The sequence below is a fragment of the Eucalyptus grandis genome, chromosome 7 (genome assembly GCF_016545825.1).
Source record: "Eucalyptus grandis isolate ANBG69807.140 chromosome 7, ASM1654582v1, whole genome shotgun sequence".
In the NCBI taxonomy this organism is placed as follows: domain Eukaryota; kingdom Viridiplantae; phylum Streptophyta; class Magnoliopsida; order Myrtales; family Myrtaceae; genus Eucalyptus; species Eucalyptus grandis.
The window spans coordinates 7,755,361-7,827,449 of record NC_052618.1 but is presented as its reverse complement, the minus strand read 5'-3'; the positions used below and the strand labels follow the sequence as shown (position 1 = coordinate 7,827,449).

At 38.3% G+C, this 72,089-nt stretch overlaps 4 protein-coding genes and 1 long non-coding RNA gene across 6 annotated transcripts; 1 reads left to right on the top strand and 4 right to left on the bottom strand.

Annotated features, from left to right (window-relative positions):
• Window positions 1-1,135: 1,135 nt before the first annotated feature.
• Window positions 1,136-11,666, bottom strand: LOC120295788 (phosphatidylinositol 4-kinase gamma 7-like). Its single transcript, XM_039317358.1, has 4 exons — window positions 10,996-11,666; window positions 7,663-7,668; window positions 1,328-1,755; window positions 1,136-1,230 (listed from the first exon to the last, which is right to left on the bottom strand). Exons 1-4 carry the CDS (start codon window positions 11,664-11,666, stop codon window positions 1,136-1,138), a joined length of 1,200 nt encoding a protein of 399 aa, XP_039173292.1.
• Window positions 11,667-24,115: 12,449 nt separating this feature from the next.
• On the bottom strand, window positions 24,116-25,648 carry LOC104452602 (triose phosphate/phosphate translocator, non-green plastid, chloroplastic). Its single transcript, XM_039316290.1, is given in 5 exon segments — window positions 24,116-24,237; window positions 24,501-24,630; window positions 25,188-25,265; window positions 25,357-25,476; window positions 25,579-25,648. Coding segments are annotated over 5 exon segments (471 nt in total). The 5' UTR covers window positions 25,645-25,648; the 3' UTR covers window positions 24,116-24,160.
• Window positions 25,649-37,599: 11,951 nt separating this feature from the next.
• On the bottom strand, window positions 37,600-37,908 carry LOC120295295. The gene is made up of 2 exons (XR_005552644.1): window positions 37,811-37,908; window positions 37,600-37,716 (listed from the first exon to the last, which is right to left on the bottom strand). It is a non-coding gene; the product is annotated as an uncharacterized LOC120295295 (long non-coding RNA).
• Window positions 37,909-45,759: 7,851 nt separating this feature from the next.
• LOC120295301 (vesicle-associated protein 1-1-like) lies at window positions 45,760-47,626 on the top strand. Its single transcript, XM_039316319.1, has 4 exons — window positions 45,760-45,902; window positions 46,041-46,111; window positions 47,181-47,262; window positions 47,408-47,626. The coding sequence occupies exons 1-4, from the start codon at window positions 45,851-45,853 to the stop codon at window positions 47,611-47,613; spliced, it is 411 nt and encodes a 136-aa protein (XP_039172253.1). The 5' UTR covers window positions 45,760-45,850; the 3' UTR covers window positions 47,614-47,626.
• Window positions 47,627-58,409: 10,783 nt separating this feature from the next.
• Window positions 58,410-62,226, bottom strand: LOC120286457 (disease resistance protein RUN1-like). Of its 2 annotated transcripts, XM_039316537.1 has the most exons (5): window positions 61,530-62,226; window positions 60,226-61,363; window positions 59,783-60,085; window positions 59,420-59,699; window positions 58,410-59,323 (listed from the first exon to the last, which is right to left on the bottom strand). In XM_039316537.1, the coding sequence occupies exons 1-5, from the start codon at window positions 62,024-62,026 to the stop codon at window positions 58,746-58,748; spliced, it is 2,796 nt and encodes a 931-aa protein (XP_039172471.1). In that variant the 5' UTR covers window positions 62,027-62,226; the 3' UTR covers window positions 58,410-58,745. The 2 variants fall into 2 exon arrangements, with proteins under 2 accessions (XP_039172471.1, XP_039172470.1); XM_039316536.1 differs by having other exon boundaries at window positions 58,410-59,699.
• Between the last annotated feature and the right edge of the window lie 9,863 nt (window positions 62,227-72,089).

The following is a 72,089-nucleotide window of genomic DNA, read 5'->3' as shown; positions in this document are numbered from 1 at the left end:
AACAATTTCTCTCCAGCTACAAATACAAGAGGAACCGCCTTCTACACCAACACATACTGAGGATCCTTACAATAAATAGTACCTAAAATCAGGACCAAATTAGAAAAGCTGCACAGTTTAATGCAACTTAACAAAGATACGTTGCAATGTACAATTCAAAGTGTTGGAAATATTGGATTCCCTAAAACAAATCCGATACTCAATCGAACCCCTAAAACGAACGCAGAAGACGAGCCCAGGAAACACATGTATCACCGATCAAAAATACAATACGGAATTGAGCGTACCTTGTTTTTCACAGATTAAACACCAATGTTGAAGTTCAAGGAAGAATTCTGATCCCATTCTACTGAGGAGCGTACCGTTGCTTTGAGGGGGAAAAAATTCTGAAGATACGTACGTTCTTTTTTCTGGAGCGTTGTTTCTAAGAGAGATATATTCCCTCTCTATTTAAAACACTACTTCAAACAACGTAATCCTTCACACCCAAACAACGCAACCTTTCGTATCGTAACCATTCCTCCATTGGCCCTTAACTTGCGGGCCGGGTTCTTAGGCCCAACATAGGCAGACGGGCCTACTTAGGCCCATCAACATATATAAAAAACCCATCACAAAGGACGAACAACATGTCGTCCTTCACTGGGGAATTTCACGTATCAGCAAGAATTTACAGTTGAGTGCTTTAAATAAACGTATTTGTTAATAGCATCGAGGATGAACGCAACAGCGCTGTTGTAGACCACCCAGTTCATTAACAAATATGCCTTTCATGGAAATGTTATGCTCCAGGAGGATCTTGTAACAAATATGTACAAACTCTTTAGCATCAGATGATCATCCATACCTTGACCTACAGTACAAAAGCACACATGTTAATTTTCTTAATCATGGTCGCGCTCGGTCGGCTGAATAAAAAAAAAAGCTATGACAATGCCGTAAGAACCATCATGACCAGATAATTTTCTTAATGAATCACTAGTACAAGAGCGGAGTGGACTTATGTGTAATTAGCAAGTACCTTGCGGGCTACAATTATGTCAGCAGCGATCAAACCTTTCTAGTGCATCTTCTTCTCTTGTACTTGCTCCCAAGATTCCAATTTAAGAAGACCCAAGACCCACATCCTACAGAATTAGAGTGAAACATGAATAGTAGCATCACCAAGATTTAGACTGGTGTACAGGACGTAGATTGATATATCAAGGTATTGGCAAAAATCACCAACTCCTGTCAAGGACTAGAAAGTTTTCATATCGACTCGTTATCCTTTTTCTACACAACGTTTCACCAAAAAGAAAAAAAAAAAAAAAAGGCTGGATCTTACTATATTTAAAAGGAATTGAAGCTTGGGGCCATTGAATCCACTCGAAGTATGGGTCCTCCAAAGTTTCTGGCAAGCAAAGGCCATGATCAATAGGAATCAGTTCCACTTGACCAAACCTTCCCATGCTGTCGAGTTTCCTTACTAAAAGGTTCCCCGCATGCCTGTCCGTGTTAAAAATTCTAATGTCTAATATTCCAATTCGATGCACCGCAGAAACAGGAAAGCTTAAGGTCCCATGATCGCTGGCATCAAAATCATGAGGTATGAACTGCTGAAAAGATGCTATCTTGCTAACCACTTTCTTTTCATTTGGCTTGTTAGGATTCACTCCATCATTAATATTGAAGACATAGTGAGTGATCTTCACCAGAGCAGTTGGAGGAACATTAGCAAAATGTTCAGAGTCCAAAAGATAAGCTGCAACCTCTCTGATCCCTGAGGGGTGCATGATAACCAAAATTTCTGTTCCAGAAATAATTTTTCTATTCCAGACCTGTTTCTGAAATAGAAACTCGTTTGATAAACCTACTCAGTTTTTCTATTACTGGAATAGATTTATATTCCAGAAATTGAGTTGGAACATAAATCAGAAATAATTTCTCCCACAAACCCTAATTTCGGTGAGTCCTCCCTCATCTCTTCTACGTCTCGGCCTCTTCCTCCTCCTCCGCCTCTCCTCATCTCCTCGTGACATCATCTCCTCCGACTCTCCTCATCTCCTCGAGACATCGTCTTCTCCACTGGATGCTCGCATCGTCTCCTCCACTAGGCACTCTCTACCTCTCCCCATATCATCGACGTCTGCTCGCGAATCCACCCCCTCGCCGCGACCCACTGTCCCCACTTGTTGTCCGAGCACCCCTCAGCAATAGATCTCGTGCATGCACCCCCGCCACTCGTTCCCCTACGACGCCAGAAGCCCTTTGTAGTAGATCCCAAGCACCGCGCCGAGCCGCTCCTACTCTGCTCCGTCTCACCAGAAGCTGCCATCGCCCCGTGACCTCAGCAATGCCGCGCGCCCTCTCCTCATCCAGCGACAAGCTGCTCGCGAATCTACCCCCTCGCCTCATCCAGAAGCCCTCTGCAGCAGATCCCGAGCACCAATGCCTGAACTGCTCCTGCTCTGCTCCATCTCACCAAAAGCTGCCACCGCCCCCGCGACCTTAGCAACGCCGTGCGACGCCCTCTCCTCATCTAGCGATGAACTGCTCGCGAATCTGCCCCCTCGCCTCATCCAGAAGCCCTCTACGGTAGACACCTGAGCCACTTCTGCTCTGCTCCGTCTCACCAGAAGCTGCCACTGCCCCGCGACCTCAGCAACACTGCGCGACGCCCTCTCCTTTTCATCCACACAGTGCAAGTTTTGGAACTCGACCCCCTCCTCTTCAAACTGCCCAATTGAGTCTCTCTTCGGTTCTGCCTTCCTGGGTCAATCTGTAAACAGCTCGAGTTCGTCCTATGAGGGCCAGGACCGCAAAGTGTGCAAAGAAGCAAAACTACCCGTCTCCTCCCTTCTCTGGTTTGTGCCGATTCCTCTTCTTTTTATGTGGGTTCGTGTGCTTTTTTGCATATGAATCTTAGGATTGGAATTGGGTTTGCTGCATGTGGATATGAATAAGAGATTGGAGTTGGGTTTGCTGCTCGTGGGTATGAATAAGAGATGGTTAGATTCGCCTGTCTTTGAATTTTCTTGGTTGTTGTCGCTTTTTAAGGATGAAAAGACGATGGGAAATCAAGCAGGCATTGACTGGTGGTGGCGAATGTTTTGTTACTGCATGTCTAGTTTTGGGTTGCTTTTAGTTTTCCTCATGAAGTCGAATCTGTGATAGAGAAAGTATATGTGCTCTCAAATTATGTCTTGAGAAGTTGTTGGAATTGGTTGTGATCCTGCGAAACGGGTGTGATTAGTCCCAAACACTTTTGGCTTTGGTGTAAAGATGTGGGATTCTCATGGTTCTGCCGTTACCCTTGTGCTGATTTCCCCCTCCCCGTAAGAAGATGTCCCCCTTCTCTTGGTCATTCGCAACTTTGTGCAGAAAAGCCACTCCCCTTGCTTTCCAATTCCATAAATCTGCAGCTTCGCTCCTCCTCCTCTTCCTCCTCCTTCGAATTGCTTCTCCATAGTCATAATGCTGGCATACCTCGCCATGCTGCAATAACGGTGCCTGCTCAATGACTGGGCAGACAGCATTATCTCATCGACAAAGGGTCATCATTGTTTTAGTTTCAATGAAATTTATCTAGTGCTATGCATATGCCTAATGATTGTTTTTAATCATTGTAATCTAGCTTCTGTGACCAAAGCCGTCTCTTGTTTCTTCTAGTGTTTTGGATGCATTAATTCATATGCATTGTTAAATTGCCCTTATATAGACTATTCGGATCCTAATCCCCTACACTAACCTTTAATTGTGATTGATATCTATGGCTTCTGAGTTTTCACTTAGAAACTCTGTGCATTCACTTTTTTTGAATCCGCCCCCTCGTCTCATCCAGAAGCCTTCTGCAGTAGATCCCGAGCACCGACGCCTGAGCCGCTCCTGCTCTGCTCCATCTCACCAGAAGCTGCCACCGCCCCGCGACCTTAGCAACGCCGCCCGACGCCCTCTCCTCATCTCCTCGACGTCGTCTCCTCCACTGGTTAGCTTTGCCTCTCCCTCATCTCTCCCTCATTTGTAAATTCTAGGGGCCCTACTGAATTAAATGCAGCAGTTTTATATGAGTGTATGCATAACTCAACATCTTTGAACTAGGAATGCATATTTGAAACTTCTGTGTAGGATTTTTTAAATGAAACTTCTATGTGGCTGTTGTATTTTGTTATATTTGTGTGATGGATTATTTGACATATCTATATAGAGATTTCAAGTCTGGCTATTTAGAATGCCGATGATATAGGCGAATGGATTAATTTTTAGTGGAAATGTTCACTGATGGTTATTATGAGCAAATAGATGGGGCATTGGTTGGTGGGAATGTTCCTTTTGCTTGTAATATATGGTTGCTTATAAAATTTTATATGAGGATGATTCTCTTTTAATTTTCTTTGTGCATTTTGTTTTATTGATAGTCATAGAACATTGTATTGATGTGATATCGACATCAAAGTCTATGCGCTTGAACTGGTACACCAATTGATATGACTCATTTGATACTTAACTAGTTAAGGTTAAATGGCTTCCCACAAAGAGGTTTGTATAGCAAAATGGACTGTGTGACATCCTGAAATTCGATCCCGTTTCGATAAAATGAAATGTGCATATCGTCGGCGCGCCTATGGTCCTTTTTCTTTGAGCTGATCACTCACGAGTTAACTAACCTATTGGGTGAAGCCGTTAAAGGATATATCCCATAAAATCCCTAAAAGCTACCTAATTTGTTGGATTGGATTAAAATCGCGTCCGGTTGATTTTAACCATGAAATTTAATTCGATTTTGGGAATCGAATATTCAAGCGTGTCACAATTCATTTTTTAAGATCTTGTCCCATCGTCCGTTAAATTATTGATGAGTCCGAAATTTCGGGAAATAAATTATCGGATGAAAAATTGAAGATGGAAGAAATTAAAAAGAGAAAAAGGGAAATAATAGAAGTAAATTGAATAGTAGGATTTTTACTATTTGATTACTTTTTTATTTTCTTGTTCTCCCCGTTTATTTTTCTCTCTTCTCTCTCTCTTTTCTTTTCTCTCGTGCATGAAAACCCCCCACCAACCGAATGCTTGGCTGGCTCCCACTTTGCTTTTCTTATTTGACTTTTCAAACACTTATTCTCTCTTTCTTTATCTTCTCTCTCTTCTTCCCTCATCTCTCTCACGGAACCGACCCTCTTTCCCCTGCCCCCATCCTGTGCGAACGAAGACGAGAGGCGGCTTGCCGTCATTTGCTCCGTCGCCGCCGCGCCGCGCTCCGCCGTCCACCCCCTCCACTGAGCTGCCGTTCCTCCCTTCCACCAGTCTGGTTGCCGTCCAGCTCTTGCCGCCTCTGTCCAGCCCCGTTCAGCCACCATAGGCCGCGGTTTGACCAACTCCGGTCGCCGAGAACCGTCGTGCAGCCTCGCCGGACCGCCACCTGCTCTCCCGACCCCTTGCCGCCCCCAACAAACTCTTTTTCTCCCTGTTTTGCAGCAAGGGCAGTAAACCCGCAAGTGGGTTTCCAGCGGCTTTAGGCCCACTTTTGGGCCATTTCCGGGCCCGAACCTGAGGCCCGCTTTGGAGTTTATCGTTCCTCGCGTCTTCCCTGTCGGATTGATCCAACTTGCGTGCGATTCCAGTGAGTAATCTCACTAATCCTTGCTTAGTGAACTAATTGCGCTTAAGGGTTGTTTAGTTTTAATTAATTAGGTTTAGGTGATTAGATTAGTATGGATTAGTGTTTATTAGTCAATTGTGATGCGAATCGATAAATTGAATGTGTATTTAGCAAGTAGACATGGTCTACTATTTATTGAAGGTAGCTCGGGAATTTTCGGACCCCTAATCAGGCTTCAATTTGATGATTCGAGCCTAAGTGGAATTTTTGGCATTTAAATATTATTTTTCAGAATTAAATTAATTAATTATTTATTTTCCAAAAATTCAAGCGGGATGGCTAGTGATAGGAATATTATGCTGATGATCGTGGTGAAGTCCTTTTATTTAATCGGGTTTTATTTTGAGCTACATTGAATTTTTAATATTAATTAATTAATTTTCGAAATTATTTATTTATTTATTTATTTTTCGAAATTAATTAATTAATTATTTAATTTCCGAAAATTCAACCGGGATGGCTAATTACCGGAATTTTATGCTGATGATCGTGGTGCAGCCCGTTTATTTAATTGGGCTTTATTTTGAGCTAAATTGAATTTTTAATATTTATTAATTAATTTTCGAAATTAATTAATTAATTATTTATTTTCGGAAATTAAGGCCTGAGATAGCAATGACCGAAATTTCGTGCTGATTGTCGTAGTACAATCTGTTTATTTAATTGAGCTTGATTTTGTGCTAAATCAATTTATGAGTGATTTTAGGATTTATTCATAAATTAATGGATTTTGGTTATTAATTGGAAAATAACTGGGTGTCGGTTGACAGCACCAAAAGTGTTTTGGTGGGCTCTAGAGAATGGTGGGAATTATGAAAAAGGGAAATTAGGATATGTTGGCTAAGGCTGATCGTGTACCCACACACGACTATTTTATCGGGTATGATAAAAATAATGAGAATATTGGACGATGGAGATGGTATACTATATCGGCCTTCGAGTGATATGTCAGCTTTGGGTAAGCAGTATACCGGTATACTATATCGACTTACGGGTGATATGTCAGCTTTGGGTGAGCAATATACCTTATTATCAGCTTTGGGCGAGCAATATACTATCAGCTTTGGGTGAGCATATGGTATACTATATCGGCCTTCGGGCGATATACCAGCTTTGGGTGAGCAGTATACCTTATTATCAGCTTTGGGTGAGCAGTCCTGATTTGATAGGACTTTATAGATAGTATTGAATATGCCGACCGAGCATGGGTCATGATGTCATGTAATCGATTAGGTTGATTGGCCATTGCTTTGATATGACGCTATGAATTGATTGATTGGATGGAAATGACCGTGAGTGGTCTTGTTGACATGTAATCGACTAGGTCGATTTGATCGATGCTTCGATCTGTGATGTGATTGTTTGGGTGTCTATTTGATCTATACTAACATGCAGGTGGGATTTGAGGTCAAGGTAAGTCCTCTAACTCGTGCTGTGCTTAGGCAACCATGTGGTGTATTGGTTCCCTAATCGAGTCTTAGTGGGGTAGAACTCGCTGAGACGTAGTCTTATCCCGGTTTGGGGAAATCATTTTAGGACCCCGCTGAGGAGCTGAGGAGGAAGAGTCTGAGAAGGAGAACTCAGAGATGAAACTTGAGGAGAAGTATTTTTGGAGGAAGAAGATAATCCCGAGAGGGATCTTGAGTACGATCTAGATGGACTTAAATTTCATCTTCTTTTATGAACTCCATTTTGATGTGAATAGAGTAAAGTAAAAAGTTGTAAATAGTTGTGAAGTACTCTGTTTATGTCATGTATAAAGGTTTGGTTGTGGATTTCAATATGAAAGATATGGCCTACTTTTCTATCCCATTGTTTTATTGTCTGGAGATTTATAACTGCTTCCGCATGTGCTTAATAATTAAAAGGGTCGGCGATACATAGTCCTGGGATATCGCATTTTCAAATTGACCAAGTAGAAGGATGTGTGCGTGCTCGAGGATCGGGGCGTGACAGACTGAGCCTTTGACCAATGAGCTTGTAAGTTTGTTGGTAATAGAGGTAACAAAGGGAAATCGCACCACTTATACCTTCAACAAAACAGGATGGAATAACATACATGCCGAATTTAATAAACGGACAGGACTCCACTTTAGTATAATTCAGTTGAAGAACAGGGTCAACAACCTGAAGAAACAGTATAATAGTTTCAAGAAACTTTTGTCACAATCTGGATTTGATGGGATAATATAAACAATAAGGTTGCTATAGATGATCAAAGTGTGTGGGAGTCTCACATCAAGGTATCAATTTACCAAGGTCATTTTGTTCATATTGTATTGCAAGCTTTGATTATGTTGTTGACATCTGTCATTATTGTATAAATTCCAGAATAATAGCGAATGGGCTAAATTCAAAAAAGATGGGTTTCCTTAGTATCCTGATTTGTATATCGTGTTTGGTGATACATATGCTACTAAGGAGTATGCAACAGGAAATACAGAAGAAGTGGTAGGATATGCAGAAGAAGTGGTAGTGTCCTCGGAGAGAGATGACAATGGTGGTGACGATGGTGATGGTGGTAGTGGTTATGCAGTAGGTGATCCAGAGGAATTTGATGAACAACATATTGATGAGGAGGTCTTCATACCTGATATGACTATTACCTCAAATCATAAGAAACACAAGCAGGATAAGACTCCAAATTCTAAGAGGAGGAGGAAGAGTAATAGATATAATGTTAGTGACACCTACAAAGCCATTTAAGAAATGATTAAAATTAGGACTGCTCAATCAACAAGTGGCTCTATGACCTCAAATGCCCCATCAACTGTAAACCCCTACTCCACAGCAGCTGTGGTTGCCGTCCTAAATAGCATGCATGATTTAGAGCAGAATATTTACAACAAAGCTGTGAATCAATCATGTCTTAATGCCACTTGGAGAGAGGCTTTTATCACAATGCTATCTGAAAGAAGACATGGATTTCTTGAGTCTCTTTAAACAGATGTTGAGTAGTATGCTATAGATTTATATATTTTGTTTAATTTCACTCTATGACTTATGTATTTGAGATACTTTGGTCTTTTTATGATGCAATTATGAAAACTTTGTGGCTATTGTTGATTATTATTAGATTCATTACTTATATATTGTGTTTATCTTCTTTTTTTTTTTCATGTGATGGCATAGGTAATATGGAGGGGGATGAAAGTAGCATGTATAGTGATCAAGTAGCAACGGGTGAATCGGTTGAACTAAACTTTGATGATTTTGATATCGATATTGTGATAGCATGGTTGAGCATGGTTGCGGTAGATATGTCTATGCACTCGAGAGAACCTATTAGGGATAGCATATTGTCAGGACTCGAATAGATGAGGGAGGTTCTTCAAGGACATTCAGATAGAATATATGAATCTTTTAGAATGGAAAGACACGTTTTCCTCAACCTTTGTGATTTGATGAAGGCAAGAGGTTGGCTGAAAGATAGTCGATATATAAAGGTAGATGAAAAAATTGGGATATTCTTATTTATGATTTGTCACAAGAACTCGAATAGAACTTTATGCGAGGGATTCCAATGTTCGGGACAAACTATTAGCAAACACTTCACTATAGTGTTGAAAGCAGTTCTCAAACTTGCAAAAGAGATTATTGTACCGCCTTCCTTTGATGTAGTCCCAAATGAGATTCTTATGGATCCTAACCATAAACTTTACTTCAAGGTAAGATTTTCATATATTCATTTATAATATCAGTTTCATTTTGTTGCTAATCTTATATAACACTAGTCTTTGATAAAACGACATGATTGTGTGGGCGCTATTGATGGTACTCATATTCATGCTTTTATACCTTTGTTGAAGCAAATTCCATTTAGAGGCAAAAAAGGAATTACCACTCAAAATGTGATGTGTGTATGTTCGTTTGATATGAAATTCACTTTTGTGTATGCTGGTTGGGAAGGATCTGCCAACGATTGCCGGGTGCTATCAGCAGCACTCGAGACTCCTCGCTTGGAATTTCCTTTACCACCCCTAGGTATTTACTTGTTATAGAATTATCAATTTTCTTTAAAATTGTATTGTATTTACAAATCACTACTAATATATGAATATTTTCTTATAGGCAAATACTATGTTGTAGATTATGGATATGCATCAATTCCGAGATTCTTAACTCCTTTTAGACGTGAACGGTATCATCTAAATGAGTATAGGGGTAGAGCAAGACGACCAAGAACAGCAAAAGAGTTGTTCAACTATAGGCATTCTTCACTAAGGAATGTCATTAAGAGATCATTTGCGGCATTAAAGAATCGCTTCTTTATTTTGAAACACATGCCTGCATTTACAATTCGAAAGCAAGCATATGTTGTAATTGCATATTGTACTATCCATAATTACATCCGTGATCAAGACAGGAGGGATAGAAACTTTTCCTTATATGGAGATCCAGAGTACTCATTTGAACCTGCACAAGATGAGGTTATAGGCGATACATCGACTGAGGAGGAAACTGAGATGAATATGCTTAGAAAAAGTATTGCCAATAAGATGGCAAGGGATCATAATATGCCGGAGATTCCATGAAATCGTGTTTTCAATTTTTGTAATGTATTTTTGTTATTTTGTATTTGGGGATTTCCAATCTTTGCTTTTGTTATGTGATAATGTATTTGATGATTCCTATCTCAATTCTTGTAATGTGATGTTCTACTTGATGATTTCTCTTATTTGTAATGGTCTTTTATGACAAGCTCTATTACACTTCGTAAAATTCGCCGATTTTGTAAAATTTGCCGCAAATTGCCCAATACACTTCTTTGTGTTTCTTTCTAAAACGATTACTCGATATCGTAAACCGTGACAGCGATCGACGTGACACACTAGCATGAAGGGGATTAGAATATGGTTGCCCACCTTCATTCTACTAGAGTTTTGGGAACTTTCTATCATGCTCAAGAGTAATGCATATTTATCTCTTTTTTCTATTGTATGGAGACTATTGATAAGTATATTGTTTGACCGTAATTGCCTATCTAGGTGGATGCTAAAGAATTTTGTGTGAAAATTTAGAACATTTGATATAACAACTCTTACTTTTTTTTTTCAAAAAAGGAGACTTTACTAAAAAAAAAAAAAAAAAAAACTCTTACTTTGTATTTGGGTCAATGGTTTCATAAGCATATGAAATTTGTAAGAATGGACATCTCATTTGCTCCAAAAAAAGAAAAATTTGTTTTAAGAAATAGAAATTTTATACTGTTATCAAACGAATTTCTATTTCTGAAACAGAAATTTTGCATCATTATCAAACAATTTTTTTTGCTCAGAAACTCGTCCAAAAATAGAAATAGAAAAATTTATTTCTGTTCAGAAACTATTTTGGAACAGAATGGTTGTCATGCGCGCCCTGATTCTCCGACCCGCGCGGATCTTTTCACACCCGGTTGTCCTAGAGCTTTGCCAACAAAGCCTTTAGGATTATTGGGGACAAATGGTTCTTCATCAGTCAGCTTTATAATAGCAACAAAATCACCTCTACTATTTCGGAAGTAGTATGCACCTCCAAGACCACTGTGAACAGGAATTGGATCAATCCCCATGTCAATCGCCTTGACAACGTCCTTTACCAATTGCTTGATTCTATCAAATCGATTTGACCGGTAAAGTATTTCTATCGGAGCACTCTCATCTCTTTCCTGGATATCCCTCCCGGTTGGTGAAAGACAAGGTGCCGATGAGCTCCTACAAAGAAAATTCCGTGTAAGGAGAAGTGGGGAATCGTTTAGGACAGCACTGAGATCATTTTTCAGTAACTTGTCCCCAAAAGTCAAGGAGCATTGTTCTCCAGGGAAATTAAGAGCTATCTGCAACCGCCTTTTCACAGTGTGGGCATTATCGTCGCGATCCAGCTCCATACCCAACACACAGCCCGTTTCAGTCTGTACGAAAACCCGTCTCCTCCCAGTAGGTTGCTTCCTCTCATTTCTGTTTGTCCCGCCGTACTCCCTGCTAAGAGAGCTCTTAAAAAAAGCCACAGCCATTTGAGTCTGGACGGGGCTGTCTAGCTCGCGAGACATGAAATGGAAAGGGAGAGCTAGAGCTTTCGCAGCCAGCAACAGGGGCGGCAGCTTAAGAGCAACTCCCTCCCGAGATTGCACCAAACTGCAATGTGAGCGACAAGTGAATGCACTAACACAGCGTGAATATCATCAATTGGCAAATCCAAAATCTGATTCCATCAACAATCGATGAAACCACAATCAAGGCAAAGGATATGCCAGCGAAGTGACGACAGAGGCCGCCTGACACTAATTGCTACATGCAGCACGCCGTCTCGCGGAAGCCCAAATAGAAAGGGAAGAAAATCTGCATCACATGAGAGGAATGATCATTATTCAGATGGAGTGCAAAGCATTTTGACCTGCTTTTATATGAATCGCGGCGGAGAGTTCCACCCACCGAGCAACTAAAATGCATGAACGGTGCATGGATATCAAAGAGCAGAGTGTGCGAACATCTAGCTAGTAACAGTCACACATCAGTTACATACCAGTATCAGTTCACACCTCAAGAAATGTAACTGCAACATTTCCATCACAAGTTCGTCAATGCAGCAAGCACCAAATTACACCGCAATAAACACGGCATACCAAAAACATACTAACTAGAAAAACAAGCAGTCCAGAGACACAGCAGCTGAAGCACAAGTTCAGAACGGTCACGCTAACATCTAACAGTCACGCTAATAACAACATGGGATCAACTCGAGAACAATCTTGTCGCGCTGAATTCCACCAGAACGGTTTTCTATGGATGTGTAAAATGCCTCACTTAAATTATGACTTCAATTTTCAAAGAACAGTATATTGTAACTGTCACGTGTGATGAAGTGGGAAGAGTAATTACTAATTAACTCAGTCATGTATAATGATACCGACTGTTTTTGTGACTTGAATTTGATCTGTTGTAATAAAGCTTGTGATTTTACTTGAAGTGCTTCCAACAAAAACTGAACACTGATTTAAGTTCTCTCCTCAAAGCCATTTCTCACACCGCGCCCCAGCTTCCGTTGCCGATGACTCTGACATCACCTTATCCACAGCAATGCCCCCACACCAGCTGTTCACTATTATATTTTCTCGGGGGTTTCAAGTCTAGGGATCACTTCACCAAATCTCTCCTCATCATCGACTTGCTATTATATTCTTTTCGTCAAGAGGGAACTGATGCACTCTCACTGTCGTTTGGAAGTTAGAGATGTTCTCTTCATTAGATAGAAGAAGATAGTCCATGGTAGTGATTACATGTGGGATACATGTTTTAAAGAGAAAAAAAATTAAAAAAAGAACAGTCTGCTTTCGCTGAAAAACAAAAATAGACAACCTGCTTAATTATTGTGTGCGAAAAGGTAAAATAAGGCTACATTGTGGAAGCTGGAATGGAATGATCATCAATCCACCTATAAGCATACAGAGACCCGTCCATCCACCGTCAATGTGCCTCCATCCAAATCGGAAATGTTGCATTGAAATCCGGCTTGGCTTGGCCCCTTCGCTGATTTGAAGTCCTAAGCAAGCCATAATCGCTTGATGTGGCAGACGGCAACCGAGGGTTGGCCAACTGGCACTCGGGGCTGATTCTAATCGGCTCGTACTCAGCTAATCTGATGAGGCGAGGGAAGTTGATCTTGGCTTGGAGCCCTGCATTTCATAGGCCATTGCTGCATCCTCACGCGTCTCGTAGGTCCCGAGCCAAATCTGGGCTCCACTCTTCTTGGGGTCTCTTATCTCTGCTGCATATTACAGCCTCATCCTTACCTCTATAGCGCATTTCTTCCGCCTTTCTTCATAGCCCCTTCTCCTCTTATATATCATCGATGACGCGATGATCAACTGGCACCTTGCTTTGAAATCAAGCTTTTGATTGAAAGGGATCCACCCCATGTCGAGTGCATCATGCAGCACGCCGTACACATTCATGCGCTTAGAGTCGCCTGCCCTTAGCAGGAGGTCTTCGCTCCAGCTCTCCATAAGCAAAAGACCGGTGTAGCTCGAGCACAAACAGTACATGTGGTCGTCAAGAAGATGATAGCAAATGGACTCGAGAACATTGAAATGAGAAAAGGGTTCTTCGGAATTATTTTACACATTCAACCGTTCCTGCGTTAAATCTATTTGACATTGCTTCTTCAGTTATATGTTCTGATCTCAGCCCTAAGCTTGATGCTGCTGAAAAAGAGAATGTGGCCCTCAAAGCCAAAGTCCTTTCTATGTCGGAGGAGCTAGAACTCAGGATTATTGAGCGTGATTTGAGCACCCAAGCAGTAGAAACAGCCAGCAAACAGCATTTAGAGAGCATAAATAAGGTAGCTAGGCTGGAAGCCGAATGCCGCGGACTCAGAGCCATGTCTCGGAAAGCAAGTGCGACAATCAATCTTAAGTCTTTCTCTGCATCATCGGTTTGTGTAGAGTCCTTCGCTGACAGCCAATCAGATGTAGGGGATAGGCTGCTAGCAGTTGAGAATGACGTGTAGAAAGCGAGTTGCTTGGAGCCAAGTGATTGTGAGCCGTGCCACTCTGAGTCATGGGCATCTGCTCTAATAACTGAACTGGACCATTTTAAGAAAGAGAAATCTTTTGGAAAGAATCTCATGGTCTCTTCACGAGAACTTGATTTAATGGATGATTTTCTGGAGATGGTAAGGCTTGCAGCGTTACCAGACGCAGAAGTGGAAGATGCAGCCATGGAAAATGGGGCCTCTGGATCAAAATAGATCTGATGAAGTCACTCTCAAATCTGAGCTTGAAGCCATGATCAATAGAACGGCAGAGCTGGAGGAAGAATTAGAATTAGAGAAGAAGGAAGAAGAAAAGGAGAAGCTAGAGATGGCTCTAAGTCAATGTCAAAAGCAACTTGCAACTTCATGGAGTTAGCTCAATGAGGTTGAGATGAGATTGACAGAACTCAACAACATGTCTGCAGCACAAAAATCAAAGCAAGCTGCAGAGGAGGAAGCAAGGATTACCCATGAGAGGATGGAAGTAACAGAGTCAAGACTGGTGGATGTTGAAGAGGAGATGAAAAACTTGCTCCGTAATGTCAAATTACTACAAGAAGAGGTTGAAAGAGAGCGTGCTTTGTTTGTTGAAAATGAGGCAAAATGTCGGGAGCTGGAGGATGAAAATCTAAATATGAAAAGGCATGCCGAACTGCAGCATGAGATCGAGCTTCAGCGTGTGGCTGTCTCTGATGAACAGCTAAAAGTAAAGCAGGTTAGTTCTCTATGGCTTGTGGATGTTAGTCTATATCTAATGGAAAGCATGATAGCATGAGTAAATTATTGAGATGGTATTGCTCCTTTTACATAATTTATCAAGTTTGCCGACAAACCCACTACTACATTTTGAGTGGCAATGTTACAGTTGCATGTAGAGTGAGTTCCATCTGCATGAGAAAAGAGAGATGCCTCTCTTGGTACATTCACAACCTGTGTCTGGACATCTGATTTGGGTGCTTTTTTATGAGATATGACTTCAATCTCCCAGGTGAATAGTTATTTATTTATAGCCATCTCAAGGAAGATGAAATGATTATTTTCCAGTAACGCAGCATGGTTTTGATCTTCATATTGACATATAGCTATGTTAGAAACAGGAGGGCCGCATCAGCATCTTGTACCTAATTAGTACAAACCGTATGATTGGGGCACAATCTAAACAAATCTCAAATTTCACTGTAGCATTGGAGACATTCAAAGGTTAACATAGAATTTCAAAGCACTTGACCTTTGATGTAATGTAATTTTCGAGCTTAAAAAGCACTTACAGTGCTGCAATGGGGTGCTTCTAAACTAACTTAACCAAAAAATGCTCATGCTAGGCGAACTTTTTTTTTTTCCCTGTGTTGTGGTGCTTTGAGCAACACTGCACTTGCTGACACCATCGACTATCTGATAGGATCAGCTTACCAATGTTTTATTCATGCTAAATGGGCGATCATGACTTAGTCTGAATTTAGTTTCCTTCTTAAGTTCTCATTTAGTTTTGTTATGTAAAACAGGAGCAAGAGCTAGCGGTCACTGCTAGCCAGTTTGCAGAGTGCTGGAAGACTATTTCATCTCTCACTCAGCAATTAAAATCTCTAGTGCAGTAGACGACTTCTTCTCCGATTTCGATCCAATGTGCAATCACATGGATGAAGGATTACTAAGCCCCGAAAACGAGCTGCACCATTTAAACCGCCCACCGGTCCTCATTTCTGCTGAACAAAGATGAAATAATCATGGTTTAAGAATTTCATTATTCAACTAGCTGAGGCAGGAAGATGAAATGAATGAGGTGAGATAGGAAGAGTGTCTACTTTGATTTTTTTCCTTGTGAATAAACAACCACCATTGTAAATGCATTCATGACATCTTTGAAACAGACACTCGTGAATCTCAAGTACAACGGTACATAGTCAGATTTTTGAATGATAAAGGTTTCAATTCCTTTATAACATGTGGATGTCCAGATTGCTTAAAGCTGCCAATTGTCTTGTTTGGTGTTAGTGAGTTGTAGCAGAGGTCATAAAGCTCATCTTGGCCCCCGGCAATCCCATGGTGGGCCACCTAGAAGAGTACACATGCCCCAACTTTCTTCGCTAGACAAAATAATTAGCGACTTTCGTGACCATTTTAGTTTGGTTTTCTATTTTATTTTCTTAGGAAAAACCTTTAGGTAGACCGTTTGGCAACTTGGCATTCAGTTTTTCCACTAAATCAAATTAGAGGTGGAAAATAAAATGAAAAGGAGTTGCCTAGGAGCAATACGAAAACTAAACGGAAAAACAATTTATCCTCTAAAACTTGCCATCCATGCAGCTCTACATCTTGCCGTTTATGTATTATTACTTGTCCTTCTTTACTTTCACAATATCAAGTCCCTTCAGTGAATTTTTGATTGTGAGTAGTTCATAAACCATTTTATTTTGGCCTAAGACACCATCTGTACCGGCAAAATGTGGATGGAACTGAACCGACAAAATGTGGAGGGAACACAATGAGGTTTTAAACTAGGTGCATGCAAAGTTTGATTGATTAATTTTGAGTACAGGAGCACGTACAAATTTCTTTCCAAAAGCTTTAAAGAAAAAAAAAGTTGGAAAAGGGTTGTTTGGACGCCAATTTTTTTACTCGATAACATAATTAGATTTTAAATTAGGTGCGTGCAAAGTTTGATAGATTAATTTTGAGTATAGGAGCATGTATGAATTTCTTTCCGAAAGCTTTAAAGAAAAAAAATTGGAAAAAGGTTGTTGGGCAAGAAATAGAAAAAAAAAATGAGGTATTGGGTTTGGGCACCAATTTTTTTTTTGCTCAATAAAACAATGAGTTTTTAAACTAGGTACGTGCAAAATTTGATGGATTAATTTTGAGTATAGGAGCACATACAGATTTATTTCCGAAAGCTTTAAAGAAAAAAAAAGTTGGAAAAATGGTTGTTGGGTAAGAAATAGAAAAAAAAATGAGGTATCGGGTTTAGATGCCAATTTTTTTTTGCTCAATAATACAATGAGGTTTTTAACTAGGTGCGTGCAAAATTTGATGGATTAATTTTGAGTACGGGAGCACGTACAAATTTATTTCCGAAAGCTTTAAAAAAAAGTTGGAAAATGGTTATTGGGTAAGAAATAGAAAAAAAAATGAGGTATTGGGTTTGGATGTCAATTTTTTTTTACTCAATAACATAATGAGATTTTAAACTAGGTGCGTGCAAAATTTGAGGGATTAATTTTGAGTACAGGAGTACGTGCGAATTTATTTTTGAAAGCTTTAAAAAAAAAAAAAACGTTGGAAATGGATTGTTAGGCAAGGAAAAGAGAAAAAAAAATAAGATATCAGGTTTGGACGCCAATTTTTTTTTTACTCAATAACACAATGAGGTTTTAAACTAGGTGCGTGCAAAATTTGATGGATTAATTTTGAGTACGGGAGCACGTACAAATTTATTTTCGAAAGCTTTAAAGAAAAAAAAAAGTTGGAAAAGAGTTGTTGGGCAACAAATAGAAAAAAAAAATGAGGTATCAGATTTGGATGTCAAATTTCTTTTGTTCAATAATATAATGACATTTTAAACTAGGTCCGTGAAAAATTTGATGGATTAATTTTGAGTACGGGAGCACGTACAATTTATTTCCGAAAGCTTTAAGGAAAAAAAAAGTTAGAAAATGGTTATTGGGCAACAAAGAGAAAAAAAAAATTAGTTATCGGGTTTGGACGCCAATTTTTTTTGCTCAATAACATAATGGGATTTTAAACTAGGTGGGTGTAAAGTTTAATAAATTAATTTTGAGTACAGGAGCATGTATGAATTTATTTCCTAAAGTTTTAAAGAAAAAAAAGAAGTTCAAAAATGGTTGTTGGGCAACAAATAGAAAAAGAAAAATTAGGTATCGGGTTTGGACACCAATTTTTTTTTGCTCAATAACATAATGAGATTTTAAACTAGGTGCGTGTAAAGTTTAATAAATTAATTTTGAGTACAGGAGCATGTATGAATTTATTTCCGAAAGTTTTAAAGAAAAAAGAAGTTGGAAAATGGTTGTTGGGCAACAAATAGAAAAAAAAAAAAAAAAAAAATTAGGTATCGGGTTTGGACGCCAATTTTTTTTTTTTTTTTGCTCAATAACATAATGAGATTTTAAACTAGGTGCGTGCAAAGTTTGATAGGTTAATTTTAAGTACAGGAGCATGTACGAATTTATTTCCGAAAGTTTTAAAGAAAAAAAAGAAGTTGGAAAATGGTTGTTGAGCAAGAAATAGAAAAAAAAAATGAGGTATCGGGTTTGGATGCCAATTTTGTTTTGCTCAATAACATAATGAGATTTCAAACTAGATGCATAAAAAGTTTGATAAATTAATTTTGAGTACAGGACCATATACGAATTTATTTCCGAGAGCTTTAAAGGAAAAAAAGTTGGAAAAAGGGTTGTTAGGCTAGAAATAGAAAAAAAAAATGAGGTATCAGGTTTGAACGCCAACTTTTTTTTTTTTGTTCAATAATATAATGAGATTTTAAATTAGGTGCGTGCAAAGTTTGATGGATTAATTTTGAGTACAGAGCACGTACGAATATATTTCGAAAAATTTAAAGAAAAAAATTGAAAAAGGGTTGTTGCGCAACAAATAGGAAAAAAAAAAAAAAGGTATCGGGTTTGGACGCCAATTCTTTTTTGCTCAATAACATAATGAAATTTTAAACTAGGTGTGTACAAAGTTTAATAGATTAATTTTGAGTACAATAGCATGTATGAATTTATTTCTAAAAACTTTAAAGAAAAAAAAAGTTGAAAAAAAAGGGTTGTTGGGCAAAAAATAGAAAAAAATGGGTTAATACATTGAAAACCCCAAACCGATACACTTATGACAAATTTACCCCAAACTATTTTTGATCACAAAAAACCCAAAACCGGTATACATTTGACAAATTTATTCTAAACTCCAGTACATTTGTGACAAATTTACGCTCCGTTAGTTTTCATTAAATTTTATTGTCAAATTATTAAATTAAAAAACACATAACAATTGACTGTTATACCAATTTGGGATTTTACGCTCTGTTTGTCACCGTTTACATTTTTTGTGATTTTTTTGTGGTATTAATCTAATTTAGCGGAGGGTATATTAGTCACAAATTTATCAGTTTAGGGTTTTTTGTAATCAAATAAATTAGTTTTTGGTAAATTTGTTATAAATGTACCAGTTTATGGTTTTTTTATAGTCAGTCAAGGTAAATTTGTTACGGTGTGTCTTAGTTTGGGGTTTTTCATGGTCAAAAAAATAGTTTAGGGTAAATTTGTCACAGGTGTACTAGTTTGGGGTTTTCAAGGTATTAACCCAAAAAAAAAAAAAAAAGGGTATCAAGTTTGGATGGAAATTTTTTTTTTTCGAATTTATTTCTGAAAGTTTTTAAGAAAAAAAAGTTGGAAAATAGTTGTTGGGCAAGAAATAGAAAAAAAAATGAGGTATCGAGATTAGATGCCATTTTTTTTTCTCAATAACATAATGATATTTTAAATTAGGTGTGTATAAAGTTTGATAAATTAATTTTGAGTACAGGAGCATGTACAAATTCATTTCCGAAAGCTTTAAAGAAAAAAATTGGAAAATGGTTGTTGGGCAAAAAATAGAAAAAAAAAATGAGGTATCGGGTTTAGACGCTAATCTTTTTTTTTGTTCAATAATATAATGAGTTTTTAAACTAAGTGCGTATAAAGTTTGATGAATTAATTTTGAGTACGGAAACACGTACGAATTTATTTCCGAAAGCTTTAAAGAAAAAAAAAGTTGGAAAATGATTGGTGGGCAACAAATAGAAAAAAAAAAATGAGGTATCGGTTTGGACGCCAATTTTTTTTTTTTTGCTCAATAACATAATGAGATTTTAAACTAGGTGCGTGCAAAGTTTGATAGATTAATTTTGAGTACAAGTGCACGTACGAATTTATTTCCGAAAACTTTAAAGAAAAAAAAAGTTGGAAAAGGGTTGTTGATCAAGAAATAAGAAAAAAAAATGAGATATTGGGTTTGGACGTCAATTTTTTTTTTTTTCTCAATAACATAATGAAATTTTAAACTAAGTGCGTGCAAAATTTGATAGATTAATTTTGAGTACAGGAGCACATACAAATTTATTTCCAAAAACTTTAAAGAAAAAAAGTTAGAAAATGGTCATTGGGAAGAAATAGAAAAAAAAAAAATGAGGTATTGGATTTAGACACCAAACTTTTTTTTTTTGTTCAATAACATAATGAGATTTTAAACTAGATGCGTGCAAAATTTGATGGATTAATTTTGAGTACGGGAGCACGTACAAATTTATTTTCGAAAGCTTTAAAGAAAAAAAGTTGGGAAAGGATTGTTGGGCAAGAAATAAAAAAAAAAAATGAGGTATCAGGTTTGGACGCCAATTTTTTTTTTTTTTGTTCAATAACATAATGAGATTTTAAACTAGGAGCGTGCAAAGTTTGATGGATTAATTTTAAGTAGGGTTAATATCTTGAAAAACCCCAAACTGGTACACATGTGACAAATTTACCTCAAACTTTTTTTTTTACCACCAAAAACCCCAAACTGATATATCTTTGACAAATTTACCATAAACTGGTACACTTGTGACAAATTTACCCTCTGTTAGTTTTAGTTAAATTTTTGTTAAATTATAAAGTTAAATAACACGTGACAATTGACCGGTATATCAATTTGGGATTTTACACTCTGTTTGTCATATTTTATAATTTTTGTGATTTTTTTTGTATTAATCTAATTTTTCGGAGAGTATATTAGTCACAAATTTACCAGTTTGGGGTAAATTTGTCATAAATGTACCAGTTTATGGTTTTTTTATAGTTAGTCGGGGTAAATTTGTCACAGGTGTATCAGTTTGGGGTTTTTCATGGTTAAAAAAATAGTTTGGGGTAAATTTGTCACAAATGTATCAGTTTGGGGTTTTTTAAGGTATTAACCCTAATCTTGAAAGACGTACAAATTTATTTCCGAAAACTTTAAAGAAAAAAAATAGTTGGAAAAGGGTTGTTAGACAACAAATAGAAAAAAAAATGAGGTATTGGGTTTTTTTTGCTCAATAACATAATGAGATTTTAAATTAGGTGCATGCAAAGTTTGATAGATTAATTTTGAGTATAGGAGCATGTACGAATTTATTTCCGAAAGGTTTAAAGAAAAAAAAAAGTTGGAAAATGGTTGTTGGGCAAGAAATAGAAAAAAAAAATGAGGTTTTAAACTAGGTGCGTGTAAAGTTTGATAGATTAGTTTTGAGTACGTGAACATGTACGAATTTATTTCGAAAAGCTTTAAAGAAAAAAAGTTGGAAATGGGTTGTTGGGCAAGAAGAAGAGAAAAAAAAAATGAGATATCGGGTTTGGACACTAAATTTTTTTTCTCAATAACACAATGAAGTTTTAAACTAGGTGTGTGTAAAGTTTGATGGATTGATTTTGAGTACAGGAGCTTGTACAAATTTATTTCCGAATGTTTTTAAAGAAAAAAAATTGGAAAAAGGTTGTTGGGCAAGAAATAGAAATAAAAAATGAGATATTGGGTTTCGACGCTAATTTTTTTCTTCTCAATAACACAATGAAGTTTTAAACTAGGTGCATGTAAAGTTTGATGGATTAATTTTGAGTATAAGAGTACGTATGAATTTATTTCCGAAAGCTTTAAAGAAAAAAAAGTTAGAAAATGGTTGTTGGGCAAGAAATAGAAAAAAAAAATGAGGTATCGGGTTTGGATGCCAATTCTTTTTTTTGCTCAATAACATTATGAGATTTAAAACTAGGTGTGTGTAAAGATTGATGGATTAATTTTAGGTACAGGAACATGTACGAATTTATTTCCAAAAGCTTTAAAGAAAAAAAAAGTTGGAAAAGGGTTGTTGGACAAGAAATAGAAAAAAAAAAATGGTCAATACCTGAAAAAGCCCAAACTGATACGCATGTAACAAATTTATCAAAAACTATTTTTTTGACCATGAAAAAGCTAAAACTGGTATATCTGTGGCAAATTTACCTCGACCGACCGTAAAAAACCATAAACCGATACATTTATGATAAACTTATTCTAAACTAATTTATTCAACCGCAAAAATCACAAACTGATAAATTTGCAACAAATATACACTCCGCTAAATTAGACTAATACCACAAAAAAAATCATAAAAATTATAAATTGTGACAAATAACACATAAAATCCCAAATCAGTATAACAATCAACTGTCATGTGTCATTTAACTTAATAATTTGATAATAAAATTTAACGAAAACAAATAGAGGGTAAATTTGTCACAAGTGTACTATTTTGGAATAAATTTGTCAAAAAAAGTATATTAGTTTGAGGTTTTTTATGGTCAAAAAAATAGTTTGGGGTAAATTTGTCACATGTGTACCAATTTAGGATTTTTCAGAGTATTAACCCAAAAAAAAAATGAGATATCGAGTTTGGACATCATTTTGTTTTTGTTCAATAACACAATGAGATTTTAAGTTAGGTGCATGCAAAGTTTGATGGATTGATTTTGAGTACAGAAGCACATACGAATTTATTTTCGAAAGATTTAAAGAAAAAAATTGAAAATGGGTTGTTGGGCAAGAAAAAAAGAAAAAAAAAATGAGGTATCAAGTTTGAACGCTAATTTTTTTTTCCTCAATAACACAATGAGATTTTAAACTAGGTGCGTACAAAGTTTGATGGATCAATTATCCTTGTTTTTATTGTCCTGTTCTATATATATATATACTAAGAGCTAAGGCTTCTAGGGTGCTGAATTTAGTATTTATTTACACTTTGGAACACGGATTGAAACAACTCATGTTATAAATAAAAAACCAAAAATACCTTTCGTAGCCCATGAACCCCTTAATGCCATGAACTCCTTAATGCATTGACCTAAAAGATAAATTATTGCATGGTCTATAGACTACATAGACGAACATTACAAGATCAATTATCATGATGAACTTGGTCTACATGATTTATATGTCATGCAATGTTTTTACCTCAGATTTGAGAATGTGTTAATTTCCATTGCCATTACCAACCAAAACAACCATCTTAATATCTTTTGCTTTTTGGGTGAAAGTTACCAAGAAAACAACATAAGAAGAAAAATTGAAGCTCTATAAACATACTGCTGCAGTGATTCTGGACACGGACATATACAGCAAATGAAGTTTTATTTGCAAAAAAAGGTACCTAGATCATATACCGATGATCTCTACAGATATCAAAACCAGCAGCTACAAGCATTTAATTAAGAAATTCTACATATAGAGAAAAATTGAAGGAACCATTAGCCAAAAGGAACTCAAATGCTCAGAACTCAGTCCCTAGAGAAGGCCATTTACAGGTGACGTGCTAAAAACTGGCTTGTCTTTGCTAGCTTCATACATTGCGGCGCCATTGCTACTGCTCTTCCTCCGAGGCTTCACCTCTCCGAGCATGGTTATGACATCCCTCATGCAGGGCCTATCTCTCAGTAGCTTTGCAGTACAAAGGAGCGCTATTCTGAGCACCAAAAACATCTCTTCCTACACATGCTTGCAGTTTCCTACATTGGGGTCTAAAGCTTCTTCCAGAGCCCTGTTGTCCCTGATTTTCCTCCATATCCACTCGACAATGCCGACAGATTCTCCGAACTCGAGGTCTAGAGGCCTTTCGCCTGCGATGAGCTCCAATAGTACGACACAGAAGCTGTATATGTCTATCTTTTCATCAACCTTCATGGTGTATCCGTATTCTGTTGGCGAACATCAAAAAATTGCAGCATTGTTAGCTAAGGAAAGGTGATGAGCATATGTGATACTTTCATCACTTTTTAGCATTGACTAGTAGCTATTTTGCAAGGGTAATGCGGTTATTAACTGGGACTAACTGGGACACTGGAAAGATCTGATAGTTGATCAATTCGATGGAAGATTATGAGAGTAATAATCAACTTACCAGGCACAATGTATCCATAAGACCCTGCCACTACGGATACTGTTTCGTTCTTCCGGAGCATCATTGGTGGTCCTTCAAGCAGTCTTTGGCTTGGGCTTAATGCGCTTCATGCGTGGGTACAGAAAGACTCCAGCAAGGGCCACTCCCGTACCTAATAACATCACCATAATGAGAAAGATAACAAAACCATAACCATGAGAGCAAAATAATCTAAATAGCAATGACAATAGTAATACTATGGAACCAAGCTAAACTAGTTGATTAACCAATAAACAGATACCAGATCTCATTTTCCCTAGAAGCAAATGCCATTATATGCTTTCTCGCTAAGGTTTGGGGAGGGAAGGGGAAGAAACAAAAGCCAAGAAAATAACATACTTGGAAAAAGGTTGTTCAGATGGTAGCATAAATCACCTAGGGAATTTATGGGTGAAACTGGAGTTCGGAAGAAGAGAACTGAGCTGACAATGACCACAACACACTTCACGCAGTTTCCTACAGAGTGGGTCACTGGCGATACCCTCTGTAGTATCATGTAAGAGACCTGCACAAATTCAACAATTAAGGTTGGTATTTCCCCATTAAAAAGTGCTATTGAAGACCTGCATGACTGAAAAACAATCAATTTCTTCTCCTGCGTGTACTTCATTGTTCTTGTGGGCACAAACACTATGCACATTAGTGCAGATATTGTGGCATATCGTGATTAATCCGAAGCAGACGGTTATCCAATTCTATAGACATGTAAACAGACAACATTATAGAGTTTGCTGATCCAATAAGAAGATCAACAATGATGGAGACACAGCTGTTTCGTTTCTCAAAAGTTCCAAAATCTTTTCACTAGTGATGTCACAAATTGATCCTTTCGATTTTCTGCCATCCCGTAAATTTGCTTATCTAAACTCGATGTCCTATAGAGAAGACTCAAGGGGTTCTGAGTGCTTAAAGTAATAGGTCACAGTTATAGATTTGACAATGAATGCCAAAAGAAATTATGAATGAGGCACACAACATAGCTACAGATTTAGATCGTCAAAGAAAATGTGTGGCCCGTGACCCAAAAATAATGAAAATATTGCATTGGGCAAAAAGCCTCACCTGCTAGTATGCATGGAAGCACAACGCTGCAAGGAAGGACCTGGTTAATACCTGCTGGACATTTAATCCCTGTTGCGCCTGTTGTTAAGATGAGAAAAAAGGCATATCAGAAAAACTTCCATATACAGAACCCTTTTGAGCAATTATTAAAGTTTGAAAGAACACTCACTGCGGCTTGTAGGGATGCAGGAGTGAACTTGAGACCTTCCGTGAAAAAAGTCACAGGGAATAATAAAACAAATGACATCATGGTTATAATCGAAAAGGGAGTTATATTGTCCAAGGATTCCTGTACATAAGCAAATTCAACTGCCAAAATAAGAGAACAATCGCATAATGTAGCTTCAAATACTTAACAGTCTGAAGATGAAGACAAAACAATTCATGATACCTCCTTATTGACCATGACTTTCTTGCTGAGCAAATTACGAGATTGATTACTCAGATTCGAGGCCATTGTGCTCCAAAAAACCCAGCCCTTAGAAACCATAAAAGCCAAAGTCATGCGCACCGAACAAAAATAAAAGACCTATACTATGACTCTTCGACCGATGAGCTAGCTAGAATACATATCTGAAATCAAACATAAAGTTAGGCTATATCCATTTTTCTACTCCTATATCTTTAGCATTTTACTAAAGTTTCTCACCAGTTAAAGGAAGCCTCTGTCATTGATGCAAGTGCAACTCCACCAACGATTGGTAAAAGAGAAGAGACAACCCAGATGGTCGGAAAGTGTAGGGGCCAAAAATGACAAAAAAAGTTAAAATGGGAGGCGGATATTAAATGCTACACCATGAATATCATTAGTCTTTTGAGATCATCAGAAAATTAAGAAACATGAACATATTACATGTTAAGTTCAACGGGGTAACCATATTAACTCAGCAAACTAAATGGTTGCAAAAAATGACAAGCTTTACAACAACTCACAATAAAATGGTGCATCATTTAGTAACCGAAAAACTACATCAGAAGTGAAAGTTGGAAATAAAAGGGCAAGATCTATAAGTATTTGCACCTCCCCAAGAAACATAGCCTATAGATGGACAGAGAAAAATGGCTCCATGCCAGCGGATTATCCGAACTCGGGGTCTAGAGGCCTTTTGCCTGTGATGAGCTCCAACAGTACGACACTGAGCGGACTAGATGTCACGAGAGGGAGACAGAGGGGCATCGCCATTAGAGTCGGGTTTAGGGGAGGAGGCAGCGTCGGAGTCGAGGGCAACGGAGTCAACTGGCGGAGGCGGAGGCGGAGGTAGAGGGCCGTTGGCGTCACGTTTCGTTGGAAGAGAGGCACGACTTCACAGAGGGGGAAGAGAGAGAGTGTGCAGGCTAGGAAGAAGAGAGAGAGGGAAAGAAGGCATAAGACACCAAATAGGCCCACCCCTCCACTTGGCACCTCGTGAGTGGCTGGGGACCATGCTGACATGGAGCTACAAGACCACCCAATATTTTCTCGACTTGAGAACATTGAAATGAGAAAAGGGTTCTTCGGAATCTTTTTTTTTTTTTTTTTTTGACGATTTCAGAATCAATTTACGCAAGCATTTTTCTTCCCCTTTCCTTTGGTAGGGCTTTTCTCTGAGGACTGTATGGTTGCAGACTTTCAGTTGGTGACCATGGATGGACAAAGCAAGAGATATATACTTTTTCTTTAATTTATTACTCCTTTTGGAGTTTCCAAGAATCTTCAATTAGTGGCTAGACTGTAACAAGTGTTTTAAATGTTTATTTTCTAGATGCTTAGTATATATTTGTGGCAGTTGTTAATTAATGTATTTTAATTCCTAATTATCCGATGCAAAATTTGAGAAAAAAAGGTCTGGGTCGCATTCCTTTAATTTTTATTTTATTGAACAAGGACTATAATGAATAGAATGCGTGCATGCGTGTATAATCGAGGAAAACATAAGGTGGAAGAAATGTTACTAGAAATGCATAGGTTCGTTCTATAAATCCATCCAAAAATTTCGTTATGCAATAACGGAGACAAGATCATTAAAAAAAAAAAAAAACCTTTACAATATGATTCTTTAGATATTGCGCTTTACCCTTCTTTGAAAGGAGAGCTCATAGAAGTTCTCTATAATGATTTGGGATTTTGGACCTTCAACTAATCACCAATTCAAGTCTATTCTTTGCCCCTACAAGTTATGAGTCGGTTTGCACAACAATGATATTTTTCAAGTGATGGGGAATCAACACTTGTAGGATTCGAGAAACTGCCATCGTCCTTGCTAAGCATCTTGTCACCTACAAAGTAAAAGAGTGGTACTAATCAAGCTATGTTCAGGCATGAGATACACCATTTTCTTCAAAAGTCAGGTGATCCCTTTGTCTTTGTTCCTTTATATCTCCTTGTTTGCCGGTGGCTTGTAGCGTGCATGAAGTTTTAAGAGCGAACACTTCTTAACACACTTGGAGATGACATCGTGCCCGATCGATATAAGATTAGCCCCCACATTGACTCTGTCTACCTCTGTAATTTTCTTTCTCAAGGGCACGTGTGGAGCTGATTGGTCTCTGCCATGCTATTGGGTTTATGTAATCTACATTAAGTACAAGATCATACGTTAGCATCTGAATGAATAGTGCGGAGTTAGAACAAATGGTACCTGATGGCAATCCTCCCTTATTAAATCATATCTCGAAGGTGTGAATATTTCAAGGCAGTCTTCCGACTCGGTTTGCACAGAAAATGGCTTCTCTGAGCATCTTTAAAATTCAGGGCTTTATTCCTCCACTAGATCATCCGAATTTGTCTTGCCACCTCATGTGCATTATGAAGTCACGAGTTTTTATTTTTTATTTTTTGAGATGTATTGAAATTTTTTACTTCAACAAATTTTGGAGGGATAGTGTAGAAGCCCAGCCTTCAAAGAGATCTGATCATAGGGCAAATTTGATGTGCTTTCACATGCCCTCAAACACATGAAAATTTCTCATGAACTTGCAATTTATTGAAAGGAACGAGTTATATTATCGAGAACGAGAAATCGAAATCTAAGAAAGTAGGAAAGACTCCTATGTAGAGGAATACGCAGATAATTAAACATGCCCCTAGGAATACGCAGATAATTAAACATGCCCCTACTCTGGGCAATTCGAACTCATTCTATCATCCAAATCCTCATCAATGACAACGGTAGTATCATTGGTTGCTCGGACATTTTTATCACCTTCAGCTTTGCTGGTCGAATTAACATTGGTGGGCTTTACCCGGTTCATTGGGTTTGACCTTGGAGGAGGACGTAGAGTCGCAAATACCTTCTCCAGCTTATCCACGCGATCTGACAAACTTTGCACTACATTGTTCAACTCGTTCATTCGACGTCCGGGGTGTCATCCCGTCGCTCTGTCCTTCGAGCGCCAACTTCTTGGTCATTTCTTCCACGCAATCTGACAAGTATTGCTTGATCATGATTGGGAGACGATGTAATATATAAGAATGACAAAGAAGATAGAACACTTACAGGGATAGCGAGGGTAGAAAGATACAAAAACATGCACATGTACATGTGAGGTTTAACCCCTAAAAGTGGAAAATTCAATAATCAAAATAGTAACAAAATTACTCAGAAGATTGAAGAACCTGAAATGCATGAGCAAGCAGGAATGGATGTGTATTTGACACTCAACTGAGACAAGGATTCTGCAAATTTAGACTTAGAAAACAAACATGCGATGACAAATGCATTTATTAATGAAAATGTTGATGAATTTGACTAATGCATGAACTAAGCTATTTTGAGATAACTAAGATGTAATATCGATTCATTCTTTGTTGTGTTTTCTTTTTAATGAGATGAACTCCCTAAATGCAATATGGACACGACTCAGATAATGCTATGATTATATGCACTAATCTAACATGCATCGATGAAGTAACATAAAGTCCTAAATGTCATGCATGCTATGCTATAATGAATTGACTATATGCAGTGATACGGGATCAATTCCTAAAGCTAGCGATAGGATATGCCGAGAATGCTATGACATAAGATAGAATTAATCATGGACTAATCCTAGGATGCAAGTTATATGAAATGCTTTTTTTTTTTTTTTTTGTATTATATGTATGTTAATGAAAACAGCAAATTATATCCTAGGACCCTATATTTGACTTACTGACTTTTAATAAACGAATATCGACTTAGCGATGCAGTGCTGACTTTTTTCATATTTTCATTTTATGATGTGCAATATGAATAATGCATGAAATGTAATGACTAATTACTCCAATCTTCACCACTTAATAACCAAAAAGTTGATTTTCTAGATGACGTGAATTACGTGATATAAAACACAAGTAACATTCTTTTTTCTCTTTTGTTTTCGATTAGTAAAAACCATGAACTACCCTAAATCTACGGATACTCTTAACACTAAAATGCATTGCCCTAGATAAGAAATTATGAACTTGCGCAAAACTCTAAATATGTACGAGACAATGACAAGCAATGTCGATATATTGAAATACGCGTTATGGTTAGAATTAATCACATCATTGATTGGAGTTCGATCTTAGTGCCTAAAGGTCCAAAAGGAAAGGATCGGATCAAATCGTGATAGCATAAGCTTCTATTAACTAATAACATGCATTTAAAAACCATATATTAAAATGAATTTAGACAGACCCAACTTACATTGAGCAAAGATTAACCTAAGACAATCGAAGCGAGGAAAGGTGCGACGCCTTCTGGTGGGTATTGGCAAGAGAGTGTAGCCGGTGAAGCTACGGCAGCGAGGATTGACGACCGTTGTTCAATGCCGGAGTTTGCAAAAGGGGCTTGCCGAGGGAACTACGACTCTTGAACGTAATGGCAAGGACGTATGTTAGCTAGAAACGCCACAGACAATCACCAATGTCGCTAAATGACCACCGGTGCCAAGCTGCTTTGCCAGGAAACCTGAAAGCTTGCAAGGAGGTCTAGAAGACCTACTGGGATAACTGGCTATGGCTGGATTCGCTGGACTTCTCGGCCTAGCTGCTGTGCGTGATAGTGAGGCTCGTCAGCGACCCGACATCATGTCGGTCACTGTGCCTGGAAGTCGCGGCTGAGCAAGGCGGAGGTGCGGTGGAGCTGACGTCAGCATTGATGAGATGAATGACCATGTCAGGGCAACGTCGCGGATGGAGAGTAGGATATGGTGGCTTGGCTTACGGAGTGGTGGTGGGCGGCGGAGTGCGGAGGAGAGCAACCGCGGATGAAGATTTGCTCTTTATATGATGATACCCACGGACGTTAGATGCTGATCACAACTTTTTCATTCAAACCTCTTTAACAACCAGGAGATGATATCGCATTTCTATGGAAAAATCTCCCAACAGCCCGGACGTCAATTGCGGGAAAAGAGATCACATCCGCTAATTTTTATCATCTTCCTTAGGGAAAAATTCAATGGCTCAATCTCTAGTTGCCTTCTGACCAATGATCGATCACCGAAATCTGAGTCTTCATCCCATCTAAAAAATCTCTTCCGTTTTGCCAGCCCATTATCAGATTCCCACCGAATTGATCTCTTTAGCGTTACCAAATTCCGCTGTTTCCTCTCTAGCTATAAATATTCTCGCTTTGCCGATCGCGATTGCCTCTCTCCTATTGAATTCTTGACCGAGATAAAGAGGTCGTGACGGCCAGCTATTTATGGGAGATGATCCTTCGTGCGCTTGTCCGTGCATCAGTCCATGGTAGCATCGAAGAGAAGTCACATCATGACTTCAGCAAAAAGAATACAAATGTGAATGATGCAAGTGATATTTTTATTATTTTTAGGAGTTGGATCGACTCTCAATTTTCTTATGCAACCTAAATAACTAAATAGGTTACCAAAATTTAGATGTCAATAGTCTAACTACCTAATTGACACCTAAATTTCCCTTTTACTCAATCTTCTAAAGAGATAAATATGATTTATTGGAGCTAGCCAAAAATAAAGTAATGCCTTGTAGATTTCATTTCATTGAAAGGCAATCAATGATACATTCCATTCACAAACAACAGTTTGTCAGACAAATGTTTTTGTAATGCAAGCATGATTCTCGAATAATGTGGCAGGTCAAATGTAGCCACGCCTCACACACAAGGTTGATTGTGTACCTTCGAGATGTGCGTGAGATTTGGAATTAGATGAAGATGATTATTGACACTATTCATTTATGTTTTAAATTACATAGAAAATTAGGGATTGGTTTTAACCCCTAGCAAAAATAACTTTCATTCAGCTACAATGCATAACTAGTATCCATTAAAACTTAAATTTAAAAAAAAATAAAAAAAAAAAAAAAAAAAAAAGCGGAAGAGGGCCAGGCCTGGGCTGGCTCGCCCCCTCTTCCTTTTTCATCTTTCCCTCATTCTTCCCCCCGCGGGCCGGCCCACCTATCCCTTTTGCCAGCCCGGCCCCCTTCTCTTCTTCTCCTTCTCTCTTCCCTGCTCGGCTTGGACGGTAGCTCGGCGACAAGGGCAGAAGGACGACGCAACGAAGGATAGCGTACGTCAAAGGACAACGAGGAATGTCGCGCGCGGTGTGGTCAGGACGGGCTGGCCAGCAACGGCTAGCGTCGGACACGGGGCTTGGAAGAGAGAGAGAGAGAGAGAGAGAGAGAGAGAGCCTTGAGTAAAAGGGAGGGAGAACTAGAGTCCCGGCCAACTTCCGGTGGTGGCCGTGCCAAGTCCCGGCCAACTTCTACCCCTCCTCCACCTCGAACAAGTGGTAAGACCCGGCTGTTCTTTTTTTCTTATTTTTCCGATTTGGGTCGATTCCTCAAGGATCCTGGTTCGGAGGCGTGCGAGGCGAACAGATGTGGCCCGATCTATGGATCTCGCCCACCATTCACCGCCGCCAAGCCGGGTAGAGAGCACCACCAACGGCCCCCGTTTGCCCTGCTTTGTGCCCTGTTTCGGCTCGTCAGACCTGGGCTTCGTCGTGGTACGGTTTTTGCGAGTCCCAGCCCCCATCTATGTTGTGCTAAGCTTCATTTCAATCTCTGCTTATCCGATTGCTTAAGCGTCTCGGCACGGTTTGACCCCCAGTTAATTCAATAGTCTCCCTTCAGTCGACGCCTGTCATGTGTTTGTGAAATTTGCCCGAACCGAGTTATGTAGATTTTCCGGGATTTTGGTCTGGTTCTAAGCGTTTGTTGGTTATTTGACATGTTTGTGGACTTTCATTGTCGCTGTTTCTTTTGCGTGTCGTGTGTGCATCCCGGCGGACGGTCCTTTGATTGAGCCAAGGGCGGATAATAGGCGGCTCATGGCCGTTCGTCTCTTCTGTTCTCATGGGTTTTAGGAATCTGGGCTCAACTAGAATTTGTTAAGTTCGGGTCGATTTCGAGCTATATTTGGACTGGTGATCTTCGGGCCTGATTTGCTTTAGTCTGGCTTCAGAAAAATTGGGCTTAAATTGTTGTGCAAATTAGAAGAGGTGGCCGGGCCGGGTATATTTGGTCTTGCGAAATAGGTTTATTCGGGCCGAGCCTCGGGCTGGTCCGACTTCTTGACCCAACCAGGACCTATAGGTCCGGGTCGGACAAGAGACCCGGTCCGAATTCCTTTTTAACAATATTAAAACTCATAAAAAGAAATAATAAAAATTAAAAATAAAATCATGAATTTTTAAAAATTAATTAATTAATAAAAATCATAAAAAATATTTAAGAAATAGAAAAAAATTTATGAGATACTAAAGAAAATTCATAAAAGATTTAAAAATTCAAAAATGCATACAAATACTAAAAAATTAAAATTAAAATTTAGAAAATTCAAAAAAATTCCAAAAAATTAGAATTCCTCAAAAAGCTTTAAAATATTTTTTTTTTGGATGATCTTCTCTTAAAAGGGGAGTCTTTTTTTAATCTAAAATTTTGTTCAAATGTCCTTAAAGACAAATGCCTTGATTGTGCACTTTTTGTATGTTGATTATGGTTTCCCTTAAGCTTACTTAGAGGTGGCATGCTCCTTATTTGACGATGCTAGATTCTTGCTCTCCCAATGTAAATTATTCAATGTCATTTTGGTTGCCGATTGTTATGTTAATGATTGCATACTCGCATAGTTACCTCACATATTAGTAGGTCTAAAATCAATCTAGACTGCTCAAAATAAACAAGATTAGGTACTAAAAGGATACCAATTTTTTAATTTGTATAATCAAGTTCTCAGCCTTAAGACTCTCTGATTGTATAGAAAGTGAGGTACATTCATATGCCTCACTAGGGGTGTGCATGGTCAGGGTGGGCGGTTCTAGACTTAGAATCGGGAACCGCCGTGGAGACCGGTTAGAAAAAGGTGGAACCGGGATCCACCCATTTGTTGCATGGATCCACCGGGGAATCGGACCGCGGTCCGGTCCGGTTCCCGGGTGGATCCATGGAACCGATCTTGGCGCTTGAAACAATTTTAGTTTTCAATATAGAACGACCACGTGACATCAAAGTAAGCCAAAGAAAGAAAAACCAAATTTAAGTACGTGGAGATGCGAACAGCAGGAGAAGTAAACGCAATGAATTTACAAATATGGTCCGGGCGATTCCTGGGTATTTTGCACACCCCTAGAAGAGAGTGAGATGAGATTTAGGGTTTCTTTTAGTAATTTTTTTTTAATATTAAAAAGGTTCCGGTCTGGTCCAGGTAGGCAGGCGGGCAGATCTGCCCATGGAACGGGAATCGGACCGGTGCCACCGGTTCCCATAAATTGGGCAGAACCGGACCGGTTCCCTCAAGAACCGCCGGTTTCGAGCAGTTCCGGTCCGGTTCTGGGTGGTTCGGACGGTTCTTGGGTATTTTGCACACCCCTATGCCTCAAGGCCCTCACTTGATTTTCAAGCTGACCTTAATAGACTAATGGTGACTTCTCATTAGAAAATATTTACAAACACACCAATGTTATGCGAGATATGAGCTCGAGAAAGGTCGCGTCTAATCATGGGTCATGGGCTTGTCTTTTAGGCAATATCCCTAAACCTAGTTTCTCTCCCAAGGAGTAGGCTGTGACGAGAATCAAAGCCAAAGGAAGGTGTTTTTGGTGTGTCCTTGAACAAGGTTTTGACCATCTAGAAACACGTACTATTGGACTTCAAATGTCTTGATGGAGTCAAATATGATCCATTACATGCCATTAGTTTAAAGCTTTGTGGAAATAGATATGTATGACTTTGGTTGATATGTGACTTTTGTTTTACCTAGCTATTCATACGGAAGCCGGACCTGCACATGAAGTTATCGTTGCTATAGAAAAACGACAAAAAAATGAACTTCCGTCAAGATTTCAAAAGAATGTGTTAGTTAATGAAAATTGTGACTTCATGAGATTCCTTGCTCAGAATGAAGACGGTCTATCTCTGACCACACCAGTGAGCTGCATTCAATGACCCAAGATATCATCTATTTGTTACGTCCAAAAAATTAAAAGGAAAATAATTAGATAGTAAGAAATCATCGAAGAATTTATGCCATTACTTATCCTGTCTCAATCGATACTTATATATTGAGTGAGATTCTTATAACTTATTGAAGCATTAGCAAGATATATATTGGATGATCCGAGAAGATGTTTTCTCCAACATCAAAATTGGTGCAACCCAATTGAAGGAAATGAATCAATTATTCAACACATAACTTTAACTAGGCCCTGCATGTACGTTTCTGAGTGTAAGCAGAGATTCAGGACAAAAGACGTCTAATCATGAGTCAAAATGCAAAATGTGATTTTTTAACTTTTTGGTGGCCGGAGTGCACAATGCAATATTTTGTTTGACGTACTACATAGAAAACTTCATTTCCTATGTCAAGTTAAATCCAACGGCACATGCTTTTATGGAAATTATAACTAATTTGCCTTAAATTCATTTCTTCCCCCAAATTAATTACCTTAAATCCGAACAAATTTTGATGCCGATTATGTTCTTTCCTCTAAAATTCGTATCCTAATTCCTACACTAAACTACCTATTAATGGTTTATAACTTCATGTGGTCCTAGGAGTAGACAAAACTCGTGCGAGGTTTTTTTAACCCGCTAAAGGAAGCAAGGTCAACCCTTTCATGTTGAGAGATGTAATGTGGTTTATAAGTTTGGGTAGGATTTTATCTTTTAGGCCAAGATTCACTCTAGAAAGTCTGGAATCACTAGGTCGAGAATCATCCGGGAATTGATCACCCATAGTTCAAATTGAAACTTTGACCAAAAACAAACACGTTGATGATCTACACTCCAACAGGTGAGCTGCCTATAAAAGAACATGCAGTTAGTGTAACTTGGATGTGTAGTCCCAGTTGGGGCTTCAAACACAAAAGATTTATAAATGAAATATTTCATCATGAAAATGTTGATCATTCACAAGTTTAATTGCTTTTCTTCAGCAACTAATACGTACAATAGGACTAATTTTCAACAACGTAAAACATAATCTCTACAGTTAATTTCCAACGACATAATTTTTCTATACCGAAGATTGCAACAATTGTTGATGGACACCTCAAGAAAAGATATGAAGCTGAAACTGAAATACGTTCGAACTTAATATAGGTAATCTATTTTATAGATAAAACGGAGATAATTGTCAACTGATTTAAAATTTGAACTGTTGAATGTACAAGTGCTTTAATGGTAAGTATTCTGATAGATAACTACCGCTGACTTTATTGTTTAATAGGGTTGTAGATCCAACCCATTTGGATTTTGGTACTTTTCATCTTGATGATGATCCGAGGAGTATTGTGTACAATCTGACAATTGTACAGGTGAAACATTTCTAGTGGCCCAAACAATCATAATATCAGGGATAATTAGGCATTATTTCACAATAGCTCCCAAATTTGAAAATGTATCAGAACTCTGATACCATTGCACAATAAATCCCGAGCTCTGAAAAATTACGGGTTAATTCTTGAATTCTGATTTTTTTCTGCAATGGCTAATTTTTTTTAATCTACATCTCCGTTAAGTTTGTTAATTGAGTATGGATTAAATTATTTTTCTTTACAAACTTAACCGTATTATTGTTAACTTCATTAGTCATACAGCATTTCTATTTTCTTAACTTCATTCACCATGTAGTAGTAGAGATTATTCTAGTAAAAAAAAAAAATGAGCAAGTCCCCATTCTTCAGGGACGTTTAATTTGCGATGCAGAGGGAAAAAAATAGTGACAAAAACAAAAATCAAAGCTCAAGAGGATAATATGTAACTTCTAAAAATCAGTGCTATTGTGCAACACAGTCATAGTTTGGGAAATTAATTCACGCCTAATATATACAATACGGCTAATTTCCAATGGCACAAAGCATTCCTCTATGGTTAATTTGCAATGACATGAGTGTTTTCTCTTATTCAATGCATGTGTATCGTTAGATTATCGTAGTTGCCACCATGAAAATATTACCGACAGTCATAAAAATTCATGACTATGTTAAATCGATGCATATACACCACATTGAAAGGAATACTAGAAATATAAGCAAGAGGGAAACATATTGAGAAGAGTAGGTTGACACAACTCTATAATTGCCGAGAGCATAATGTAGTCAACCCTACGAACCACGTCAAATGACAACAATCAACAATCTTATCCAAATTAACACCGTATTACTTATTGCAATAAATGCCACCAAAGGCTGAAATTTGAAGATTCTAACATTTTTTGCTTCAAGTCGGGATTGACATCGAGGCTACTTAGGTTAGGGGGAAGAGTAGGCAACTCTTTGAGAACGTCGCAGTGTAGCAAATCCAAAGTCTGAAGTCTTGGCAAGAACTGTATTTCTGATGGAAGGCTCGATATACGAGTACCTCGAAGCCTCAGTTCTCTGAGAGAATATAGGCGCACAATATCACTTGGCAAGACTCCCTCCAAACTCCTGCACCAGGAGGCATGTACTTCTTCCAGGTAAATCAACCTTCCAATTAAACGAGGAAATTCTCTTACGAAACAAAGAATCCATTTTCAGCACTTTCAATTTCCTCAGGTTTACAGTTGAATCGGGCAAATTCGAAATACCCGTACTTGAAATATCCAACTCTTCTAATGAGTCCTCCAATTTGCCAATGGATTCCGGAAGCTTTCCAAGCCCACGGCAGTCCTTCAAAGACAAGCGTCTAAGATTCCCCAAGTCTCCAATTGACTCAGGGAGTTCAAGAATTTTCGCGTTATCCAAGGCAAGCATCGAAAGAGCTTGAAGTTCACAAACAGAAATAGGAACACAAACCAATGTGAAGCAATTAGTGGCACTAAGAATTTGCAGTTTAACCAGTTTGCCTATCGACGCAGGAAGTTCTCGTATGGAAGTGCCATCAATCAGGAGCTCTTTCAAAGCACAGCCCATCCATTTTCACAGGCAACATGCTAAGTTCAAAGCAAAACTTCAAATTCAAGGTAACCAAGGGCTTCAAATCATTAATTGAAGGATCTAAATGAACCAATCGAGAACATCGCTCAAGGATCAGTATCTCCAAATTTGGGCAACACGAGAAGCTCGGGGTAACTAATAGGTCCGTACAACCTGTAAGGTTCAAGACTTTCAAATGCTCCATCTGCAAAACAAGGGAAAAAAGTTCATATGACGTAGAACTCTCAATGTACATAAGGGCTAACACGAAGACAACAACAAATGAGCTATAAACCCACCTTTATTCTATTCCAACCTCCCCAGGACTCTGTAACCTTACTCCAGGAAAGATCAAGAATAACTAGGTTCTCATTTTTCTCTAAATGCATACGGGTCGGGTCGGGTATGGGTCAGGTCAAAAATGGGTTAACTCATATTTAACTCATTTAACCCGTTTTGACCTATATTCTTGTAGTGTAAATCTAGTAACCCATACCTGACCCGACCCGTATTGCTAAAACCTATTAATATTCTAGGAAAACCCACTTCTACTATATGCTAATTGGAATAAAACTTCAAATTAAATTAAAAATAGTAAATAAAAAGTTAAAATAAAAACCTATAAATTGAAATATTTATAAAAAATTAGACTATGCATATGCTTCTCTTATTTGAAGTGAACATACCATTGAATAACTAAAAGCGTAACATGAAATTTTTTAACTAAACCTAAAAAACTCATTTTATGATTTTTTATAAAAAAAATTATTATTAAAACATTTTATGCAATACAAATTCAATGGAATTTTTATAATTCTTTTTAAAATATTTAAAAAAATCAAAATTTTGATTTTTTAAATATAATTTTTTAATTATTTTTAATTTTTAAAAAATATAATTTTTAATTATTTCTAATATTTTTATTTTTTATTTTTTTCTTTTTATTTTCTTCTTCTTTGGTGGCCGCCGGCCACGACGACGGCCGGCGATCGGCCGACAGGCGAGATCGAGCTCGTCGAAGTTGGGCGAGGCTCAATCTCGCCAATCTGACGTGGCCGAGGCCTCGCTCGATGCTGGCGAGCTCAAGCCTCACTAGATCCGACAAGGCTCAAGCTCGCCGGGGTTGGGCGAGGCTCTATCTCGTCGATCTAGCGAGGCTCGATCTCGCCGAGTTGGTGAGGTCGAGGCCCGCCCAGCCGACGAGCTCGAGCATCAACAATCATTGGCGAGGCTCAAGCCTCGCCGGATCTAGCGGGACTTGAGCCCGTTGGCGTCGGGCGGGGCCTTGGCCCCGCTAAATCGGTGAAATCGAGTCCCTTTCGACGCCGCGAGCTTGAGCGTCGCCCGGTTATCGGCGAGGCTTGAGCCTCACTAGTCATCGGCGACCGCCCAGTGAGCTCGAGACTTGCACGGCATCTCGCCCGCTAGTCAGCTTCGGCTAAGGAAGGAAGAAAAAGAAAGAGAAAGAAAAAGAAAAATAAAATAAAAGAAAAATAAAATATGAAAAATAATTATGATTTTGATTTTTTTATTAAGAAAAACATTTTTATAAAGTTAAAAAAGGCCATGGTTTAAACTTTAAAGTGTGTTTCCTAACAACCCATTGAGACCCATTTATTTTTGTATTTTACTTTCTTAGGTCCATTTCTGACTCATATTTAACTTTCACTTAACTCATTTTTGACCCGTATTCAACTTTCACTTGACCCATTTATGATCCATATTTAACTTTCACTTGACTCATATATGATTAATTTAACTAAAAATGGGTCATAATATGGATTTATGACCCATTTTGCCAGCTCTAGTTTTGATGCGTCAACTCTCCTTAACAAATAAAAGGTAGGAGGTATTCTTGAATCACTAATACCGTGAACTTAACACCTACTTTGCCATCAGTTTTGTTTTATAAAGAGAACTCTGTAGTAATATTTCTGTGCGTTGGTCTGAAATGACAATTACTATACATCCAGCTATTCTACTCAAATGTAACATCAAACCGATAATTGAAGATTGGTAATTATAAAGTGCAGTATTGTCCCTGGATTCTTGGTGGATTATATTGCAAGGGTAATTAGCTACTGAAAAACTGAAGTATATGCAAGCTACTTCAGAGTTCAGACGATAACTTTATTTTCATCTAGTTTCAGTTTCATGTGTTTGCCTCCTTTTTTCTATTTGATATAAAACACAATTAAGCTAAAACTATCAACAGGTCCAATCATTAGGAGAGAGTACTCGAGAATAAAGGAGAAAAGGAGCATAGAAATATACCGAGGTCCTGTAACAGAACATGGGATCATCACCAGTGGATAGATCTTCAAACATGTAATTGTGCTCTGTTATTGCCTTAAACAAAATTTCTCCAACGATGGCCGTGATAAGTTCCCTTTAACTGCCACGGCAGAAAAAATCTCAATTCCAAACCATTAACAGATGCTATCTAAGGACCTACCACCCAACGCACTACACAATGAAACGACAATTTGGATGTGCTAAAAGATCACTGATCCTTTACTGCAGAACATGATTTACCTGACGCTAAGATATATTAAACATACTACACTGATGTTTTGTAATTGTATGAATGAAGGATAATGCCATTGCAGCAAGTATTTAGTCCGATCAACAGATTATACTGTCACGGTTTGCCATTGGGTGAAAATATCACTAAACTCTGGGTGGAATTATGGAATGGCGCTATCATGTGGATGAATAGAATGAATTTTTGAAAAAAGTTCACTGAGCCAAACTGAGATATGTTGTGTAAACATGGTCAATTCGAGAGAAGGATTTGGCCTGGCAAAGAAAGGAGGGAATTGAAAATGTTAACCCCGTTAATTCCCATCAATAATTTCCTCTTTTTTCTCTAGCTTTGTCCCCATAAAGCTTTAAAACAGGCTCGGTAATGATCATAAATCCGAGCAAGTGAACGAAACAACATATAGTACAGCAGAGTCGGCCAATATTTGCTTCTTCTTTTTTTTTTTTTTTTTTTTTTTTTTTTTGCTGGGAGAATGTCGTTTTTAGTTTCCTTTTCCTGACATTGTCGACATTGCCTCCATCGATCGAGCAAAGAAATCAGAAGGAAACCTACAAGAGAAGAAGACAGATGTTAACATACCTTTCATATGAGCTTATTTCCCATCCCTTGACTTTACCAGCCTCCACAAGAGCCTTCTTGCACCGCTCGACTTTCTCATCGCCAAAGTCTGCTTGTGAGTGTCCAGAACGCCTCTGTAGAGTGATGTTTCCAGCTTCACATCAGACCATCCCACATTGTAGAAAACGGGCAGGATCTTTTTCTTCCCACCTGATCTAGACGTGTGTTCTAAGTGTGAGCGAGTCAAGGCACGGAGGGCTACAAGCGTATTTTTTGGAAAAGATAGGTATGTAGATTTTGGAGCTGTAGAACATTAGCAGAAGCTCTTTGGGAGTAAATATGGTTGCATTATCTTTGAAAGCTGTCAAGCAGTCATAGAGGCTATCGGCGAATCTATAATCTTCAACTGCTGAACTCAGGAACACATCATACGTTGGTTCAGCATCTAATTATATCATATCTGGATTCCGCCTTGCTTGTTCAACTTCGACTCTTCTTTGTTTTGTGCCGGCGTATTCAGCCGTACTTGATCCTGCCACTAACTCTATCAATCTTGATTCAGCCACGCTGGCTTATCTTCGCTATTACTTTTCCCTTTACTTTGATCCAGCCTCGCTGGCTCATCGTCGCCTATTTTCCGATTATCACCAGTGTATGCAGCCATACTTATTCAACCTGTGACTTTATCGTATCTTGATTCAGCCTTGCTGGTCCATCTTCTGCCTCTTCTCCGTTTTCTGCCTGCAGATTCAGCCACACTTGATTCCGCCTTCACCTCAATCTCTCATCCTCCAGTTCAAGCTCTACCTGGGTTTTTAAGCGATTCTCATGTCAAACGGTCCGAGTTTGCCTTGCTAGTTGTTCAATGTGAGATGTCAATTTAAGAGAAGACAAGTTCCAAAGAAAAAAAATATTTACAAATGTTCAAGAAAAAACTACTTACTCTCAAGTTACTATTGATCGAGGAATATTAAAATATACGATGGTTATTGCCCATTTACGAATTGTAGAGTGATGTGAGAATTATTGATGTAAGTGACTAAGAGTATTGAAAAAGTAATTTACAATAAATTCAAGTTGTTCACAATATTCCATGAAATGTTACAAACATTGAGAAATTCAACCTTACAAGATCTATGGGTAAATCACTATATTTGTAAGATGATTACTAGCTTGTCACGTACACGGACTCATAGAAAGATTATAAACATTGTAGAAAATTATCAAGCAAAGTAAACATCGCTAACCACAATTTGCAGTATTTTACTCTCTATTGGTCGATTACTAAGTGCTACAGCATTCTAGTAATGAACTGTGTAGTTAAGTTATAAATCAAAAAAGTAAACTACTAATTGTATGTAAAGACGAGTTACAACAACTATTATTAAATCACAAATGATCAAAGTAAAATTACTACATAAAGGCATGACAAACATTATGATGATTTCAAGTACATTACCATAAATTACTAAGGGCATATTTGGAAAATTTTGTTTACATTCCTTGGAACACAAATTTCTATTCTTTTGTCAGGGAAGCAAAAAAAGAAGAAGAAACGCGTTTGTTTACACTTTTATTAGGAAACAAATTTGGAATAGAAACAAGAAAAAAAGAAAAGAAAATAAAAATATTAAAAAATTAAAAGAAATAAAAAAAATTATACAAGTTTCCAAACGTGTTTTGTTCTTTTTTATTCTAAGTAACATAAATTTTGTACAGTTATCAAACGCATTTTTTTGTTCAAAATTGTTTCGGGAATAAAAATAGTTTTTCTATTTTGTTCTCCTGGAACAATTTTTCAACAAAAACGTTATTAAATGCGTCCTAAAAGAATTCTCGATTATGGGTCCTTTATCTATTTTTTTTTTAGGGGATCATAGAAGCAGGAGCACCCCAAAACATGAGTATGTCGTCTCCAACCGCATCCCATAACTTCTTGTAAAATATTGCTTGAAAACTATCCAGCCTTGGTGATTTAATAGACCCCATTTGCTCGTCATTGCTTATAAACTAAGCCGCGATAGATTATTATAAAAGCAAACTACCAAAGATTGACGATTTCATAATATTTATGAGTTCAGTGACATGAGAATTAATAAAAACTGACCATTGCCGTACAAAACACATTTTAAATGATCAAAAGAAGTCTATGTTAGAGGAAAATTACAAGACTGGGAAGGAAACTTTCAAAGGAAAATAAAACCCATGGACGCGATGTCCAAGCGTAACCAGTCGATGGATGCATAATATGCCAATGTCATTATTCGCTCAGTTGCTCCGAAGCGCACAAAAGGAAGATGACACGGTGAAAGCCACCAGCCCCCTTTCCCAAAGACGCCCTTGGTTAATTCACTACTGTGCGACACGTGACTATGTGACCCACCAGTTTTAAAGTCTGCTCTCTCCAGTCTGATGATCCACGTTGGAGCCTCCGTCCTGCGGAATATCCCCCAAAATCAAATAAAATATCCACTCCATATATAGTTCATCAAATACTAATATTCATATAGCTCTATAATTTTTTACGGTCAAGTGAAATATCGAGAAATCCAAAGTTGAATAAGATATTAGCTTCTTCGCTTTTTGCTTGTTCCGCATGTGTCGGTTTTCTATGATGCAAACGGCAGTACTGCATACCCCAAAAAAAGAAAGAAAGCAAAATTAAGGTGCAGTAAGTACTATGGAAGAATGATTAACTTGTGGGGTTTACGTGCGAAATCCAGTTTAAGCATGAAGTATGCACTGTCTTTATCCGCTAATGCTCAGGGAGTCACTGAAGAAGATCACCAAGAGCGAAAGCATAATAATGTATCTTGAGGGAGGCCTCGATAATGAAAGGAATTGCAATTCTCGAGTCTTCACGGGAATTGCTCTTTCTCCAGGGCCATACTCTAGGAGTGTCAAAATTACCTGGTTCGGGTGATAAAGTAAAGAAATTCGGATAGTTCTTCGTGTCGGATTGAATTTCGGGTTTCCTTTTCTCTTAATAAATACAATGAAAGTCTTAAAATTTGTGAAAAATACAATCAAGCCATGCCATCAATTCCGTTCAAATAATATCACTCTCGATAATTCAGTATATATATATATATATATATATCAATGTAACTTTCATAAATCATATGAACTTTTCATGATCCTTTTGTGAAAGGTTTTGCATACCATTGTACAAGCAATCAACTCAAATTGTAATCAACATACTTTTCCATTTCAAATAAATAAAATGGTAATAGATGCTCAATTTAGATTTTATGTAATAAACCTGCCGTTACATGACTTATAGTATATATAAATTATACCGCTTTCGAAAATATGAGTCTACAAACTCAAAAAAGAGAAAGTATCATTCACATGATGAAGCCGAAAAATCATCTTACAAAGGATACTCGAGCTAGCACATAGTTTTCTCTATCAATTATATGAAAAGAAATATTAAAAACGAGTAATACTTTATGATAATGGACGATGCGACTAAATTATGCTTATCCATTGATAAAACAATACCTATGCACTAACAAAGAAACTCGTTTGTAGCACACGTTAATTTTTCTCAGTACTTGTATAATGATAGTCATGCTTAACTCGCACACGAATAATTGGAATTCTATTCCGATCAAACCGTTCTTAGGAATCAATCTTCATCAAACCTCATGGCTGTACAAAACCTTTATCCAATATTTTCATACAAATTTGAAGCTCAATAGCTCCTCTATCGAACCTCACAATTCAACTTTCACTTAACTCCAAATTTAAAATCTAACTTTGAAAATTACTCCGATTTAACGAATAATAGGCTTGAGTACCTATTCGGTGCTGTAATTCGCAATCGATCGGGCTTGTCGGGGTGTCCAGATCGACTATGCGATAAGAATTTTTCTGTCTTCTCTTTCCCCCCTTTCATCTCGTGAACGAGCTTCACTTCCTTTTCCCTTTCCCTGATTTTTGTGGCCACCGCTTCACTCCTTTTCCTCATGCTTCGATCGCGTTGAAGCTGCTGAAGGATACGGGAGAATAGGTTACACGGGCCGAAGTCTATACGCTATACTATACTTGGGCTTGGGCTTGGTCTTGGGCTTGTGCTTGTTGGGCCTAATTGTTACATTGAGCATTCGGTGCCGTGGAGCTCTCTCTCTCTCTCTCTCTGTTTTTCCGTCTTTATAGTTGCAATGATGGGTGGATGGAGAAATAGAGCAAAAACGTGGGCCCCCCGGCGACGTGCAAGTGGGAAGGGTGGGCCCTCTGATCTGACGATCTGCTTGATGAGAAGTGGGGCCCAGCGGCCCAATTGATGGGCACCTCTCCAACCGCCGGGCTGCGGTCGCGGACGGCGGTGCCATTCAATACCAACCCAAATTTCATTCTCATGATCGATTTGTTAAGTTAAAAATGAACCATTCGAAAAATATTATTTTAAAAATAATTAACTAATAAAAATATTTTCATTATCAATATCAATTTATATTTAAATAATTTCATGAACGATGAAAATATTTTTCGTTCATTCATTTTCGTAATTGATATGAGCGATCAACTTATTTTTTAAATTATTCGTTTTTCTCGAAACATTGTGCTCTTAATAATTATGAGGTTTAGAAACAATTTCTCTTCCAGCAAAATGGCCCGAAACGAATGTCCGAGGAAATTTTTGTTAACGTTTTTCTGTCTTTTTCATTGTTATTTTGTCTTCAATCGGAATTTCTCTTCTTTTACTGTTTTTGCTATTATTATGCCACAAAAGTCAGTTAACACCAACATGTAGGATTAAGGAAAAAGGAACCCAGGCAGAAGGTCTTTCTCATCCCTTTTTTCAGGTGCTTGTGCCTTAAAATTAATTTCAAAACCTGAAAATGTAAAAGATTAAAATTTCACACAAATATAGACACGCGGTCATATTTTCTTGACTAAAACATGTCGATATCAGACCCAACATCTCAACTCGTAAAGAAACCGACTTAAGAAATTGGGAATTTGTTAATACCACGACAAAAAACTCATACCCGAGTGTCAAAGGGACATAGTTATTAATCAACTTCTTGAACACTTATTAAAAAGAATAATTATATTATCCTTTTCATTTGATATACGTATTTCATTGCAAATCCGATTCCTCCACCGCCGTTTTTTGCTTCCGGAGAAGATCCCCGGATCTCTCCCCCTCGACTTTCGCAGCGGCGCTACCTCGCCGTTTTCCGGCCGACGACGACGAAGGAGGAGGCGGAGGACGACGGAGGAGAAGATGAGCACCGGCGAGCTGCTCGACATCGAGCCCTTGGAGCTCAAGTTTCCCTGTGCGTATTTCCCGGTTTCCCGGCCGGTTCCCATTTTCCCGATCTGGGATTCTCGCGATTCCGTCGTTCGCGTTTTGACGGTCTTTTTTTTTTTTTTTCTTTTTGATTTTTTTTTTTTTTTGGGTGTGGTTTGATTAGTTGAGCTGAAGAAGCAGATCTTGTGTTCGCTTCAGCTGTCGAACAAAACCGACAGCTATGTCGCTTCCAAGGTAACGCTTGTTCCGATTTCTTGTCGTACTCTTCGTTCTTTTCTGCGAATATTGGAAATTTGTTTGATTACGCCTGAAAAGATGAAATTTTTAAAACGTGATCCTGTGAAACAGCATGGCGGCGTGAGATTTGGTTGTCAAGTTCGAATTTTGTTTTGCCCCTCTAATGTATTTCGTAGGTGAAAGGAGAGGGAGAATGCAGATGGGATGGTTATTTGGCCCGTTTGTTTGTGTGTTTTTTTTAGTTTTTAAACATTTTTTTTTTTTGAAAAAAAAAAAGGAAATGCGTTTGGACGCGTTTACATTCCTTTTTTTTTTTTTAGGGAACAAAAAGAAATAGAAATAAGAAACACAAAATTTGTGTTCTTATTTCGAAACAAATTTGAGAAATACTTTCTTTTTTCTTTTTCTCTTATTTTCTTCTTCTTTTTCTTTTGGCCGGTCGCCGGCCCCATGGCCATGGCGACGGCGGCCGACGAGGGCTGGGCGCCGAGGCTCGCCGTAGCCGGGCGAGGGTCGGCGGGCGAGCTCGATCTCGCCCCCGGATCCGGCGAGGCCGAGCTCGCCCGGCGGCGGCGAGCCTCGGCCTCGCCGGATTTGGGCGAGTCGGCGTCACTGGCGATGGCCGGCTAGGCCGCGCCTCGCCGGATCAAGGCGAGGCCGACCCTCGCCGGGGCGCGAGCCTCGGCGTGGCTGAGGCGAGGCCGCCGACCCTCGCCGGCCGGGTCGCCGGCCATGGCCGAGGGCGGCGACCGCCAAAAGAAGAAAAAAAGAAAAAAGGAAAAAAAAAAAAGAAAAAAAAAAAGGAAAAAAAAAAAAAAAAAATAGAAAATATAAAAGAAATAAAAAAATTATACAAATTTACCAAACGTGTTTCTGTTTATTTTTTATTCCGGAACAAGTTTACAAACGCGTTTTTGTTCAAAAATTGTTCCCGAAGCAGAAACACTTTTTTCTATTCATGTTCCATAGAACAAGTTTTAAACAAAAATGCAAACAAACGCACCCTTGGATTTCTGTGTGTTTGTTTGCGGTGTTTTGATGTCTGAGATCTTCTTCGTGTGTTTAGGTGAAGACGACCAATCCCAAGAAATACCGTGTTCGCCCGAACACAGGGATTGTCTTGCCTCGGTCGACATGTGATATAATAGGTAATCGGAACTATCATTTCGTGGCCAAGTTCGTTTCTTTGTTGTGGATTCTCTATTTTGTGTCGCCCTTTTGCTCGGATTTGCTAGGCGGGTGAATTGTGGTATGTCAGTGTGTTTCGTTTTGTAATGTGTCCGGCTTCAGTAGTTACTATGCAAGCTCAGGAGGCTCCTCCTGACATGCAATGCAAAGATAAATTTCTTCTACAGAGTGTGAAGGTAGAGGGGGTCCAGTTAGAGAGGCTGAAGGAGGAGAGAGAGAGCGATGGGAGAACTGCCGTCAAGTTTCAGGCCAATAAAGCATGCCTCGAGTCCCCATGTAAAAATAACCTCATCTTTTGTCTCTTCCTTTGACTTATCCACACAACTAGGGGCAAAATAGTCATTTTCACCTTGTACAAATTCACAATCTACCCTTGGGCTGAAAATGATGGGCGGGCCTAAAAAATGGACTAGGAAATGAATAGGAACGTGTTGATTGGGCTTGAAATGGTTCAAGGCTTAAACAATGGGCTTGGAAAGTGAAATTGTGGGTTGGGCCTAATGGGTTCACTTGCTTGCCTTGGGCCTATCATGGTGGTTGTCCCACCTTGAGCCTAAGGCTTACTCTGGCATTGCTCAGCCCACGTCCTCACAGGCTCACTTCCTTGGTTCGTATGTCTTTTTTCCCCATACTCGGCTTAACCGGCGCTATCGATCGTTGAAGTAGCATCGCCCAATGTCCGTCCCGGACGTTCTCGATAATTCGAAGTTTAATCTTGGATTCTCATGTCATGTCTATTTCGCTCGTATACCATTTTGGTACAACTCATACTGATAGGTGGCTTTGAGAATTCATGCGTAACTAACTCATGCCAAACCACGTTCAAGATATTTTGACACATGGATGTCATTGACTACATGAAATTGTAGATAATAAATTTTTATTTCAAAGTGCACAATTACTGAGGATCGACATAAGGTCATTTGCAGGTTCGATAACAGTAAACGAAATCACCCGTTGTTTTATTATATTCTGTCCGCGAATTAACTTCTAGTCGTCCCTGTAATCAGTTTGCCTATCTATAGGATCGTCCTCACGCAAGTCTTACGGTCAAGTCGTTTTCTTAGGTCAAGTTCTTTAGTCACACGAGTTCTCTCTTCATTAGCATTTTCTCTTAAGGTTAGTATATCATAAGTAATCAATTTCGAGTGAGGTCAACTAACAATGCATTTACGAAATTTACATTCATTCATCCCTTAAAAGGCTTGAATTTCATAATGTCACACTAAGCCTCCGAAATCAATCCAACAAAGAAGAAGACTATCCCATAAAGAATCATATTAAATTGACGAGTAGTCTTCTTTGTGGGTCATTACAGGATCCACCTCTCTTGCTCCCTTTCACCTTTTATTTACTCTCCCTTTCACCTTTCATCTCTAGAAGACTACATCCACACCAACCCAGAAAAAATTGTATGAAAAAATGGCTCCTTTTGTCAATCACTTTCATGATCAAAGAGAACCCAAAAGATCGACCAAAAAAAAAAAAAAAAATGAAACACAACAGCAACCTCATCCGCTCGTCTCTCAAGAACTCAAATCCCCATCAAACTACTTGACCTCATCTACTCATCTCTCAAGAACTCAAATCCCCATCGACCTAAAATCACTCCTTTCTCATATGGGTAATGACAATATCGCGGGTTTTGTTGAGATGCCAATCTGATTATCTCTCGGCTCTCACTTTCTTCAATTGTGTCAAGGATGATTTGGGTGTCCAACATAGCAAACTAGATGAAGAAGAAGATGAACAGGAAAAAAAAAAAATTATATATTTTTGGATGAAACTGTCCTCAACCAAAGCCGATGAGGTTAAACTTTTTAGATTGACATAGCTAGTTTATATTTTTATTTGAAATAATGCACACTTTGAATTATCTTTTGAAAAAATAAAGACACTTCAGTCTTTATTTAAAATTTTCCCTTTTAGAAGTATGGTATAGATATCAATTTTTTTTACTATAACTAGAATTCAACCGGTGTGGTGCACAAGATGTTAAAATGTGAATTAAATTATAAATTTCCTTACCCTTAAAATATAAAAGAAATATATGAAGGATGAATAACTTAGAAGTACATTGACACTTCCAATTAAAGTCAATATTAGTTATTTTTCTTTGATTTTCGATGACTCTAAAGTAATCAAAAAATGGTGCTTGAGCAATTACTAATGGAATTGCTTAAATCACATGAACAAATGCAACTTACTTATATCATTTCACACTTGAAATGATTGACTATACTTAACCGATGAAACTTTTCTTTTAAAAGACATTTGCATATGTAAATGTGAGTCGAACTATCACTAGATATATAGTCTTAAAAAATATTGTTATAGAAGATTAAAAATGTCTAAAAAAGTCAGCATATTGATCCTATAGTAGATATTTTCATTCTGTTGGGAATTTCTGATTCCCTGAAACCGGATTCGACATTAAATCGAACCCCTAAACTTGTACGGAAAACGAGCCTGGGAAAAACACATACATCACTGATCCTAAGGCACATCACAGAATTGAACGTACCTTATTAGCCACAGATTAAATACCGACGCCGATATGAGGAAGAGAATTTGGCCCTGTTCGATCTAATGACGCCAATTCGCCTTGAAGGGAAGATGGGTGTTGCCTCTTGCTTACTGTTCTTTCTTTTGGAAGTGTTTTTGAGGGAGAGAGGGAGGAGGAATGTATGTTGCTTCAAAATGTGCGTTCCTCCCTCTTTATTTCCCCCTTATATACGTTCTATCCAAAAAGAAACGTGTCCCTTTATTATATCCCTCTATCCATGGGCTCTAATATTGTGGACCGGGCTTTTAGGCCCAACATGGGTGGACGGGCTAACTTAGGCCCATCACATTAATAATTAAAACCATCATCTCTCACTCACACATGGTGGGCCGAACATGATTCTCTTTACTTCTCTTCAACATTCATACCAGTGAATAATCCGTGCGATTAGCATACTTTGAGAGCTCGTTGCTATACATCTGTTAGGAATATATAGCAGCTCATAATGGGCATCGCACTCTGAGTAGATTTAGTATGCAGTACCCTAAATCGATCGATCACATTTATATATCTTTTGATCTCTTTTAAACAATGATATATTGTATTCACAATTATGATTATCCCAAAGACAGTCATAATGGGATAATCATAATTGATGACTAGTGAATACAAAAACTACAATGTGGTTCTCCAAATTCGATCTTCTTCTTTCCTTTAAACTCTTAATCTCAGTTCAGTTTGCTTTTCTAGAAATGTCCCATTAGATCGAATTAACTCATGACCATTGGTAACATCCTAAAATAGTAAACACTAAATAGAAATCTTGAGAATAAGTAAGAGTCATGAGGATACTCAAAATTGAGGAATTCTTTTCCCCAAGAATCTCACACGGCATGAAAGTTGAGATCAAACTTTTGCCACTCTTATTGGTCGTCTCATGCATACGTAGTATGAAATACGTATTGTGGTATTTAACTCATATCCCATGAAGCGTATATCTACACCTTTAATACCGTACAGATGATAGTTCAGACATACCCAATGTTTAACTTGAGCTTACGTATCTACTCATTCACAAAATTCATCAGAACTCACATCTGGCATCTTAGACAGATAAAGTAAAATATGTGGGGTATTTTACTTTTGGACATAGTACGTATCATGTCCTTATCTTAACACTTAGTTAAGGTGACATAAATATTTTAAGTTTGAGCTCTCGATTATCATCTAGATAATAAGCTTAAAAACCGTCTCATCTTTATTTATCACATAGTAAATAGATGCGATTACCCTTGTGAGTGGGCTAATCTTATATCTGTCCGATATACTTTCTCAACTTTATATAATGCACTGAGCATTAAGATATATAAAGATCAAATAAAGATTCATAGGCATATAATGAAAAAACACTAGTTCATAAATGTGAACAACTCAGGGAAATTACAATCCAGTATATTAGACTCATTCACAAAATTCATCAGAACTCATGCATATGTTGAGATAAAACTTTTGCCACTCTTATTGGTCGTCTCATGCATACGTAGTATGAAATACGTATTACGGTATTTAACTCCTATCCCATGAAGCGTATGTCTATACCTTTAATACCATACAGATGATAGTTCAGACATACCTAATATCTAACTTGAGTTTACGTATCTACTCATTCACAAAATTCATAAGAACTCACATCTGGCATCTTAGACAGATAAAGTAAAATATGTGGGTATTTTACTTTCAGACATAGTACATATCATGTTTTTATCTTAACACTTAGTTAAGGTGACATGAATATTTTAAGTTTGAGCTCTCGATTATCATCTAGATAATAATTTTAAAAACCGTCTCATCTTTATTTATCACATGATAAATAGAGGCGATTACTCGTGTGAGTGGGCTAATCTTATATCTGTCCGATACTTTCTCAACTTAATATAATGCACTGAGCATTAAGATACATAAATATCAAATAAAAATTCATAGGCATTAATAATGAAAAAACAGTAGTTCATAAATGTGAACAACTCAGGGAAATTACAATCCAGTACATCAGACTCTACGCAATCCTAGAGATTTTACATAGGTATTGGCTTTGTCATAGGATCTGTTACCATTTTATGCGTAGATATGTACTGTAAGTTCACATCCTTTCGTGCAACCATATCTTTAACAAAGTTATACTTGATATCTATATGTTTGGTTTTGCCATGATATTTTGGATATTTAGTGTACGCTATAACTGCTTGGCTATCACAGTTAACTAATAATGGATTTGCAGCTTTCTCAATAATACCTAAATGATCCAAAAATCTCTTAAGCCAAACTCCTTCTTGTACCGCTGCTAATAATACCACGAACTCAGCTTCCATTGTGAACAATGCTATACACGTTTGCTTTTTACCGCTTCATGATATGAAGCCATTGTTTAGTAAGAAAGCAAATCTAAAGATAGATTTTCTTTCATCTAAATCTCCTACCCAATCAGCATTTGAATAGCCTTCAAGTTGCAGATCATTTCCTTGGTAATTCAGCTTGTAAACAGTAGTTCCCTTCAAATACCTCGGTATTCTTTTAACGGCTTTCCAATGTGCTTGACCTGGATTGGATTGGTATCTACTCATCATTCCAACTGCAAAACATATGTTAGGTCTTGTACACATCACAGCGTACATCAAGCTCCTAACAGTACTAGCATAAGGAACATGTTTCATTTGTTCATTCTCTTGTTGAGTACTTGGACACAGTCTATGGCTCAATCCTTCACCTTTTGCAATTGGAGTGTCTATGGATTTACAATCTTGCATACGAAATCATTCAAGAACCTTATTTATATATGTTTCTTGCGAAAGAGATAATGATCTCTTCGAATGATCCCTTCGAATGATCTCTTGAAATCTTAACTCCAAGAATGTATGCAGCTTCACCCATATCCTTCATCTCAAAGTTGGAAGACAACCAACTCTTGACAATATTAACAAACTCCATATTGCTTCCAGCAATTAGTATATCATCGACATATAATATGATCACAAATTGATCTTTGGATCTTTTGATATATATACAATGATCCTCATCTATCATTGTAAAATCATATGCCATTATGGTATTATGAAAACGTATATACCATTATCTTGGCGACTGCTTAAGGGCATATATCGATATCAAAAGTCGACATACCTTTTCTTCTTGGCCTTTCATTATAAAACCAGAAGGTTGTTCCATATATATTTCTTCCTCTAATTCTCCATTGAGGAAAGCGATCTTTACATCCATTTAATGTAACTCAAGATCCATACTAGCCACTATTGCAAGAATACATCCATTTAATGTAACTCAAGATCCATACTAGCCACTATTGCAAGAATAATGTGAATCAAGGTAAATCTCATTACATGAGAAAATGTTTCTTCATAATCAATTCATTCCTGTTAATTATACCCCTTCACCACAAGGCGAGCCTTATGCATTTCTATCAAGCCATCAGCTTTACGCTTTATTTTGAGAACTCACTTGTTCTCAATAGTTTTGCGTCCTTTTGGAAGATCAACCAATTTCCAAACTTGGTTTAACTTCATTGACTCAATCTCCTCTTCATTGCATGAATCCATTTTTCCTTACTAGGGCAAGTTAGAGCCTCATTAATATTTCTTGACTCATCCTCATCTTGTGGAGCAACCATAAAAGTTTCCCCTTCGATGTCAAGACGTCGACGGGGAATACTTTTGCGACTTGTTCGCCATATGGGAGATTGTATACTTTGCACATCTTTCCCCATTATACTCCCACTCGGATTAGATAATGACGATGTCATCTCATCATGTGGTTGTAATTAAGAGTGAGTTGAATTAAATTTATCACTTCTCATGTTACTCCCACTTGGATGAACTCCACTAATATCATTATCTTGATCCAATGTTTTAAATAGGGAGTAATCTTTACCTATTTCGCCCTTTTTAGGAAATTCATTCTCTAAGAATGTGACGTCCCGTGATTCAAATTCAGTTATACTCCCACTTTCTTGCTCACTTATGAACACATACTCTTTCGAGTGTTCGAAGTATCTTATGAAAATACTCTTCTTTCCTTTGGGACCCAAGTTCCCAAACTTGTGAGAGGACTCATGAGTTAGGTAGCACAACCCCATGGCTTAAGAAAACTTAAGTCCGGTTTTCAACCTATCCATAACTCATATGGAGTGGAAGTAACTGATTTGGAAGACACTCGATTAAGTATATAGGCAGTAGTTAACAACACATCACTCCAAAAAGTGATAGGTAAGTTAGCATGCGCCATCATGGACCTAACCATTTCCAGTAAGGTTCTGTTTCTCCTTTCCGCAACACCATTTTGTTAAGGAGTATATGGAATAGATAACTGTCTTTCTATTCCTTTTTCATCACATAATTTTCTAAACTCATTAGATAAATATTCTCGACCTCGATCGGATCTTAATCTCTTATTTTCTTGTCTAATTGATTTTCTACCAAGTTCATAAACCTTTTGAAACAACTTAATGCTTCAGATTTATGAGAAATAAAATAGACATATCCGAATCGAGTATAATCATCTATAAAAGTGATGAAATAAACAGCCATATGCCTTCCACAAACGTCAGAATGGATTAGATGCAGAGGAAATTTAGCTCTTTTACCATTTTCAAATGGTTTCCTTGTTGTTTTCCCTACTAGGCAGTGCTCACATATAGGCAAATCGACTTTTTCAATGTTACCCAACAAGCCCTCTTTGGCTAGTCTATTCATACGTTGTTGGCCAATATGACCAAGTCTAGCATGCCACACATTCACATCATTATCATATGAATTAGGAGACGTGAGAAGGGAATAACAAACATTTGTATTAACATAGTCAATATCTAATACAATGAAACCATCTAGAAAATAACCACAACCATAGTAATTTGTATCCAAAAACAAATCCACACATCTATTATGGAAGTTCATATTAAAACCTAACTTGACTAACACTAAAACAGACACTAAATTCTAACGAATCTCCGAAGCATACAATACATCATGTAGGAATAAAGTGCGTCCACCATGCATGTTCAGTTGGCAGGTGTCAATTCTTTTTACTTCAGTTCTGGAGTTGTTTCCCACATAGATCCACTAGCTCCAGTTGGTACTCATCAGAAGTCCACGAAGGATTCTCTATCCTTTGCTACATGATTTGTCGCTCTTGAATCCACAGTCCACAAATGATTAGACTTAGTTAAGAATATAGAACTCGACACATAAGTAAAGTTATGAAAAATACAAGAGGTGTATACATTCTTTGGCTCATGACAGTCGCAAGCATAGTGACCCTTCTTGTCACAATTGTAACACTTCACCCTTGTAAGCTTCTTCATTCGAGGACGCTTTCCTCTTTTATGTTGATTAAGCTTAGGTTTCTTCCCTAAAGGACCTGCTTCCTTGCCTTTCCCTTTATCGAACCAGTTAGGACGTTTGCGCTTGGAGCTCAAAGCTCCATGTGAGCTAGAACCAGCATGATAGATTTCAGCTTTCGGCTTAGCTGTCAAGAGGCGGTTCTCTTCCAGCTCGAGATGACGCACTGCATCCTCAAAGGTTTTGATATTCTCATTATGGGTCAGGTGCACCTTCATATGCTCTCAACTCTGAGGCAATGAACGAATCACTGTTTGCACTTGCTGTTCATCTGTCAGGACATGGCCAGCATCTTTTAGCTCATTAATCATGTTTGACATCTTTCTAAGGTGTTACTTCATGGCTTGACCATGAGGCTTCTTATAAGAGTCAAACCTAATAGTGAGTTGTCTCAATCTAGTCACCGAAGTAGGACCAAACCTTGCTGCCAACGCTTCCCACATTTTCTTGGCATTCTAAAAACGCCTAAACTCTTGCATGACGTCATTTTCTATGCTACTCAGCAACGTAATGCGAGCAAGAGAGTTCTTTCTTTTCCATGCAACAAATGCTTCATTATCTCTCTTGTGCTGTGCAGTGTTTCCTTCTTCAGGTTCTACCATAGTCAAGTTAAGAGCTTCTAGTGCTTCTTGCTCTTCCAGCACATATTGGATTTTCATGTGCCATATTTCATAGTTATCGCCATTGAGGTTTTCATCTTTGTTCAGCTCGGCAACTATGCTCTTTGTAGCTGAAGCCATTGATATGAACACATCAGATATATATGCACAAATAATTAATGCATAACATTTATGCCTCCACTTTGCACAAAATCATCATATTAATGAATAATTTCAAGTAAGGTTTCAGAATCAAAAGGTCACTATGTTTCCAATCATTCTCCAAAAATCATAACTTAAAACTATCATTAATATAATTGTCTATGCAAAATAAATTCTATGAAGCTATAAAAACTTCTATGAACTACCTACAGCAGTTAACAATAACAGAAAGCAAATAATATTTGACATTTAATAGAATAATAATGCTTTCACATAATACAACTAACATATCAGTTGCCACATCAACAATAACTAGGTAGAAAAACATTACATAAGATGTCCACAAAACACACTAAACAAAGACCAGCCAATACAGCTAACACCAAGTCAATACACGAACTGGGAAAGATCCTATTTTGTTTAATTTATTGATCTTTTTCCTTGTAACAATCTAGTAATAATCATCTATAAAATCTATCACAATTTTCTTATATGAAGCGGCTTTGTTGACATCCCATGTGCGATTCAACACTCCTTGCCATTCTAGTGGAAGAGTGTTAATGAAAAATCGTACCATCTCATACTGTGGCAAGGGACGACCATTCCATGTGAACTTTTGAATTTTCCCATTGACTTCAAGAACGTGATCAATTAAGTCACCACTCTTCCATCGATGATCAGTCAGCTCAGCTATCAATTTAGAAAGTCTTTCCTTTTGTTCATCGGTAATTGTGAGAATAGGTATGCGCAACTTAAGGGGAGGCATTGTTCCTACAACAAATGCAGAACAAATAAGGGATCACATATAATCCACATAAACTTAATTGGAAAAAGAAACACATTCTTTTTCCTCTCTCTTCTTTTTTTTTTTTTTTTTTTGTCAACGGTCAATGGTCAACGGTCAACGGTCAAGGTCAGCCGGGTCGAGCCGTCGGGTCGAGTCGGGCCGAGTCGAACGGATTGACCCGGCAGGTGCGACACGCATGCGTAGCTGACGTCACGATGACGTCAGCTGGCACGTGCCGTGCACGCGCCATCGGCGGCCCCTGCGCACGTGCATTGCACGTGCTCACGTTGGCCCCGCACATGCATGTGACGCACGCGCCTGCGTCTTCTTATCGGCGCATGCAATGCCGATTCGTTTCGGTTGCGCATGGGGGCGCGTCCGGCAGCCTTTGGAGACGTTCTGCCACTCGTCGCGCTTGTCTCAACGAGACCTTCCATCCAACGCCATCGAAATGGATTTCGACTTACAAAAAATCAAAAAAATGGATGAACGGTGCTCGGGTGTCGGGATGTTTCCGCCCCGATCGGTGTCGGCCGATTAATTTCACGAAAAATCAATAAGAAATCATCCATAAACATGAAAGGGGTCGGGAAAAACATAAACAAGGATCGGGAAACAAGAACTACGGCTCTGATACTAATGTTGGGAATTTCTGATTCCCTGAAACCGGATTTGATACTAAATCGAACCCCTAAACTTGTGCGGAAGACGAGTTCGAGAAAAACACATGCATCACCAATCCTAAGGCACATCATAGAATCGAACGTACCTTGTTAACCACAGATTAAGCACCGACACCGATATGAGGAAGAGAATTTGGCCCTGTTCGATCCGATGATGCCAATTCGCCTTGAAGGGAAGATGGGTGTCGCATCTTGCTTATTGTTCTTTCTTTTGGAAGTGTTTTTGATGGAGAGAGGGAGGAGGAATGTACGTTGCTTCAAAAGGTGTGTTCCTCCCTCTTTATTTCCCCCTTATATATGTCCTCTCCAAAAAGAAACGTGTCACTTCATCATATCTCTATCCACGTAGCCCTAATATTGTGGGCCGGGAACTTAGGCAACTTGTGGGCGGACGGACCAACTTAGGCCCATCACATTAATAATTAAAACCATCACATTCATTATAAGCGTCATTGAAGACATTACGCTATAAATCTTGAAAAATAAAAATACACTAATTTTTTGTTAGTTAGATTGACCACATACTCTGTTAGAAAGTTAGTTCGTTTCTATTGTGCATGTAAGCACAATTTTTCATGCAAGATATTCTTTTGAAGGACATAGCGTATGCCGACTTATGATTAGATTATTACACATGTAGTTTTACTAGTTAAATTAAATCAATTATCATGAGAACAAGCATATTGTGCCTTTGAAGAATTTTTGTTAGATGGTTGAATGTAGAATCGATTTTTTCGTTTTAGTTTAAAATTGCCAAAAGAATAGGAACAATAGCAAGATTTCATTGTCTCCTAATGATCATATTCTTAAGCTGGACCATGCCAACCTGGTGAGCAAACTTTTTGCGGCGAAATTACTAATGTTAGTAAATAAAAAACAAGCATCAATTTGATTGTAGTCTATTTCAACATATTGGAGAATAGAATCCAATGGCAATGCTTATGCAATGAATAGATATTAGAGGATCGAGAAAGGAACCAAAGCTCATTCTTACTACCTTGAAGTTGTCTTGCAGATCAATCAAATGAAATGTGTAGACTTTCACTGAGTCAAATCGAAACGAACACAGATGTGCAAAATTGCAGGAAGCTGACACACAAACAAGACAATATAAAGTCTGAGTGTGATGGCCAAGAAAAAAGAAGAAGAATTTAGATCAGACATTTCAGAATGGAAGCGAAAATTGGAACCCGGTTATGCCCTTAATAGTCCTTGTTGCAGGAGGATAAGTTTGACACGCCTGATCACTTGCGAATTTGAATTAAAGAGATATGAACGCTAACTTCCTCTTTAGCCAAACTTCATCCACCGATCACTTTCTTGCTTCTGTCTGACCGCCATCTTTCTACAGTCTCTGAATCATCACCACCCGGAAGCCATGTCGTAGTCTCACATTTGTTGGACTGATGTGGCGCTCCTTCAGTAGTTCCAGCTTTTGAGATGCGAACACTGCCATCAAGTCTGACGTTTTGGAGACTACAATATTGACGGTACGTCACAATCAGCCGAGAAATATCAGTATATTCCAGAAGCAAGACCCGCAAAGACCATAATCCCGTAATGTTGCATTTCCCTTTCAAACATCTGCACCCCGAGAAATCTATCTCTTCTAACCTCTCCAGATTCTTAATGCCTCCAGGAAATTCTCTTATAAAAGTGCGAGGCATCTTTAGTACTTTCAAGTTTCTCAAATACTTGACGGATGAAGGTAGTTCGTCAACTACCGTGTCTGAAAGATCCATGACTTGCAGCTCCTCGAGGCTTCCAACGGAATATGGCAGTTTCCATAGGCTCCTGCAGTTTTTCAGGGATAGTGTCTGTAGATTCTCCAGCAAGCCAATGGAATAAGGGAGCTCACTGACTTTAGTATCGTCCAAAGCTAGGTACAAAAGAGATTTCAAATTACTGATTGAATCCGACAGAGAAAAGCATTCACAGTTGCAGGCACTCAAAACTTCAAGCTTCCCATACGAACCTTCTGGGAAATCAATAGCTTCAATTGAAGTTCCATCGATGTAAAGTTCTTTCAAAGCTTCCAAGGAACCCATATCTTCTGGCAACTCTCGCACAAAGCTGCAGAACTTGATATTCAAAGAAACTAAGTTCCTTAGCTTGCTAATGTATCTGCCAATACCCGGTAATGAAGAACAACCTTCCAGGTCCAGTCTCTCTAAATTTATGGGAGCACAGGAAACTGGAGATTTAGCAAGCCAATGACAACCTTTTAAGATCAAAACTTTCAATTTTTTGGCCCTCTGCAAAACAAGAGCATAATATAAAACACTTGTTTCTACAATCTATTGTCAAACTTGATGCGATGCACAGGTATGCCATCTACCTTCATAATTTGTCTCCAACACCGCCAACTTCTGGAGGTACTCCAAGAGAGATCAAGAACGACCAAGTTTGACAGATGTAAAGCGAGTAGACTGGAGATATTGTGGCATCCTCGCCATTCAAGGCACTTTAACCCTCGAAGGAAAGAATCCTCTCTGGAGCTCTTTGCATTCTGCTTATATCCTTTAATAATAGCATGGTTCATTTTAAGATACCTAAGCTTCGAGAAATTATTAAAAAATCTACGTTTAGGAAATGAACAGGGTTTGTCGAATGTGGCACTAAGGGCTTCAACTGCAACGTCCTGCCAATCATTGAAAAATGGTAAAAGGAGAAAATAAAATAGAAATGCATTCACAATCATCTCTGATAACAGAATCAAGTATTCAAAAGAAGCACTCTCATTCAAACTAAAGAAGAAACTTTCTTGTCTTAAAAATATACCTTCCTTTCATTCAATACTGGCTCAATATCCTCCTGATTCCATAGCCTGCTACGCTTGAAGGGTTTACTTGGATGCTCCTCCTTGACAATCTGCCTCCCGAGGACTTTTAGTTGATTATGCATCCACAGTTCATCATTTTCTCTGATTCTTACCAAAGATTTGCAATTGAGATCCTCAATTCCTTTACAAGGATCATATTTACAAGCTTCCCACATGTAAGAGGGTATTGTCTTGTCCTTTCCCATAAAAAAACAGGCTATATCAAGAAATATCTTTTGAGCATTTTCCTCTAAATCTTCATATCTTCTCTTCAGAATTCGTTTGACTTCCTTATTGAAAGGCTCTCGGTCCATTCTATCCAATGCCTCCTTCCAAAACTTTATGGACTTTCCATATAAAAATGAACCAACAACCTCAACAACAAAAGGAAGCCCTCCAGCAGCCAAACTAATGTCCCTTGCCAAAGAGCATAATTCCCCTTGAGGAGGTTTTCCTCTAAGAGCGTGCTTACAGAACAGTTGAAAGGCATGGTCATCATTCATTTGATTTACCTCGTATTTTTCAATGAGGATATCATCACAATCATTAGCAAGGATGTCGACAAGGTTGCTCTCCATAGAGATTACAATGATCCTGCTGCCTAGACCGAACCACCTTGGATCTAGGGCTTTGATTTGTTCAGAATTACTTACATCGTCTAAGATAATGAGAACCCTCATATTTCCAAATTTGTATTTGATAAGGGTGGTACCTTCAGCAGAAGATCTGAGCGTACATCTTTTCTTTTGCAGATCACCAATCAAATCTTCTTGCAGAGATAAAAGTGTCCTTTCCTTAAACATTTCATGGATATCTTTAAGGAAGCTCCAACCGTCAAAGAGATGACGGATTTTGTTGTAGATAATTACCGCAAGAGTTGACTTACCGACTCCTGGAAGACCCGATATCTCAACCACATGTTTTCCCGATAGCATTTGCCCTTCAACCACTTGTCCATCTTCATAGTGAACACCAATTTTTTTCATCATCTCTTGCACATGGTGATCCATCCCCACTAAATGTGCTGTCACATCTAAGTCATCCTTTCTCAACAACCGGCGGACTGTGGAAACGACCTCGTTTATAAGTTCATGCTCCCTGCCGAATGAGTAAAGGAAAAAAGGGTAAGATACGAAGAGGAAAGACTGGTCGGATAATATACCAGGCAAAAGAAAAGACGCATTCAATTTTTTCTTGCTTTAAATTGATACTCGATCACTGGTGTTGGATCAAAAGAAAAATTGAAATCTTGATTTTGACTTACCCATATTTAAATTTCTCCAATTCCCATCCGCGAATTCTTGAAACACTCTGGAGAGCCTCCTTCCAATTGTTTCTAGTCGCTGACGTCACCCCAGCAGCCGCAAGGTTGCAGAAGGACTGCTGATAACTCTCCTGCTGTTTGCCGACGACTGAAGGGCTGACGTCGTAGAAAATAGGCATGATTGTCCGGCGACACTCCACCATTTTCTCTACCTCCTTCAGACAACTCTTACTGGAAGCGAAATCTTTGGAGAAGATGGGAATGCATATCTCCGAGTGCCTGATAACTTCGAAAATCTTGGGCATGATCTCTTCTCCGATCTCAATTCCATCATAATCGATAAATGTATAGATCCCTGAAGCAGTGAGGCTTTCGTAGAGAAATTGAATAAAGCTCCTCCGAACGTCTTCTCCTCTGAAACTGAGAAAGACTTCGTAGCGGATAACACTGGGCCATCTAGCGGATGGAGGCCCCGAGTGATTATCGCCGCCAGCCATGAATGAGAAGCTCAAGAAATCGTAAAGACTAGGTCTTTCTTCAGACGGGACTACTGGGAGATCGTAGGAGGAAGAGAACAGGCATACACACCTGCTTCGATCTAAGAAGCTCAGATCAAAGTTATGGAATCTTGACTTTGAGTAGGCAATTCCAATGAGAACTCCGGAGGGGCATCTTTCATTCCATCTACGGCTTCCGAAATTTAATTTAATCAATTTAAAAATGCAATTCAATAGGCAATCGTTGGACTTCTTTTCAGTAGGTGAAAGAAGAGGTGGGCCCCACTTGGGTTTTTAAAAAAGGAAATAAAATGAAGGTTGAAAAGTCAAAAGACACAAGAAAAAGAAGGGTGTGCTAGCCCCTTTAAGAGAGGCCGAAGTTGGGAGAGAGACAGAGAAAGGAAAAAAAAAAAAGAAAAGGGAAAAAAAGAAAGGGGATTTGACACATGCACACTGTGAACACTTTGTCAAGGCAACTTGACTCCATAACACAATGCTCAGTAAGAGCTTAAGCCCCTTGTTCGTCCAATCAAAGTATTTTTCAGATTTAGGAAAACTCGGACCTCTGAGTCTGTAAGCTTTGCGGAAATGAATGACTTAAGTGTCGTAACTTACGAAATGTATCTTAAAACAAAATCGAAGTAAAATGGGCCACTCGGCTTGAGTGCTAATCCGGCCAAAATTCGGCAAATTACATACGTGGCGTTTTCCGACGTAAGTAAGTGCAAAACGATGCCGTTTTGCATATGACGTGGGCAAATAATGCAAAAACGGCATCATTTTGGTGACGTGGTAATAATTAATATAAAAATTAATTAAATTAAATTTAAAATTAAATTTAATTAAAATATTTTAAAATAATAATTTTAAAATTAAAAAAAAAGAAAAATAAAATAAAATGGGGGGAGACGACTGAGGGCTAAGCCCTCAGCCACCATGTCGCCTCCCCCCCGCCGTCGCCAGGAAGGGCGGGTGACGGAGGGGGAGGGTTGGGTGGTGGCGTCGGGCCCTGGCTAGGGTCGATGACCTCGGCCGACCGCGGCAATTTAATCTCGCGATTTACCAAGTCAAAATACGAATTGTCGTTTTGAGCCCTAATTAGGGAATCAAAATCGATCATTCATAACTTACGAACGGGCAATTGTTTCTTACTCATTTTCTTAAGATAAATCCAATTTGAAATTCGCACAAGAACTCATCAATTTGAAGAATTTTATCCTCCAGAGCATTAGAAAGTCAAACAATTAAGCTTCAATTGACAAAATTCGAATTGACCCATTCATGGCTATGGTTTAATTTCATAAATCTAGGTCCAATTTTAATATTAGGCTTAGATCCATTTTTTACCTAAGCTCGAGCAATTCAATTCAATGTCAATTTGAATGTGGTAATTGATCTTACATATGAGTAGCTCATTAAATATGACAATTGTGACACTAATTGAGTTCAATTTAAGTTAATTTGCCATTTTGCCCATTGAATTGCAAATTTTACCGTTTTAGCCCTTTAGGCCCAATTCAAAGCACTCATGGTTTCGACTCATTTTTTTCCACGGTAGTCATTCAATTAGGTCAATAAAAGACCCCTAGATCACGTTCATAAGGTTTGATTAGTTTAATTGTATCTTAATTGGTCAATTTCTTCATAAAAATGATAAAATTCCCCTTCAATTAAGTCCTTTAGGGGTCAAATTGCATAAATTTTTGATCCACAAGGGTCCCAAGTGGACAAAACACCTGGAACCTGACCAAACCGGTAAGGAATTGGTCAAAATCCGGTTGAACCAGACCGAACCGATCCGGCCGGTTTGACCATCCGTCGGTGGGATTGGCCGATTCGAGCCCTTGTCGGCTAGTTCTTGGCCTCCGCCACCATTACTGGAACCCTTTCACTCTCAATTTCACTTCTATACATTCAAGTTCCCAAAATTTTACAAATTGGTCTACGGATTTCGTTGAATTGCAAATTGACCCCTAATTAGACATTTTGACGCAATTCTCGATTTTGGCTTGGTTTTTTGCAAATCAAACCCACTAGATCAATTACCTGACACCTTGAGATCATAATGGAGAATTCAAAATGGATTTTTAACCGTTGGATCGAGATTTTGGCTATAGGGTCGAACCGACGGCCAGAATCGCTTAATGTGGGAGTATATAAGTAAAATTTATTCTATTTTCAAAAAGGGGGGGTTCATTTGCACGAATTTTGCTCTCTCCTCAGCCTCTCTCTCTCTCTCTCTCTCTCTCTCTCTCATTTCTTCCTCCAAAATGTTGCACAAACATATCACAATTTCTCTCTCTAGATTTGGTTCGCTTCTTGGACCGGTCTCATTCTAGGTTCGAACCGGCGGTCACCGGAGCTCCCAAACCTTCAAGCTGCTCGTGATTTGCCATATCAAGAGTTTTTGACGCTGCTGTGGAAAGAGGGGATCGGATTGGTGGCCGGATCTTCACCAGCGGCTTGATCTTTGCCGACAAGTCAAGGCCAGTCCGTTTTGGACCGGTTCTTCCTTTTTTTCCTTGAGCCAGAGGTTCGATTGGTCCCAATCCAATCCGTAGTGACCTGAACTAGGTTCTTGGAGTCCCGATCGTGATCCAACAATTTGAACCGACTAATCGCGATAAAAACCGATGAAAATCGCAAAAAAGGTAACGATTCAAAACTCAAATCCGATTAAGCGAGATTGAGTTAGTCGATTGGGGTTAGGATTCAAGATTAGGAGCTTTTACATGCTTAAGATTGATGAGTATGATTGTTGTAATGAGTTGTTAATGATTTGAATGATGATTATGATTTTAAGCCTAATCTGTAATTTTCGTAGGCCTGTACATAGGTTACTGTTTTGGCAAAAACGAGGTCCGAAACAATCTTGTTTCATCTCAAGTCCTCTTAAGATTAGATAATAGACATCCCAAGCTTCAAAACGATAGGTTGCAAACCCAAAATGAACGTCGTTTGGTCTTCCAAAAGCACCTCTGAAGATTATCGATTTTGCAGTAGTTTAGGTTTTTTTTTTTTTTCGATTCGATCCGATTCCGCCTTGACTTTGTTATTTTTGTGCCAACTTTCATGATCATTTTTTGACAAATTTTTTTTTCATAATTTTTTTCCAAAGCATGCTGTGCATCTTCTGTAATTTTTTCATAATTTTTGGATGTGTTCAAGCGGGTCGGATCTACTTAAATCTAGGCTTAGGTCAATGTCCCATATCGATTTCTAATTTGCTATTTTTGTGCTGATTCTTTTGTTAATTTCTGGAAAAATTTTCTTCATAAAAGTTTTTGTGCAAGTGTTGTGCATCTTCTATATTTTTTTTTCAAAATTTTTGGACATGATTAGCTAGGTGAAAATTGCTTAAATCTGGACATAGATTGGTCTGTCTGTGTTAGTCCAAGACCTGTTTTAGTAAATCTCTGTTTTAGCTATTTTTGTGCTGATTTTGTGTTGAGTTCTGAAATAACTTTCCTCCATGAAAGTTTCTCGTACAGGTGTTGTGCATGTTCTTTATTTATTTTTCACAATTTTTTGACATGTTTAGGTAGGTCAAAATTGCTTAGATCTGGACATAGGTTAGTCTGTCAAGTATTAGTCCGAGATATGTTTTGATGAAATTAAGTCCATAAATGCATCTATTTGGACTCAAATCCTTCATGAGAGTTGAAATACATGATATATATGTTCAATTGATGCATTCTTTGCAAGGTTTTTATTTTGGCAATGTGAATCAATTGCATGCACTAGAGTAAAAGGTACCGCAACAACATGTGCTGGACATATAGTGTGATCTGTTTTGCCATTTTTGCCATGATTCATATGATCTTAATTGAGTTTTGATCTCTTAATGAGAAATATTCATCACTGTATGCTCTATTTGTGGGATTTTTGGTAGGATTTATGCATGTCTTGAGGATAGCTGAAATTATACTTGTCCTGTAAACTTAATGCTGAAATACATTGTCATATGAGCACATTTCCATGCTTATTTGAGTCATCTAAGAATCAAATCGTATAATCATGCCTTCTTGATGATTGAACCGCATGTTACAAGGTTTGTATACGTGTTTAGGTAATGTCATTCGAGTTTCATCTTGCACATCAAATTGCCTCACAAAAAGTGTTCGTCACATTTAGAATTCCCAATCATATCATTAGGAATCATAAAATCATCTCATAATGTCATTTAATTTTTGTATGACATTTTGCCTACTGGCTTAGGATTATATGACTATCTAAACTTTCCGTCACATCCAATCCTAAGTCCCGTGTGATTCCTTCATGCTATTTGGGCATTCTTTGAGTGATTTTAAGATTTTCTAATGAATGCTTATGTTCTGTTTTCTTAATTACTGATGCGTGAACTTTTAGAGATCTCGATTTTAGGATACCAAATTGACCTAGTTTGGACTCGAGCTCTTCTAGGAAGATATAGAAAACACTTAGAAGTTTCTACTTCTGCTAATTTCATGCCAATCGCTCATCGTTTGGACTATTTTCCATTTTTTCAAAGCTAGATCACAATCTGGATAGAGGATCAAATTCGGATCCCTTGTTTTAACCCCTATTTGGACAGACCTTTGATATTTTTGTTCCATTTTTTTCTATTTGGAATCGGAAATTGGCCTCTTAATAAAACTTTTTTGTCATCATGTTGGCTATGTTGTGTGTAAATTTGATGATTTTTAGACATGTTCTGATAGGACAAATTCTCGTGACATTAGCTGAATGTCCTGTTGCTTGGACAAATTTCTGATGTGTTGTTGCTTGTTGTTTGATATTTGTAAAATCATGTGTACATTTTTTAAGAAAAATCTCTTCACGAAAGTTGTTCATCATCATGTCATGCACGTTAGAAATTTTTTTCATTGCCAAATTATCATTAGGTATTGCTCAATTTTTCTGTCCTTGCATGTTTGTTTTGAAATTTCCTGATATAAACATGATTGTGATTGTTTAGCTATATTTTTCAGGTTAGTTTGTGTGTGAAATTAGGACATGCCATCTTCATGAAAATTATTCTAAATGCTTTGATCTTTATTGTTAAACAACTAGCCTTTTCAAATTGCATCTTTCAAAAAATGTTTTGGTACATGTGATGTTTTTCAAAAACGATTCCTAAAAAGGTTATTTTCTAAAGCTCGATTTGGCTTAAGGAAAAATCATAGTTTGGACCATATTCAAAATGCCTGCGACGCTTGTGAATTCTAATGCGAGTCCTGGGCTAGCCTTGGCAATTAAATGTGTTACATAGTCTAAATATTCCTTAATCCTAAATATTTTCAAACTTTTTTTTTAAATCATGATTTGACATCGTGAAAGTCACGGTTTGAATTGTATTCAAAATGCCTATGATGCTTGTGAGTTCTAATGCGAGCCTCGGGCTAGCCTTGGCAATTGAATACCTTTCATAGCTGAGACATCACCTTGTGTCTCAAAACTTTTCATGAATGATTGTGAGATATGTTTTTTAAAATATCACATGTAACCTTTAAACATATAATCCCATCATGCATTAGAAATGACTTGTGTTTGTGATTGGTACATGCTCTTGGTAATAAGTGACCTGCCGACAGTTCACTTTCCTACTTGATTGGTTGAAAAACAAGGTTCAAAAGACCTACATGCATGTTTAAATTTTTTGCAATGTATGTGATTTTTAGATAAATAGTAGGGTCGATGCATGATATCGAGGGAAAACCCTAGGATCATATAGATCGCTTGATTATGAGACTTAGTAGCGTTATTGGTCATGCAAGAATACAATTGGTCAACAATTGCTATAAGTCACACAAAATGGATTGGACAGGTGTCTTAGTGAGACCTTCGCATGAAAGACAAAGGCCGACGACCCTGAGGCCCCAAAACTTGACTTTCATATTGCACTTATTTTAAATGATTGATCTCAACATGATGTCTTGTTTTTAATTGTTTTGATGTGTATGCTTGTTTCTTTCCATTATATTCACCTAGTTATAAGTTTATTAGATTAGGTTTAGATTAGAACCCCAATGATGGAGAAAGTACGAAGATGGTGGAGGTCAATGTCTATTCCAACCATTATCATGTACTATTCATTTTTCCGATATATGTCTCAAATTTCATTTGTTGTATAAAACCAGACAAGTTGCGAGTTTTTCTCTCTTTCTCTCATCTTTTTTTTTTTTTTAATTGTGTTTCTCTTTTATATTTTTAGGATTGCATGATAGATTTATCAATTTCCTTGATTGTTTACTTACTGTCTTGCAATTTCAATTTCATTTATTGCTTTCTTTCCTTGTTTTTCCAAGAAATAGAATAAAATGAAAATGACCAACTACGCATGATCGCCTAGTTTAGGATTAATGATCTGAAAAATGTACAAAGAAACGTATGGACATCTTAGGAAAATACAACATACTATTTAGGTACCGAAAGGGTGCTAATAGAAATATTAACGTAACCCAAGTCCCCGAACCTAGATATTTGGTTGCGTAGGAATCGAGAGAACACTCCTGACCCTTGATTGAGTTTCTAGCTGACTCCCAAAATGAGGCTAGTGGTGACTCATGTCTTATTTTTAGGTTGTCATAAACAACTAGACTATAAATAAACCCGTGTGTGGTATGAGTTTCGATGAAACTCACCATGTTTAGCATACTTGATATGGGAGTAACCCAAAGGATGAAGTGATGCCATCTTTATGGGCGAGGTGTACTATCGAGAGGGCTACCATGGTAAATGTACCATTAAATCCAATATCTACATCCGACCATTTTTCTAAGGTGTGTCGCTCATGTAGGTACGAATCGCGACACTCCGCTGTCATGCGGGGTATGAGGTTGGGAAAGCTTGCGATCTCGTGGAGGGAACTCACGAGAGACTTGATCCAAAAGGCGAGGTGATGACATCTTTTGGAACATGAGTCATGAGGGAACTCTCGTGATCAAGTACCCCTAAACCCGACCTTACCCTCCTTTTTCTCTCCTCATGATGATGAGGAATTTGAGGGCAGCGAGATTGGGTCACGACAAGCTTGGAGACTCCATTAGGGACTAGTTACTAGATTAGGAGGACTTGAAGCCATTTAAAAATGATTGTTGTGCTTTAACTAACATGTCTCGTGTAGGATCGCCTGCATGTCAAAGTCGCGTGGAAAATCAGGTTAGTCGCTAACCTCATGTTAAATAGTCTTGTAGGTGGGAGTTATAAGGGGAGACGTGCTTGTAAACCCTTTGTTTTGCAGGTGGTGTAAGGATGTATAAATGGATGAGGGTTTATATTGAAGTGCTGGATGTTTAAATTTAAATGCATGTTTACAAGTTTTAGCATGACACCGAACACACAATCGCGGTCTAAAATCCCGATCGCCCAATCTAGGACCTTAGGAGAGTTTATGGGTGGAATCTGTGAGTGAATACTAGTGGTAATCCATTACTTACATAAACTCGTTCATCCCAACCGATAAAAATAGCACTGATCGACGATAGTAGTGGTGGATAAACTATTTTTATCCTTTGGAATGGGGACTGTCATTCCCTGATCCTCAAGCACGTACCCATCCCTCACCTTGGTCGATTAATAGCGACGTCCCAAAACGCATCGCTGACCCTTTCTTTTTAATATGCATGTGGAAGCATGTAAATAATCCCTAGACAATAAAACAATAGGATAGGAAAGTAGGACTAAATTCTGAATTTTCAAAAACAACCACGCTTATATACATTGCAACCATTGCAACCAATGCACATACCTTGTTGTCCTCGGTTTCTGTTCTTGAGCCAAGCAGCTGGAATCGGCGGCGGTTTGGTCTGGAAACAGCGAGTGGCGAAGGTTTGGCGGCTTGGGGGCGGCGTACGGCTGATGGACGATGGCAAGGAGGCTCGGGACCTCAACTATAATGATCCGGGGTGGTCCCAAGGCTAAAATAGCAGCCACAAATTCGGACTTCCTCTGCAGAATCGGGGAAAATTGGTCACCAGAGGAGAAACAGAGCTGAACGGGCTTGGTCAGAACTCCGGCGAGGGATTGGTTGGCAACCGGTGACACCTGGGGGTTGAGGGGGACTTGTTGGTGGTTGGTATGAGTGGAGGAAGGGTCGGAATGGGAGAAAACATGAAGAAAACGCAAAACAAGCGAAATCGTGCAAGCTGCCAGGCGAATCGACGGACCGGTGAACGGCGGCTTGCGTCGGCTGTACAGGACAGCCGGTGGCTCTATTTGGGGCGAGGTCAGGCTTGATGAACGGTCTAGATGTCCTCTTCATGGAGATGGGTGGCTTGTTCAGCGATTCATTCGGGAAGTCGACTTTTTACTCGGATCTTTGGTGAAAGGTCAGCTGGAGTAGAAATCGGCAAAAATGAAAACAGAGGAGGAAAACGGTCCGGCGGTGGTGTGGCTACTCCGTCGACTTCCTTGGATGCTGGTGGGGTTCAAACAAGGTGAGAGGAGGGAGATGGAGAGGGTTTTGGCCGGTTGAGAGAGGGAGAGAGAGAGAGAGAGAGAGAGAGAGAATAGAGATGAGATTGGAGGGGGGCCACCATGGCCTTGATTTTCCACACTTGCTCTCTAAGTCTCCTCCTTGGCAGAGTATCATTCCTTGGCTCACAATGAGACACCCATGCACTCTTCTAGAAGGCCGAAATGGTCCAAGGGTTGTGGGTTGATGGGGGCACATGAATTTGGAAGCATTTTCTTTAATTGGACACCGATCTTTGCTCGATTCAATCTCATTTGGTCTCAATAAATTCAATTAACCCTTCATTGATCGAATCGATATTTTTCCTTGTCAATTGACCCATCTTGCGTCCCAAATTTCACGATAAAAAATTATCCTCAGCTTTTTTTTGAACAAAAACGGTCATATACCAACTTTTTCCTAAAAAGTCTAGGTCGTAGAAAAATCTTCTAAGACTGAGTTGATGTTTCTAAAATTTATTATGACATGATAGAACCTTCAATTTCTAAATGGACTCGAATTCACAGTTAATTTCCATTCGGCGCGTTTTTAGCGTGACCTAAGCTACCAAGTAGTTTTCAGAGATTTTTAATGCAAATGACTTGTGGTCGATTTCCTTCGAGCCACAATGAACCCACTCGACACATTGGTGACTCTCAATAGTCGTGAAAATTTCAAGATTTCAATTACGGATATAGGATACCCAAAATAACAGAAAATCAGGCTAGTGTCGATCAACGAAAATTTTGCAATCAGGTGGAATCGCCCACACTTTGGTCACACATCTTAGTCGAATTGACCTATTCCTGATGTTTAATCGATTTTGACAATGCCGTAATGACCCTTGTAGGTTAACACGGTCGAGGAGTCGACTTCTGGTCGAATTCTTAAGTCTATTGCATTAAAATCTCTTAATGACTTCCCCAGATAGTTTAGTTATCCCACGAATGATCGGCTTTGAGAATAGCATTATAGACGTGTCAATGAAATGCCCGATTTATTCAGTAGAAAAAAAAGATTGAAAATCTGGAATGTCACAACTCTTTCTCTCTTATAAAAATTTCGTTCTTGGAATTTAAACCTTTATCAATTCTTAAACAAAAAGATAGGGGTATTGTCGTCTCATCTTGTCTCACTTTCTCTGGTTGCTTCTTTAGTCCCGTGGTGTTGTTAGACCACTTTGACCAAGGGGACCATCTTGGTACACAAAATTTGTTCTGAACCACAATATGAACCAAGCCTTCCACGTATGACACTCTGTCGTCCACGTCTAATTCTTCAAGATTTAGCACGTGGGTTGAGTTAGGTTCATACGTCCTCAACCTCGACATGTGAAAGACATCATGCACTTGTGTCTACCTTGGTGACAATGCAAGATGATAATTAGGATCCCGATTCTTTCTCTAGAATCTTAAACGGACCTACGTACCTCGGACTCAATTTTTCCCTCCTTGCCAAAGTGCAAGGTATCTTTCATTGGTGACATCTTTAAAAAGATGTAATTACCAATTTAGAATTCTAAGGGTCTTTGATGCTCAACGATACAACTTTTCTGGCGGTTCTAAACCGTCTTGAATCTGTCTTTGGTCACGGCAATTGCAATCACTGATTGTTAAACAGACTCTGGGC

Coding starts and splice junctions, on each gene's coding strand:
- LOC120286457 (XM_039316536.1), bottom strand. CDS start 62,026: ATGGCTGGCGGCGATAATCACTCGGGGCCTCCATCCGCTAGATGGCCC. Junction 60,086..60,225: donor CAGTATTGAATGAAAGGAAG/GTATATTTTTAA, acceptor AATGATTGGCAG/GACGTTGCAGTTGAAGCCCT. Junction 59,700..59,782: donor GTTGGAGACAAATTATGAAG/GTAGATGGCATA, acceptor CTTGTTTTGCAG/AGGGCCAAAAAATTGAAAGT.
- LOC120295788 (XM_039317358.1), bottom strand. CDS start 11,666: ATGTCTCGCGAGCTAGACAGCCCCGTCCAGACTCAAATGGCTGTGGCT. Junction 1,231..1,327: donor TTCAATTCCTTTTAAATATA/GTAAGATCCAGC, acceptor AGTCCTTGACAG/GAGTTGGTGATTTTTGCCAA.
- LOC120295301 (XM_039316319.1), top strand. CDS start 45,851: ATGAGCACCGGCGAGCTGCTCGACATCGAGCCCTTGGAGCTCAAGTTT. Junction 45,903..46,040: donor CTTGGAGCTCAAGTTTCCCT/GTGCGTATTTCC, acceptor TGGTTTGATTAG/TTGAGCTGAAGAAGCAGATC. Junction 46,112..47,180: donor ACAGCTATGTCGCTTCCAAG/GTAACGCTTGTT, acceptor TCGTGTGTTTAG/GTGAAGACGACCAATCCCAA.